The 60,258-nt window shown below is 30.6% G+C and overlaps 2 protein-coding genes, 2 long non-coding RNA genes and 1 other non-coding gene across 14 annotated transcripts in view; 2 read left to right on the top strand and 3 right to left on the bottom strand.

The window, feature by feature from the left end:
• Window positions 1–15,859: 15,859 nt before the first annotated feature.
• LOC146950644 (uncharacterized) lies at window positions 15,860–19,895 on the bottom strand. 2 transcript variants are annotated; one of them, XM_085746589.1, is made up of 5 exons: window positions 19,694–19,895; window positions 19,518–19,592; window positions 18,237–19,390; window positions 17,310–17,768; window positions 15,860–16,326 (listed from the first exon to the last, which is right to left on the bottom strand). In XM_085746589.1, exons 3-5 carry the CDS (start codon window positions 19,381–19,383, stop codon window positions 16,211–16,213), a joined length of 1,722 nt encoding a protein of 573 aa, XP_085602715.1. In that variant the 5' UTR covers window positions 19,384–19,390; window positions 19,518–19,592; window positions 19,694–19,895; the 3' UTR covers window positions 15,860–16,210. The 2 variants fall into 2 exon arrangements, with proteins under 2 accessions (XP_085602715.1, XP_085602714.1); XM_085746588.1 differs by lacking the exon at window positions 19,518–19,592.
• A 14,349-nt stretch (window positions 19,896–34,244) lies between these two features.
• On the top strand, window positions 34,245–37,992 carry LOC146950643 (uncharacterized). 5 transcript variants are annotated; one of them, XR_015027637.1, is made up of 8 exons: window positions 34,387–34,526; window positions 34,616–34,666; window positions 34,977–35,217; window positions 35,431–35,732; window positions 35,845–36,046; window positions 36,648–36,758; window positions 37,153–37,363; window positions 37,725–37,992. It is a non-coding gene; the product is annotated as an uncharacterized LOC146950643 (long non-coding RNA). The 5 variants fall into 5 exon arrangements; XR_015027638.1 differs by lacking the exon at window positions 35,431–35,732 and having other exon boundaries at window positions 34,245–34,526; window positions 37,728–37,992; XR_015027636.1 differs by having other exon boundaries at window positions 34,270–34,526; window positions 34,969–35,732; window positions 37,728–37,992.
• Window positions 37,993–40,356: 2,364 nt separating this feature from the next.
• TRNAA-UGC (transfer RNA alanine (anticodon UGC)) lies at window positions 40,357–40,429 on the bottom strand. Its single transcript has one exon. It is a non-coding gene; the product is annotated as a tRNA-Ala (tRNA).
• Window positions 40,430–47,968: 7,539 nt separating this feature from the next.
• LOC146950641 (uncharacterized) lies at window positions 47,969–50,573 on the bottom strand. 4 transcript variants are annotated; one of them, XR_015027632.1, is made up of 5 exons: window positions 50,317–50,573; window positions 49,357–49,590; window positions 48,942–49,069; window positions 48,606–48,671; window positions 47,969–48,492 (listed from the first exon to the last, which is right to left on the bottom strand). It is a non-coding gene; the product is annotated as an uncharacterized LOC146950641 (long non-coding RNA). The 4 variants fall into 4 exon arrangements; XR_015027633.1 differs by lacking the exon at window positions 50,317–50,573 and adding an exon at window positions 50,120–50,141; XR_015027630.1 differs by lacking the exon at window positions 48,606–48,671.
• An 8,154-nt stretch (window positions 50,574–58,727) lies between these two features.
• LOC146950640 (transcription factor TCP3-like) overlaps window positions 58,728–60,258 on the top strand; it is a 2,635-nt gene continuing 1,104 nt past the window's right edge. The window contains exons 1-2 of one of the 2 annotated variants that reach the window (XM_085746581.1): window positions 58,728–58,916; window positions 59,363–60,258. The exon at window positions 59,363–60,258 is cut by the window's right edge and continues 452 nt beyond it. In XM_085746581.1, the coding sequence (XP_085602707.1) occupies window positions 59,675–60,258 (584 nt within the window). In that variant the 5' untranslated portion in view covers window positions 58,728–58,916; window positions 59,363–59,674. Of the gene's footprint in view, window positions 58,917–59,356 lie in introns of both variants that reach the window. The other variant, XM_085746580.1, reaches the window with a different exon arrangement.

Raw genomic sequence — 60,258 nt, 5'->3', positions numbered from 1 at the left:
TGAATATTGAAATTGGAATGGCAACGAAGGACCGTATATCATATATGCATTCCACAATCAATCATTAAAGTGTTTATAAAATTTTAAATCAATGCACTTAATAGAGAACATAAAGTGTGCAATTTTTTGACGAATGTGTACAATATTTTTCTTTTTTGACTTATATACAGTTACATATTATTTTTTTCTCATACACAAATAAAATGACTCATGAATCCATGTCAATACCTTAATTTTTATTTTTATTTTTGTAATAATATAATAATAATAATGATGTGATAAAAAAAATGATTGAAAAATGATGTGAAACAATTTATTTAGTTGAAATCATGTTAAATATACTTTATTCAAAGTGGCGTTAAAACAATTAAATACATTATGATGATTTGATTTCCTTAATAACGGGGAAAAACCATATGTAGCTGGATCATTGTAACAGAAATAGCAATAATTAGAAATAAGAAAATCAAATCATACAACGAAGGAGAGAGAAAAAAACGGAAAAAAATTTATGTTAGGAAAAAAATCATTCAAACAAAAAAAAGAGTTGTAACCGATAAATTAGTAAATGCAAAGGAATGACTGCGTGAAAATCAAATCGGATGAATAAGCCAAAAAGGAAAAAAAAAAGGAAAAAACCTTATGGAAAAAATTCTAAAAAAAAAGTTTTTTAAAAAAAAAGTTGTAACTGAAAAATTAGTAAATGCTGACGGCGTGTAATTACCTTTCATGCCAAATTAGAATCAGTTAGTTTACCAAATTATCCTCTGAAAATTACTATAAATTAGTCTCATGGCTTCACAAATTTATCACCTCACTACGTCGCCCGTTTTTCTATGTTTAGTTTTTTATATTGTTTTTTCTTATTACAAGGTTGTTTGTCACGATTTGTTTTGTTATGTTTTTGTGTTTTTATATTTATTTTTTATCATGGATGGTTTGTTGTTTGTTTTTTTGTTTATATTATTATGTTTTGGCTCAGTCGAATATGATACACATTGAATTTGTTTCCGATTTCTGATAGACTCCACTACACTACTAAGAACAGTTACGAAATTTACTAGGAATTGCTGTAAAGTTTTCACTGAAATAAATGCAGAATAGAAGACAAATGTAAAGAGACAGTTCTTCATTCATTATTTAGGGTTGTGGCCTAGAGCCTACAATATATAGTGGAGGTGACATACAGTAGAATTACTTGTCTATCCTCCAGAATTCAAATAAACTCATAACAAAGAAAGAGGCCTAATGCTACGGCCCAAACTACTTAGTTATAAACCCTTTCAGCCAAAAGGGCTTCTTGGTGCTCCTTTTGCCATTTAGGCCCAAGTGCCTATCAATTTCTCTCATTTACATAAAGAAATTTGGTATATTTATTTTTTATAGAGGATAGTTTGTTTTTTTTGTTTATAATTTTATTTTTTGGCTCGATCGAATGTGATGCACATTGAATTCGTTTTCGATTTCTCTAATTTACACAAAGAAATTTGGAGTATCATTTGTCGAAACGTGTTTAATTTTTACGGAATGTTGAATGAATTGCATATAGAATACTACTTCGCTTGTCTTTCTATTTGTTAAGAACATTCTGTAAATTAAAACTTCCAAAATCCAAAACGTGGTATGCCTCTTTTCAATACCATGCGTTTTTTCAAAAAATGTTTCTACTTTTTCCTCCAATACTATTGTTGTATAAATTTTTTTCATGACTATTGAAGAGCCAATTAGTTTTCTTCGTTAAAATTAGTTGATTTAATTTGACTCATGTTTTTTTCTTTTGATTGTTGTAGGAGATGTATAAACTTCCGATTGTTTTCAAAAGAAACTTTATTTCTCATGCTTGGAGTTGGGCATAATCGTTACATCTCTATATAGACTACTTTTGTTTGATGATTTTCTTTGTCGTAATTTTTTTTTTATTTTGAAGAAACTGAAAGAGAGATATTACTGAAAAAAGATAGGTGATCGGGTTAAGCACAATATGTGCTTAACCAGGGCTCAAAACAAAATCCCAACAGAAACATAAAGAAAAAAAATCAAAGAGCAAAAGTATGAAACCGGCATTACAATGTGAATAATCCTAAACAAATTTGCATTACAATGTGAAGAATCCTAAACAAGCAAATGAATTTGTTCATTAAGCATGACAATCAAGAAAGCAATTAGGATGAGCCTTCAACCACCACCAAGAATGAAGTTTCATTTTATTAAGCATTAAGCATTTGATCAATGGATGAATGCTTTTTTTCGAAATATTTACATGTTCCACTCCTTCCAAATGATCTATAAGGAAATGATCCGCATGTCCGCTGTAAATTCTAATTACTCCTTTTTGTATTTTTATTCAAAAAAATTAGATATTTATCCGTGACTGAGGGAAGTTTTATAAAGGTTTCATCAAGTTGTGAGGGTTGCTTCTGCAAATTTATGATGCTATCATATTTTTCTATCGTATAATTAATGACGTTGTAGTGTGGTTTATAAGCTTGAGAGACGAAAGTTTCACATGATTCCCTAAGAAATAAAAAAAAGTGTAATAAATCAGCAGAAAAAAAAAGAGAGAAATGTAGAAAAAATAGCTCTTGGTACAACTATGCTACAAAAGAATACTATAATTCAATAGAAAAATATCAGTCATCTATGTTCTTTTTTTAAAAAAAGACTGCCGTCCATTGTGTTGTTTGATTGAAGTTTTGGGATTTGCAGGAACTAAATAGGTTTCAATAACATGTTTTAGCTCAATGAACAGTTCCAATTCATATCTTTAACAGATGTTTATTCTAACTTTAGTATAATCAGTCGAAAATGTTGCATTTGCATCCACAGAGAAATAGACGGAACAAATTTCTTTTTTTCGAAAATTTGGATTATTTATAAACTTTTTTTTTAGGGAGATTATTTTTGTTCTTTAGTTGTTTTTTTTGAGTAAATGATATTTATATTTATTTGTATTTAAATGAAAATTCGCATGATATTTATTTACTTTTGTTCTTTATTTGTTTTTTTTGTCTTATTTTGTGCATATTCTAACATAAAAATATGCAAAGTGATTCTTTATTTTCATTTAGAACGTGTACATCAATACGAGTTGATGTGCATTTAATTATCATTCCCCCAATTAAAGGTAATAATATGTTTTTAGAAAAGGTAAGAAATAATTTTTTTTTGACAGAAAGGTAAGAAATTATTTATCAACTACTCTTTTCAATTTTCATCATTTCCAGAAGTTTTTTTGGTGGTGGCCGGGGTTTGAAATCCGGACCTTGCGTGTTTTATGCATTATCCATACCAACTGATATAAGCTCACGAGGACATCATTTACTGAAGTAGATACATTCACACCCTTATCTCTAATCTTTATTATAAACATTTCCCCTATTTTATTTTGATAGTACACATGGCAACTTTACAATGATAGGTGCATTTAATTCTTTCTTTCATCTACACACCAACATGTTTTTTTTTAGGGAATATACACACCAAAATGTCAAGTGCTAAAATTCGGATGACAATTTATTGTACCAGGATTGCAACCGAAAATTTTGGAAAACAAAGGGTAATGAGTTTCTTGATTTTTTATTTTTTTTAATAAACATTACATATGAAATTAACCGAAAATTTTGGAAAACAAAGGGTAATGATTTTCTTGATTTTTTTTTAATAAATATTGTGATCTTATTGTGACTAATCAATTAAAAATTATATTGACAATTATAATCAACTTTAAAAATTGTTGTGACCTTATTGTGACTAATCAATTAAAAATTCTATTGACAATTATAATCAACTTTTTTTTTTGACGTCAAAGACAATTTCATTAACGAAAGTCTGGCAATAAATCAAATGCCAAGACTGCAGAAATACAAGGTGGAGTTTCTTCAATCCATATGCAATCTAAATTCTTAAGAGCATATTTTGCTAATCAACTTTAAAATTGTTGGTTTGTTTTTTGAAAATTTTAGTATTTATAAAATTGTTGCTACATTGTTTAAAATTTTTAGTGTTCGAGTTTATAATTTGACGCCACGATATTTGATAGTCACAATAATTTCTTTTAAAGAATATTTATTTGCCTAAACTACTAAGGATGCATTGAAAAAAGAAAATTATTTAGAAATCATTGATATGTTTTATTTGCCTTGACTTCAATGGAAATGATATGCCTCAATTAATACAATTCTACGCCTCAATCCGTGAAAAAAAAAATTAGCACAATTGTACGGATTCCTAAACAGAAAAAACAAAAACGCTTTCTATTGTTTTTTAAATCCTTATTACTATTCATTGCAATTTATTTAGAATGATTACCTATTTACTATCATTATTAAATTCAATGGCGTTTCCTTCCTTAATTTCTCATTTAGATAAATGCTATTAAGTTATGTAATTGATATTGTCAGTTTCAATCTTCATGTTCTTAATATAAATAGCGGTAAATTGTAAGCAATTTTTCACACCATTGCAATTGAAAATTCTACCTTTTGCACTCTTTTATCCCAATCTCATGTCTCTTTTCTTCCTTTTTATTAATTTATAGGTTTCATACTTAAATTTGGCTCCCAAGTAATATTTTATTTCAAAAATTTGAGAAGTTTCTCTTAAGAAATAAATATTGGGTGTTAGTTGTTAGAATTACATTAGCAAACAATATTATTTACTTCATAAATCTCTATCTCTATTATAAGCATTTCCCTTATTTTATTTTGATAGTACATGCGACAAACTTATGTTGAAATGTGCATTTATTTTTTTATCTCATATATACACCAAAATGTAATATGTTAAAATTCTAAGAAGTATTTAATGCATTTAATCACGTATTAATTTGTCTTTATTACTAAGACATTTCTAAGCCAAGAATAATATTCCCGTAACCGAATAATTAGAATAAGAAAACTCTTCATATAAGTGTTCCATGTTTGTGTGTATGCATTCATGATGAAAAATTTAAAAATAAACTTTAAACATTTTGAATTATTTTTTTGAAGGAAAAACATTTTGAATTATATGCACATTTACATGAATTAAAATGCAATTTTGTCAAAAAAAATGCAATTAAATAAAGAAAAAAAAGTTTATTAACATATATATAATTTTTGCGTTAGTTTTGGGGTTTTTTTGTTTGACGTTAATTTTTGGGTTAATTGCATCACTTTTATCATGAAAACAAATTTAATATTCGTTGATCACCTTTTAAAGGTCATATTACAACTTTCATTTTTCATCAAAAAGAAATTACACCTCTTATTTGATTTGATATCAATTAAAGATGATTTATTGCATATGTTTTTTGGCAGCAAATTTCGGGTCTACATTACCTCTATGTTCTCACCATGCTTTGATTTCTTTTGCTATAAATATTACTTCAACTATCACCATTCTTCACACCATTTTAACATTCGGTTATAGAATTCAAAATTATTTCAAAATAATCATGTTTGTTCATTTATATTTTTTTTATCCATTTTTTTATAAAATTATTTGTATTATTTTTCTTTATATTGCCTATAAATAGTGTATCATCCTTATTCTCTAAATATCACATATTTGTTTTTGGTACTTGACTACTCTGAGTTTGCAATTTATTTAAATCCATTATTTTGCCTAATCTTCTGTTCAATTTTTCTTCTTTAGCAACAGTTGATATTTATGGGTTGTTCTTCAACCAATTGTTCTTTGGTTTTGACTGAATTTTATTGATTTGTTCTATTTTTCCAGATGTAGATTCAACTAATGATGAAACACAAGGCTGCAATAATTGAAGTTTGATTACATGGATTTGTAGAGTTGAATATTTGTAGAGTTGAATATTTTACAAAACTAAATATTACAAAACTAATATCAACCAAAGGGATTTGTAGAGTTGAATATTTTACAAAACTAATAAAAGTTGTAATTGTTTTTTTACATAGAGTTGTATATTTTAATCAAGCTTTATATTTTGAGTTGTAAATATTAAAAATTTGATTAAAGTGTCTGATATATGAATTTTAAGTAGTTTTATTTGCATTGAGATTGTAAAAATGCTAGCAGTAATATTGATATTGTTGCAAGTGTCTAACTAATCACACTAATGACGAGTTAGAGTGTTAGAATATAAACCGATTCAAAATAAAACTACAAATTGGAACAAAAAACAGAAAATCTCACAAAATCTAATATCATTGCATATGTTTGAATGTCCTTTGTGAAAACCTCTCGGATTAGATCATATTTTAATATTATTCGATTTTTTTTTATCTCAAATTGATCTAAACCGCATGTTGAACTCTGTTATGACAAGCCAAGGCGAGCCACTGTTTTTTTTTCTTATATGAATATGTATGTTGTATAGATTGTATATATTTTACTAAGTTTGGTTTTTCACTTTTTAATTGAAATGAAATTTGGGTATAAAAAAGTAGATTTATCAACAAAAAAACTTCTTTTTTCTCTCATCATTTGTAACATCTGTGTCAAAATAAGAAAGTTATGGATTTTTAGTGAAACAAAGGTTTGAAAAAAATTGTTTGTGGCTGTTTGTCACTGTCAAAATAAGTACCGTCAAGAACACAACTGATAAATGACATCTCTAAAAAAAATTGTTAGCTTAAAGTAAAATTTCACACTAGCGCACACACCCTTAGTCAAGAAGAAATGCATCAAATTTTTGAAAATACCAACACTAAATTATAGCGGTCTTTAACTTCATAGGGAATTAATCCTTGATAAAAATCATGGGATTGACTTTCTATTGTGTTTGATAGATCAATTCATTGCTCTTCTACTCATGTATCTTTCATGATTATTTAAAGTTGCAATTTTTGGGTTGTCTTGATCCAATTAAAGTTGCAATTTTTGGGTTGTCTTGATCCAATATATAGCACCTATACTCACACAATAAGATGTCGAGCCATGACCTAATTTCATTGTTATTCTTTTTAGCGAATCCTGCAAATTAAAAGTATGCCAACCAAAATTATTACAAGAGAATCGATCAAAGTATGGACTTCATCTTGATAAAAAATTTGGGACAAATAACTTCTTTGATGTTATGTAGTTACTAAGTTTGACATAAGAATGCAAAGTAAATGTCTTTTATGTATGTCACGTCTTTTAAGAGCATAATAATGCACATAAGTGTCTTTTAACACAAAAAACTTCTTAATGATCATTGGACCATAATGATTCTTGGGTATGATATTTAATGTCGTTATTAAAAAAACAAAAGTCGCAGTGAATTTCTTTTTGGTGAAAAAAAGTTATGGTGAATGAATGTTAATTTTGTATAAGGTAGGAAACATCTTAGAGATAAAAGAGCACTCACTAAGATATTTACATTTACCTAGCTCCAAAGATACACGAAGGGGCTCAAAACCTGTAACCTTTAAATCTAAAGTATGTCTTTACACTGCTAGACTAAACCATGTTTGATGGTAGGGATATGATAGATACATGATAGGATATGAAACTGGATACAAACTTATATGGACATGATAAACATTAATCATATCATGCGTTTGATGCGCACATGATATCATTATAATTAAATGAAAAAATTAATCTCATAATTAATTAAATATTATAAAAATGACATGTAAATGATTATAATAACAAATATATATATATATATATATATATATATATATATTATTTTAAAAAAGTCAACATTTTAAAAATGGTAGAATATCATTATAATAAATAAAGAATGATCTTCTAATTCTATAGAAATTCATGATAGTTTCTAATCCAGCATATACCTAGGATAAAAATTACAAAGGAAATAGGATAGGAAAATGGTTTATTTTATCATGTCTCTTTGGTGCATCAAATATGATATTTAAGCTGGATGTGATTAATATATTATATCATGTTTCCCTATCTTGACCATCGAACAGTAGATAATCTCAAAGAACTAGGAAGTGGATTTTTCTTTCAAATTAATCATGATAAATGACATATTCCTTATACCTGAATCATCTCTCTTCTTAATTGTTCTTGCTGATGGGTTTGTTGAAGAAATTAAAAATTTTGGATAATTAATTTACCTAAAAATTAGACTCAAATAAAAAATGGCATATCATTTAAAAATACCAAATAAGCATGTAATTTGTTATTCATCATAACACATCAACATATAAAAACTTAAATTTAATATAAAATAAATTAAACAAATGACATGAAAAAAAACTAAGAAAATAATTCAAAATAATGTTCAGATTTTCAAGAAAACCTACAATGGTTGTATCATTATATTAGGCTAAGAACAACCACAAAAATGAGAACAGTCACACAAGTGAGATTGACACACTTAAGACGATAACATATTTCCCTTAAGTGCGAGCCATTTGCATCTATGGTATATAGATACATATCCAAATAATATTAGACAGAGGCACAACATGCTAAAAATGATGGGTTGGTAGTGGTTTCTTGCAAAGAGAGAAAAGAAATTAGAAAAAAGAAAAAGATAAAGAAGGAATTTGAAGTTGATATAAATGATAAGGAAAAAATAAGGAGTGTGATGTTTGTCTGTGACAGTAAAGAGAATAAAGTGAGTGACTGGTAATTTCATGGTTTGAGTTTTTTGAGTAATTGTTTTACTAAAACATTAGACTTATTTTTTTTTTAGGGAAAAAAATTAGACTTAATAAAAAAAACAATCTTTTTAAAATGTCTAATAAGAATGTATTTTCTCAACTTAGAATAACACATCAGAATTTCAATCAAAGACCAAATATGTTGGAATTTGAAACGATATAGGTTAAATAAAAAATATCATGAAACTGAATAATATCCAAAAGATAAATTTTAAGATAATTTTTTTTTAAAAAAAATAACATTCAAATACTCAAAAAATAGTTCATCATAATGTTGATACTTCAGGGAGGAGCCTATGCTAGATTGAATCATTAAATTTGTATAAGAGCAGCTACACAAGTAAGGTTGATATCACATCTTCACTTACAATGTTTAATAAGCATGTATTTTGTTAACTCCACTTAACAGTTAACACATCTTTATATTGCTATTGTCACATCTCATCAAAGACCATTAGTAAAGGAAATTGAAAAATATAGGTTGGATTAAAAAAAATAGAATCAAAGCAAATGACATCAAAAACTAAATTTTAAGATAAAAGAATTAAGCAAACGGCATAAAAAAAAGTCTATCACAATGTTGGTACTTCCGGATGGGCTTAAATAGGGTAGGATAACCACAAAAGTAAGGTTGACACCACATCCAAATTCTCAAGGTATTAAGTATATGGAGTCTTCTCGCTTATATGTTTATCACCTTATGCTCTTCCATCTAATGTGCAACTTTAAGTCATATATGACATAATAATATCTATCCCTTAAGTTTGAGACTCTTTGCATCTATGATCCGGTGACACAACTAAATAAGACTAGGGAAGGTGTGACATGGTAAAAAAGGTGGGTTAGTGGTGATTTAATGAAGGGAGATTTTTGTTCCTTTCATGAAAAGAGAGAAATGAAGAGAAAAAATAAACTAGAAAAACAAAGAAGGCATAAAAGGAATTTGAAATGAACGAAATAATAAGAAAAAAAAGGGTTTGTGCGTTGTCTGTGAGAATATAGAGAATAAAGTAGTTGCTGGTAATTTACGTGTTTGTTGAAGGAGTTGTATATTTTTGGGTAAATTTTTTACCAAAAAATTAAAATAAAAAAGTCACATTATTGTAAAAACTGTAATAAGCGTGTATTTTATCAACTCAACATAACGCATATCCAGTTTTCCATTGTCAAATCCCACCAAAAACGAAAAGTGAAGGATTTTAAAATAATAGAAGTTGAATAAAAAATATAGCCTGAAAGCGAATGACATCCAATAAATAAAATTTGAGATAAAAAAAATCAAGCAAATGACATCCAAAAACTAACAAAAATGTTTATCATAATATTGGGATAATATTGAGATTCCTGGTCAGCCTACAGTGAGATGGATATTCATATTAGGTCAATATCAACCATACAAGTGAGATTGACACCGCATCTCAAGACAAAACCTTAAGGCATTAAGTACATGGAGCATCTCATTTATATGTTGTTGAAAATTTACTCTTCCATCCAATGTAGAATGTCAAGTCACACTTGACACATTGACATCTCTTAATCAAGTGTGCGACCATCCGTGTCTGTAATTATGTGACATAGTCAAACAAGGTCAAACAGAGGCACAACGTGTTCAAGAAGGTGGACTGGAAGTGGTTTCATGAAGGAGTTGAAGATTTTTGGGTAATTATTTTACCAAAAAATTAAACTTAATTAAAAAAATGTCACATCGTTTTAAAATGTTTAATAAGCATGTATTTTGTCAAATCAACATACATCATATGGATTTTTCCATTGTCAAATAATTCCAGAGACCAGACATGAATGAGTTTGAAATGATAGAGGTTGAATAAAAAATAGCATGAAAGCGAATGACATCTAAATACTAATTTTTTTAATAAAATAATTAAACAAATGACATCCAAACCCTAACAAAGTTGTTCATCTTAATGTTAGAACGGTAGATGAAGCCTGCATTAGGTTGGATCACCGTATTAGGCTAAGAGCAACCACACAAGTGATATTGACATCACATATTCACTGAAAATGTCGAATAATCATGTATTTTGTTACCTAATCATAATACATCTACAATTTTTTTATATTGTGATCCCACCAAAGACCAAAATAAAAGAATTTAAAATAATAAAAGTTAGACAAAGATATTGCATGAAGGTGAATGACATCTAAAATCTTATATTTAATATAACAAAATTAACCAAATGACATCCCAAAACTAAAAAAATTAATTATAATGTTTGGATTTCAGAGGGATCCTACAATAGATTGGATCATCACATTTGAACAAGAGAAACACCACAAGTAAGATGGACACCACATATCTATCTCAAACCCGAAGACATTAGGTATATTGGCCATCTCACATATATGTTGCTCAATATATACTCTTGCATTAAAAGTAGAAGTTTAACTCATACATGACGCATTAACATCTCTCTCAACATCTACTCTTACATAAAATGTGAAATTTTAACTCACATTTGACACATTATCATCTCTCCATTAAGTGTCAGACTCTCCGTGCTCGTGATCGACCACCAAGAGCCACTCCCACTCCCCCAAAATGTTGAACCGGGATATCATGCAATTGTTGTGCATTCTGAGCGAGCCAACACCGACGTGGATCCACACGTTTTAAAAACAAAAACCACATAAGTTAAAATGATACCACATCTCCATCCAAAAGGCTTAAGTATGATATTTTTTACTTATTTGTTGTTCAACCTGCACTCTTTTATCCAACGTTCGACTTTAACTGTTATTTGTTCCATCTAAATATTATCTCTATTAAGTATGACGAAATTCTAGCCCGTGCTTGGCACGGGTGTCCATACTAGTTTATTAATTTGCCAGAGGTCATAGTTTAACTGACAAAAAAACGTCGATATTGTTAAATCGGACGTCATGAGTAGAGTTTGAACATCAGCTCCTTCATTTATGTGTGTAAGCTTCCAATGACTTTTGTCATTTCGTCAACCAACAAAAAAAAATATTAATTTGTCAAGTCATACAACTACTAATTTCTAAATTTATATGATTTAAACATATCGTATTATGTTAAATGATATATATTTATCCTCGTGAGCGTAGCTCAGTTGGTAAGGACAATGCATAAAATATGCAAGGTCTGAGGTTCGAACCCTCATGATAGTTTTTTTTATATATATTTTGGCTATTTGTTATAGAGAAATGATATTTGTACAACGAAGTAGAGTTTGAACATCAACTCCTTCATTTATGTGTGTAAGTTTCCAATGACTTTTGTCATTTCGTCAATCAACAAAAAAAATACTAATTTGTATACAACTACTAATTTCTAAATATATATGATTTAAACATATCGTATTATGTTAAATCATATATATTTATCCTCGTGAGCGTAGCTCAGTTGGTAAGGACAATGCATAAAATATGCAAGGTCTGACGTTCGAACCCTCGTGAGAGTTTTTTTTATATATTTCGGCTATTTGTTATAGAGAAATGATATTTGTACAACGAAGTAGTACCAACTATTGTGACAACTTTCTCTCACGTACTCACATTATATTCTCTCTCTCTCCTCTCTCTCTCTATTGTTTTGTTTTTTGTGAAAATATCTAATTTTTCTTTGTAAGTCTATGTTGTTCTATAAGTTATGCAAATAGATGTTCAAATAACACATATCTTATTCATATTCCATGTGTTTTAAGATTGATGATGATTGAAAAAGTTTATGTAACAATCGAAGAAAAAAAAATTAAATTTGTTAATTGAAAAAACTTGTTGATTGAAAAATCATATGTAATGTTTGAAAATAAAATGCTATGATAGGATTGTGAAAGATTGATTTTCCATCAATTAATCTTCCAAATAATGCTATCAATTAATCTTTTTTACCATGTGTGCACTAAACACATGATAGAATATTATGTGACTTTTTATTAAGGAAAAAGAATATTAAAAATAGAAAAAAAAGTATATTATGTGACTATCTTTTCATATCCTTACTCCGTTCATTATCATATTATGTTTCTATCTTATCTTGCGCATTAAACAGACTCATATAAACTTAAATAAAACTGTTGGTTAACTTTTTTCTCCGGAATATTTTCGATATGTTATCCGCGATATTTATTATTTTGTCTCAAACATCATTCGTGGTTAAATTGAACTCAATTATCTTGAGTAATATATAAAAGGTCAAAGGTTTTCTCTCTTCGTACACTCGAGTATAAGATAACCCGTATAAGATTTAACTTTAGAAAATATTGCCTCACATCACAAAAAATGTTATTCTGATACCTTTTGCAATTTTATGATCAAAGGATGTGTGTCCCTCCAAACGAATTCATTTAAATTACGAGTAATATTTGATGATTTTGATGGTGAATATACTTGGACCCAAATATGAAGTAAGTGGAGCACCCATGTAGTTTACGAGTTGCATGCGGATTCAACAAAACTTTCGAACACATAACATTGCACACCAAAAACTTCACTAGATCCTTGTGGTACTCCCTTGGTCCCTTAATAGTGTAAGACTCATTTAACTAGAACTAATAAATCATGAAAATGAAAAAATTGCTCATTAGTTGGTAGATTAAATTTGTTAAATGTTACCAAATAAAACGAATTAATTATTTATATTTTTGAAATTATTGTGGCACATCATCTCACTTTTTCCACGACATCAATTATTTATCTCATTAATTTGTATTGGAGTTCATTACATCGCATCCTTTTCCACTTCTTGCAGGAAAGATGGTGAAATAAATAGGAGTAATTTGAAGGTATAATAATTATTCTCGTAAACTTAGCTCAGTCGGGAAAGATAATGCATAATATATGCAAGGTCCGGGTTCGAACCCCAAACGTCACAAAAAAAATATTTATACTAAAAATATCTTATGAAAAAACACAAAACTATAATATTATTCTCCATCCTAATGAGGAATGGAGTAGTATTCTCAATCCTAAGGAAAAAACATGAATTTGCAACTAACTAATAATATAATAACAAGCTTAATTATCTTATGTCCTCGTGAGCTTAGTTCAATTGGTATGGACAATGCATAATAGGTTCAGGGTTCAACCCCGTCCACCACCACAAAAAAAGAAAAAAAATAAAAAGCTTAATTATCTTATATGCATGGTTGAATTTACACAAAAAACAAGCAACTATAGAAATTTGGTATGGCATTTAGAACCTTGATGAGGAACCGGGTCCCTTTTTGAGTCAAGAGCATGGTCCTGATATGAAATCTTCACTGTGATCAGTTTTGAAGGACGTTTGCACGCATTGAAGCGCCGGACGATGGAACTGGAAGTCCTTTGGGGAGGACATGGAACACTTTGTTGCTGTGGATATTATGTCTTCTAGCAGTTGAAGAAGCTCTAATTTTGGCTTCTTCATAATAGTTGTTGATGGTGAGACCCTTTAGGCTAAGGATTGTGAAAAGGGAAGCATTTGCTATGAATATGATAGAGAGAAGAAAAAATACCAGAAGGGATCTTCGGATTTTAGGAACCATGATGAAGTAAAACAAATGCTTATTTTATGCTAATTTTTTAGACCAATTGACAGGGAAATATGTCATACTATGCAAAGAAATTGATGTAAAGGATAACTAAATTAAATTTGATCTTAGAGAGAGATCGAAAATGCATTTATCACTATTATTTTCCATTGGTTTTCCGCGTGAAGTAATCATATTCAAAATATCCAACATTAAATTTGGTTACCTCTTCAAATTGAAATTCAAACTTAGGTTCACCATCTTGGTATGGTTGAATCTTTAAAGTCCTCTTACCCGTTGTCTTCAAACGATACTATGGAAAACAACCACACTGGTGTCATCCTCAATGTTGATGGGAGTTGTCTTGGCTCCCCCACTAGAACTGGTTATATTGGAATTCTTAGAAATGATGCAGGTTTTTATTTATCTGGATTTTCAGGATATCTTCACGACTCTTCTAACATCCTTTATGCTGAGCTATATGCCATGATATCGGGCCTCTCTCTGGCAAATGAAAAGGGCATTGTCAACCTTATCTGCTACTCTGATTCTTTATTATGTACCAACATCATCACCGGCCCCATCTTGAAGTTCCATATTTATGCTGTTTGATTCAAAACAAAAAAGAGTTATTCGAGCAGACTCAAGCTTCTATCAGCCACACGCTTAGGGAGGGTAACTAGTGTGCGGATTTCATGGCTAAGCTTGGTGCCTCATCGAACATTGCTTTCAAGTGTCATGATTCTCCTCCTTCGGAGCTCTTGCCTCTCTTCCGAAATGATGCCTCTGGAGCTTTCTTTTTGAGGCTTTAGTTTGTCTTTCTGTTTTTGTTTTTTCCTTTTGTTTCGCTTCTTTTTAGCCTCTATAACCAAAAAAAAACAACCTTACGTTCACCATGTTGCGCAGTTGTGGTAGTGTAGCAACTTCTGCTAGAAGCAGATTATTCGCTTTTAAAGCATTATTCTCACACAACAATGAATATATTCAACTAATTCACACACACACACACACATATATAGTGATGAAAATTTTACCAAATTACTTTCTTCAAGTTTTAGTGTATTTATCACTATCATAAATGCAAAGTGTGAAATATATCCATATATTAAATTGGAAGTGTTGCATGTAGTATCAATTCGTGAGGAACAAAATTTCACTTGAATGCCATTATTTCCCTGACATTGGTCATGCTAGAAAGCATCCAACTATCAAAAGAATTTTATTGGCAATCTCCTTCCTCCAACTGGTTGAAATGCAACACAAACGGCGCTGCCCTAGCCTGTCCTGACAGAGCTTCCCATGCAATTTTTCGTGACGGTGGCTCGGGTTATGTTGCAGCTTTAGCTGTTTAGTTTGGATACTCATCAACTTTTGTGGCCTAATTGGAGGTTGTTGTGATGGCAATTAAGCACATTCATTCTAAAGGATGATCTGAACACAGTGGCCTAATTTATCTTTTCTCATCACACAAGGAGCAGCCATGTAGTTTAAAGGTTGATACACTCTCACTCCCATGGGGCTCCAATGGAGAAAGGTAATAACGTAAGGGCGGGCGAATAAAATGAGTTCCACAGCAAATTGAGGCCAAATTCATTTTACAGTTTTGTCAGTTTTACTATTTAAACAGACAGTTAATCAAATGTAAAAATGTGTATTTCATTAATACTAATTACAAAATGCTTCTTCTCATATGTTCTAAAAATTAGTCTGTGAAGTGTCAATACAGTGATAGGAGTTGTACCCACAAGGCCACAACCTGATTTCAAAATTCAAATCTACCCGGAACAATTGAAAAATGACTATTAGTACCACTTTAATTTCTCTGACACAAATATACACTTGTAGTAAAACGTTTCTAGATATCATACTTAAGCCTTTGAGATATATATAGACGCAAATACAAGATAGAACAGGGACCAACAAAGTTGAGATAACCATGTTGGAGAATCTTCTCTAGAGTTTTGATTCTTTCTAACAATAACAGACAAATTGCATAAATCAGTATAGATAGGTTCCTGTTAATTCATTTGCACATTCAACGCATTGATTTATAACTAACAACCAGGTGCGTGAAGATGGAATGATTCATAAAATAGACTTAGCATAAGATAAAAAAACAAAACCTTGACTTCAATGAAGTCAGTTTTCTTGGATGCAAGAGATTGCCGGTTTGGTTCTTGTTGGCATTATATAAGCACGGATGAATCTAGCAGCTTCAATATTTTGTTTCTTTGTGATAAGTTTCTGGACAAAATCTGCAAGGTACACTAAAGTTTCAATTCGACAAAACTAACAGTTATGCCATCAAGTCAGTTCTAATTAACCAAAACTAAGCAGATTGGGCAGAATACTAATATCTTAAAATTTACAAGCAAAGAGAACAACCTCAGACTGTTTAAAAAATAGAACAAATACATATAAAGACTTAAAAGTTATGAAGCCAAGACTCTGCAGTCTGCATGGCAGAGACAGACATGTTTAAACAACTAATATTTAAAAACATAAGATACTGACATTAATACATAGTACAGATACATTAATTTATTTAAATTATAAAAAATATGAAATATCATTTATAGAACAGCTAAATTGAGAAGGAAAGTTTAAATATGCATATAAAAATATAGTACAAGATATGCTAGTATTTTACTTTCATTTGTCCGTCTCATACCAAAAAACGAAAAAATAACATACTCAAATTTTAGATTGTTAACCCCGTCATCAATTATCATCCTTGAATTGTAGAATGTTTGTATATGAGAAGACATGCATATGCAAGAATTTTTCAAAGGCTTAATTGAAATACTATTATATTACTTTAAAAAGCTTCTTTTGTTCAAAATTCTTCGGAAAACATATCGGGGTACTTGTGTGAGTTGGCCGACACAGAAGCGTATCCGACAAGGGGACACACATAATCCAAGAGTGTCGGTGCTTCATAATATATTAACTTGAAGTCTATTTCATTTTCCAAGATACCAAATTTCTCTTAACAAATGAGACAGAACTGTTGGAAGAAACAAAATAAAACCTTAGCATCAAGTGTATGAAGCCAATTACATATCAGTTGAAATTTTTACGAACAGCTAATATCTTAATGTTAGGATATATGTATAATATATCATGCACAGACCCTAGGATATTAACAAATGATGTAACATGCACTTGAAATTTAAAGTGAGAAGAAAATTAGTATAATAGCTGGTGTCTAAAACAAAACTTTTCTAAACTAACATACCAGAAGCTTTATCGGCAAAACCCAGAATTCCAAAGAGCTTTACAGCTATCTTGTGCTGAGCAGCAAACCCAAAAAGCTTTAAAACTTCATCTTCATCGAAAGAAGGAGCCAATTTATAAATTGATAGAAGGAGTAGAAAACCAAGAACCGCCACCGAATTTTCAGTAGTTTCACTTATAAAAGATTTCAACTTAAGTGCTAGCTTCATCGCTTCTTCTCTTACACAAGGTTTGATTTGTGGTGAGATTCTCATTAATTGTTCGAGCAGAAGAATGTCTCTTTCATCAATAATTACAGCATTGTCTCCCATCTTATACTTTTGAATAATGGGATTCTGTATTATATCCAAAACAACTTTTGATGGATCTGATAATCCTTGCAGATTATCTAGAATTTCAGTTTCGTCACTTGGGAGCAACTGCAAACTTCTTCCATCAATGCTAGGAGTTGATTGATCATCTGTGTAACAAGTAACTGCGTATTTAGCTAACATATATTTAAGCTTCAATTTTTATAGAAACATCATTAAATCAAGGTGGCTATATATATATATATATATGAAAGAATGTAAATTCTCTCCTAGATTGAAATGCTTGGGTGACAGAAATCATTTGATACTAACAGTAACAGTCAATGTCATCATATCATATCATATGCTTATTAACAGTATTTAAAGTATAGTTGAAACTTTAAACTACACTAATCTACTCATCAATCTTTTACTATAGAATAAAAGTATAGTTGATATTATTCTCTCCTAGAATAATATCAATCTACACTATAGAATAATATTGTTAACAAACCAATTCAACAAGAATAAAATGCAAGAGATTTTGCATTTAATAGCTTCCTAAACTCTTAAGAAGGGCGTAAAAGGTACAATCAAATGAAATTATATTAACAAACTAGGTGATGAAGATCATTTACCTGAATTAATTTCCTCTTCAAATGATTTTAGTAATGCTTTATATTGATTCTCTCTTAACTCAATCTCCTTCAGTTCTCCATCAAATTCATTATGCGTTGACTCGGCAACCTTCACTTCTCCTTCAAACTGATTCTCTTTTGATTTGAGCTCCTTTTGTTGCACTTCAATATGCTCTTTTTTTGTACCAACCTCCTTCACTTGGCTTTCTAAATGCTTTTCCTCTTCTTTTTCTTCTATTACTTCTTGTCCTCCTTCTACTCCTTCAAATTCTCCCTCTCCTCCTTCTACTTTTATTTCTTCTACTTCTTCCACTTCATCTTCTTCCCCCTCTTCTTCTATTTCTTCTTCCATTTCCATTTCCATTTCCTTTTCCTCTTCGTCTTCCTCTTCCACTTCTTCTTCTTCCACTTCAACTTCTTCTTCCACTTCCTCTTCTTCTTCTTCCACTTCAACTACTTCTTCTTCCACTTCCACTTCCTCTTCTTCTTCTTCTTCCACTTCTACTTCCACTTCTTCCACTTCCTCTTCTTCTTCTTCTTCCACTTCTACTTCTTCCACTTCTATTTCTTCTACTTCTTCCACTTCCTCTTCTTCTTCTTCCACTTCTTCCACTTCCTCTTCTTCTTCTTCCACTTCTATTTCTTCCACTTCTTCCACTTCCTCTTCTTCTTCTTCCACTTCTATTTCTTCCACTTCTTCCACTTCCTCTTCTTCTTCTTCCACTTCTTCTTCTTCGACTTCCTCTTCCTCTTCCACTTCTTCCACTTCTACTTCCTCTTCCACTTCCTCTTCTTCTTCTTCTTCTTCTTCTTCTTCCACTTCTACTTCTTCCACTTCCTCTTCTTCTTCTTCCACTTCTTCCATTTCTTCTTCCACTTCCACTTCTTCTCCTTGTTTGCTTTCTATAGCCACCTTTGATTTCTTACACGGAATGTACAATTCCTTGTCATCATCAACAAAAGACCTCTTAGCTGACATTGTAGTAGTATCCCTCTTCTGAACAGATTCATCAAAGTTACTGCTACATTTTCTCAGCACATTCAACTTTGAGGATGATAACCTTGCAGAAAAAGGGACATTAACGTCCGATTTGGAGTCTTGACGACAAAACCCTAACTTGTTATGAGAAGCCTCATCAACACCCATTATTGAACTACATACATAAAGCAATGAAACAGAAAAATCAGCACATGATCACTTCAAACAAGAAAAATTTTAAAAAATAAAAAATTTGTAGAATATTCTAGATCAATCATCATCAAGTAGTAATTGAATAGTACATGACTAAAATTCAACACCAAGAAAACAGAAGCTTCGAGCTTGAATCATAAGACAAAACAAGGAAAAGTGAAAACCTGGGTAGCATTATGCACGCAGAAAAGGAACTTGAATCAATAAAAAAAAAAGACATGAGAATGTTTTGTTGGATTTGTAAGGGAAGGAAAGAGAGAGTTACCCGTAGAAGCAAGCTGCGATGGAAGGTGAAACGGAACTCTTCTTATTCTTGAAATTTTAATGGAACTTGAAACAAGAAAGAGGAACAGAAGAGAAGAGACTTCTTGAGTTAAATATCGTCTTTTTGGTCGGATTTGGGAATGGGGCCCACTCAACCAAATAACTTGCTCCCGAAGTTCCTCGCTTGGCTGCAACCCTTCTGTATCCCAAATTCATTCCTCCCCTCTTTTTTATGGACAAATAGTTTTTTTAGTTTAAAAAAAAAAAAAACGATTTTTTTAGGATAAAAAAATGATATTTATTCATTTAAATTGACAGAGTACCTCGGATACAATGACATGTTTAATATCGCTTGAAAATATAATAAGTAAATTTGGGAACAAACTCACAACACCTAAGTTAATAGATACAACGGAAAACTGTCTACAAATGATATGATAAAATTTAAGTCATCGGAATACTCATTCTTCTAGATATGCAACATTGATGCCCAAATAATTTATCAAATATGTAATCGACTGAAACAACGCCACAACAAGACGCGAAATCAAACAACATCGCACAAGACGACGAACAACATGATGTCACACTCAGACGACGAAATCACAAAAAAAAACACAAAAAGAAAAAGTAAAAAAATAATCTAAAATCACTCATCCTTGATGAGTGAAGGAGTAAGAGAACTTAGAGAGAAGATGGAGTTTCTCTCGCTAAAAAAACTAGGGCCATCAAAAATTATAATCATAGAACGAACAAATAGTTATTTTGATCTTTAAACGTGTAACAAGTAATCATAATAATCTCTTAATGTATTGAAATTTCAAAATAGTTTTTGATTGTGCATTTCTAGTCAAAATAGTTCATGTCGTTAAAATAGTATCTCATTGTTAACATTAACACTTTTCACATAATGATCGAATGAAAACAAGTAAATATTTATAGAGGAGTGTTATTTGAACAACCAATTTGGTTGACAACTTATTTTACAACCATAATTTACAAAGAAAATGTATATATTTGCACTGAAACCATAGCAATAGAGAGATAAAATAAAAAATAATGTGAGCATGAGAGATAAAGTTGTCACAAAAATTGTCCTCAAATGGATGTTCAAATATCATTTCTCATATTTACAAGGACCAGTGTGACAATAAGTAAGTATATTGAGGCATTAGTATGGTCTGACAATATTAACATAACATTTTAATGTAAATTCTGATTAACACAGTGTACAATCAGATACTATTTTAAAATTTTGATACACTAAGGGATTATAGTGACTACGTTTTTTTAGAGGTATTATATGGTTTTAAAATTATCGTTTTAAAACGGGTTAATATATGTTTACCCCTATTATATTAGTGGTTGCTTGTTTACACCCCTATAAAAAAAATTGATTCCAATCTTTTAATTTGAAGATTGTTTGATTTTCGACCTTCATGAATTTTGACTATACAAAATTGATGATATGGTAAAGAGTAAACCAAATTTCGCTTAAATTACACGGGGTAAAAGTATCTTAAATTTTAAATTTTGATACCAAAACCATATCCAAATGTGGGGCACCGTGATCCTAAGCAAGGGAGATCCATGCAGTATTGCAAAAGGCCTATATAGGCCACATTGTTTGACTAATGGACATAGTTTTTGCTATAAATTCATAATTCATGCATTGTAATAAAAGAAATCCAATCAATCAAATTTTTTTGAAGTGTTTATAAAAAAAAAAATTATAGATAGAAGAAATGATAATAGTCATAAAAAAACTCACATAAATGATGGAATTAAAGTTCAAACTCAGATCATGATGTTCGACCTATTAATTTTGACATATTTTTGCAAATTGAATTAGGTTTTGTAGACAAATGATTTATTGAAATCTTAGAATTAATTTATTAACTTTTTTCATTTGCTCCTCTTTTTTTTGCCAAAAATATAGAGCTCTTTTTAATCTTAAAAATCAGTAAAGTACTCTGAAATCTTAAAAGAAAGTGTTTCGAATCCATTAAAATTCAAACTGAAAAATTATGATTAAAAAAAGTCTTAAAAGTCAAGACAATCCTACAAAGTCTTAAAAAATCTTCAAGAATCTTTTTAGCTAAAATAGTCTTTTAAATTCTCATTTCAATATATCCCTTAGTTTGAGAGGAAGTGTTAAAAATCAGTTAGATATCAAACGTTTAGCATTAATTGTAACAGAAAGTACTTAATAAAATTAACAGAGAGCCACACCATCAAGGTTCAAGATTCAAAAGAGCACCACCATAAATCAATCAATAAAACTGTAAAACACAATGTCTTGAATTTCACTATAAAACTTCCAAACACTGTATTTCATTTTAATTATTCCCATTTTCTATATAAACTGTATAACAGGTTTACATGATAAAAAAAAAAAAAAAAAAAAAGTGCAACAGAACAATAAAACAAAGCTAAAATGAATCCTATGCACCAAACTATCTGAAACCAATCCTCAATGTCCTCCGAAGATTCAAACGGAGATGAACCGACGCAGAAGGAAGAGCATTTTCTTCTCGGGTCATTGTTAATGCGGAAGAATTCTCGAACAGATTGGTGATATCAGCAAAAGGGACCCTCTTCATCTTTCTTTTACTAGTATTCTTCTTGAAAGATGAGGCCATGGCAGAAATTGAATTCTTCTTCTTATTTTCCCCTTTGGTATAAACTGGAGGAATGTTTTCTTTGTTGTTTCCAATGGACACTGTTGGGATCTTCATTGTTGAAGAAGGTGATAAGAGTCTCAGGAACACAATGAGATTTTCAGAGAAAAGAAAGAGGAATTGAATTTGAGATGAATTATGGTGTTGTGAAATGGGGTATTTAAGCATCGTTGATGTGAAAATATATTTACTTTTTGGTGTGTTTGAGAGGGAAGAATGAAACAGAAGGAGGGAGTGAATTTTTTTTCAGAATTTTCAACAAAAATGGAAAAGCTTGAATACAAAAATGGGACAATGAGGTAGGAAAATTTGGAGGTAAATAAAATACTGAAACTGAAATATTGGCGGGTAATGGAAGGAGCCAAAACTATTTGGCCAAAACTTGGGCATAGCCATAGCGTGTATTTTTTTTCATTATTATTATTATATTCAATGGTAGAAAGAATTAACATATGGAATGCACTTTACATTTTTCTTTTTTCTTTTTTTTTATTTTTCCAAAATCACTTACAGGAATGTCATAAATGAATTGATTGACTAAGTTTTTATTTTGAAAATTGAATTGACCAATTGTGTGTTTGGAAAACACTAAAAAGAAAGGGAAGTAGAAGCTATACATTGTTAGGGTGTTTGTGGTGCTTGAACATTCAAAAAGTTATAACATTCTGGTACTTAAATCGAATAAAACATACACTTCAATGCTTAAATAATCATCGTAGTTTTGAATCAGTATCAAATACATATTTTCTAAAACAAAAATGCACGGTAAGAATTAAAGATGGCAACACTGATTGAATAAACAAAATGAGGTCTCTCAATTTTTTTTTGGTGGTGTCCGGGGTTCGAACCTCTGACCTTGCATATATATGGTATGTTTTTTTAAAGAAAAAAATATATATAGGGTATGTTATTAAATTTCTAGATTTTCTTTTAATTCAAAGTATTAAATTTAATTTTTTTAGAAATTATTTTAAAAGAAATCCGAAATATTAAAATTAATAACTTTTAGAGTTTTTCAGTTGAAGTATTAATTTAAAAAAATCGGGATGATTTCCAGATTTTTCTAAAATTCGGAATTAAAAAAACCTGGCAAATTATAAGAATTTTTTACTTTAAATATCATTTGCAAATTTGGAGGTAGGGGTGGGGATATAGGTGTATGGGTGGAAAGTAGAAAGTACTTTGGGCGTATTAGGTTACCTCAAATGGGCCATCAGGCTAGAATATCATCACATTATTTTTGGAAAATTGTTCATCTCACATGTATTTTTGCTCATTAACACCCAGAAATTAATTTAACGCCCCCACCGGCAATTAACTACCGCTCGCTACCAGCGGCGGTAACCCTCATTTCTCCCATTACATTCAAAACACAAATATCAATCTCTAAAACTCTCTCAAATCAACAAACATCAAATTTTTCTCAAATTCAAATCACACACCACTCCAATAACAAGTAAGTTTTCATAATCTCTTACCATTGAAATTTTATGTTTAAAATGTTACGTTTTTTCTCTTAAATTGATAATATTTTAGTGTTTTTGGTTTATGTTTTTTTTTTTTTTTGGTAGTAAACGGTTAAATGTTTGCATGGTGTTATGAATACTTTTTAGACTAGGTATGCGCTGTGTTTGCATGTTCACCTGGTGACATAGCTTTTGGGTGACATTAGTTCATTTAGATGAGAGAGAATGATGGATTAATGATTAAAATAAATTATTTAGAGGAGAGAGAATGATTGATTAAGAAATAAATAAAAACAATGTCACTAAAAGCTATGTCATATTGTCAGCTAAGTGCTACCCTAGAGACCGAAAGAGCAAAATTCTTTCAAATTTGCTCTATGTTTTGGATTATTTTCATAGTATTATGAGTCCAACTCCAAGATTGATGCTTCTGAATTTGCTTCCATACAGTGGCCCACTCACTTGTAAAATTATTATTTCTATGCCTTGTCCTCCAAGTTTGGTCATGTTCAAAGATTGTGTTGTTATAATAGAATGTCATGAGTTTATTATAGCAAAAACATCAGCCATACTTTCTTAAATTTATTTTATCCTAATTTAATAATAAACAACAAAGTAGCAAATAATATGACTTATTTTATTTAAGATTAACTAGATTTCCCATTCATTCTAATCAACGTTTTTAAATTTGTTAATCAAATCATTTTGTATCATATTTGTTCTGGTGTGAATTTTTTTGTCCCAAGACTTTCTTCAGGTACATATGAACCTCAAATCATTATCACTTAAGATATGTTTCATTCTTGATCATTCAAATTTCAAACTCATCTTAATTACGATACTAACTTGAGCATAGAAGTGTTTTACGTGCATGCTCACCATCGGGCGTCATCAACGCTATGGATTCCAGCGACACATGATCATTTGAGAAAGTATTCTTTTCATTCATTATCTTTACTGTCTAACCTTTGAGTTTCTTGAAAACAATGTTACTCTCGTTTTTTATAATTGATCATTCACATTCTTAGGTGTAGAAAGTAGAAGAAACTAGAAACAAGGGAAAATGCACATTGGAGGAAGGATTAAAGACGCATCGTAACTTTTTCAATTGGTTCTTTGGTAGCCAAACTTTTTTGTGGTCCTTCAAGCATATATGTATAACACCTTTCTCAACTATTGCAGGTCGAATCTAAAGATTATTCCTTCAACAGCAAAGGAGAACTCAAACAAGATCATTACCAAGTAGAAATCCCGTTTTGCACCCTCTTGTTTTCCAACAAATAATGTATTACGCAATTATCTAATTTCATACATTAATGCCATAAACTGCGAGTATTTTGTTACATACGTTCTATTTTATTTTATATTATACCAATTTTGTTATAGGTGCAGAATATTCATTAATTTTACCAATGATTAATTTTAATTGGAAAACTTAGCTAATTAATGAAATATTTCCTTTCGATCGCAAAATTTTTCCTTCAAAAAACTCGACCAATAGAGACTGAGTCTAACGGATGAGATTAGACTTACATATGAGAAATCAAAATTTAAATCTTAATTGTAAGAATGTTCAACAATGTCTAAACTAAGATTACTTCCACTAGAACGCAAAACATTGCATTAACATATCTCAGTTGAGTTTCTCTTAAACCAATGTAATCGTTAATGTTAATTAGTACCTCTTTTATAGATTATATTTAGAGATAATATTTATTATATTATATTAATTAACATGTCAACTCTTTATATTCTATGATTTGAGTTTTGAGTGACTAGGTGATCGCTTGGTAGTTTGGAGGAAGTTGCATAAAGTTTGAATAATAAGAAGGTTACTGAAAAATCAAAACCAAAAAAAGGAGGTTTTTGTTTCAATTCTTATACTAACGAAAATGATAAGAAAAATTACATTTTTAATCTCTTAACTTAAATTTCATACACAGTTTGATCATTTATTTTTTTATTGTAATTTTGTCAATTCAACCCATTTGCATATAGATTTTTCAGCTTCAAATCTAAGATTCATGAGAAAACATAGATGAAAGACCATATATTTGAAGATTGAGAGATCATAAGAAAAGAAAACAATGAATTTGAAGTTTGAAAATTTATATACAAATGAATCAAAAGGACAAAAAGCAATGAAAAAAATAAATAAAAGACTTTTATCTGAAATTAAGTTAAAGGATTAAAAATGTAATTTTATCAAAATATTAATTAATGTTGTACATTCAAATAAAATCATCAAAAAATTTATATAATCCCAATAACTTTAATAAAGGTGCTTATACTCCTGAGATCCTTCTTGTAAAATGTTCTTAAACATCTTCGATGACAAGTTTATAAGCAACTTTTTTTTTTTTTGAGGGATGTTTATAAGCAACTTAAAATTAGTTTCATAATTTTTTTTTTTGGTTACAAATTAGTTTCACATCACATTTCACATCAATTAAATATAAATGGAAAGTTGGACTTAATGAATCGACCTTAACTATATCGTGCTAATGCATATGTGGTCAAGTTAGAATATAGTCTGTATCATCCTATTATTATGATATGCATACAAACTTCATGGATGTTGACAGATAGAGATGGGAAGGTGAGTGGGGATCCATTTTCATTTATCACAACAATATCCCAACAAAAAAAAATATCAGACTAAAGATGTTGCCTTGATGGTCTAAGCAGTGACCTCACTCAAATTAAGATGGGACAAAACGTTAATTTCAAATGTATGTATACCCTGCAAGACCAAAGTTGGCATGCATTGTTCATTCAAGCAATACCTCCTTCGCTTAAAAAAATGTCACATTCGCATTTTCTCTCTATTTCAAAATAATTATCACATTAAAATATCCAAACATTTTTTTAGGGGGGTTTGATATATCAAGACATTTATTTATTTTTTATTAAAATATCTTTATTTTTTGAGTTATGATATTTTGACAACCTAAAATAATTGTCAATGTGCACACCAAATCTACAAACAGTGAATTCATAGCCTAGCATGCAAATCGAGGCAAGAAAAAAATTATATATAAAAAAAACAGATGGAATAGTATATTTAGATGGTGATTGACAATTTGGTTGTCAAAATATCATAACTCGATCGTTTTTTTTTTTACAAACTAAAGGATCAAAGAGAAAAAAAAGCAAGTAGATTGAAAAGAAAGCTGTAATCTACCAAACCAAGCTTCGGCAGAATAATCAAAGGGAAAGTCTCATAAGTCTGGGGGAGGGGAAGTGTGAATCAACAAATCAAAGGTTGAAGAAACTCCAAGTTTTACTAATAAGTTAACACAATTGGCGCCTTTGTGGAGAGTATGTGTGATGGAAGTGGACCGTTCAAGACTAAGGAGATCCTTAAGGTCTTGAATTAAATTGGCGTATTTGTGGTATATGGGAGTTGAACCCTTTAGAATATTGACAAAGTGGAAGGAATATGTATAACAAATAACATCTTGGTAGTGCAAAACCCTACCCAATAGAAGTCCCCGATAAATAAAATAGCATGAAGCTCAATCACATGAATATCAATTGCGTCTTCTAACCTAAAAAACTTGAAATTCAAGACCAAAAATAATGTCATAGTAAACCTCCAAATCCAACTTTGACTAAATTATCAAGACAACTGCCATTTATATTGATAATTGTGCAAACGTGGTCAGAGAAGTTCCGCTAAACCCATATATCCTCAAGATTAGCGGTAGTGGAGCAAGAATTTATCCCCTTTATTTATACTTATAGAAGATGGTTTTTTAATAATTTAAATTTTGATATTTTGCACAAAATTTTAAATTTTGATTAAATATTGGTTTATGTATATTTATATCAACTTCTTCTTATGGTAAACAAGAAGTCTTCATAATAATTATATTAGATAAAATTGAATTAGCACGAAAATTAGAGACAACAAAATAAAATTAATCATCATATTTTTTTATCTTTAACATTCAACGATAGAGTTAGAGACGAATTTTACATTTTTCTATCTCGAAATATCCGTCAATGCTTCAGTTATATATATATATATATATATATATATATATATATATATATATATATATATATATATATATATATATATATATATATATATATATATATATTTAAAATTAAAATTTCCCCGCATTTTTGACTTGTCAGTTTATAAAGATTGTTCAGTGGAGATGATGAGGAGGATGTTAGGGGCGGTTGAGGGGAGGGAGTTGTTGTGGCGTAGGCGGTTGTTGGCGTGGGAGGAGGAGAGTGTGAGGGAGTGCTCCTTGTTACTTTTGAATGTTGTTTTACAGGACACGGTACAGGATACTTGGAGGTGGCTTTTAGATCCCATTCACGGATATTCGGTGCACGGGGCTTACCGCTTTCTCACATCTTCAGGTGAATTGGCGGGTAGGGCTCAGGTTATAGACATTTGGCTTAAACAGATCCCATCCAAGGTGTCTGCGTTCCTTTGGAGACTTCTTCGCAACAGACTTTCAACGAAGGATAATTTGGTGCGGCGGAATGTTCTTTCTCACAATGAGGCGGTGTGCGTGTCCGGTTGTGGGAGAATTGAATCGGCAACACATCTATTCTTGGATTGCGATGTTTTTGGGTCTCTATGGTCTCATGTTTGGCTTTGGTTGGGTATTTCCTCGGTTACTCCAGGCGATATTCAACAACACTTTTTCCAATTTATTAATATGCCGGGATTGCCTAGATCTACACATTTGTTTCTTAAAGTTATTTGGGTGACTTCTGTTTGGATTATTTGGAAGGAAAGGAATGATCGTGTGTTCAACAATAAGGTATCTATTCCCTCCATTCTCATAGAAAAGGTTAAGTTGACATCCTTTTTATGGCTGCAAGCGAATCAGGCTTCATTTATTTATAGCTATAATGATTGGTGGAATAAACCGCTTCTCTGTATGGGCGGCCACTTATGCTTGTAATTTCTTTAGTTGTTCTGTTCTCTTGGTTGTGCTTTGCTCTTTTTAGCACCTGTTTGTACATACTCTTTCGTGATTACCTCTTGCACGCCTTGTGCGGGGTAAATCACCGTTGTTAATATATATCATTTTTGTTTGTTCAAAAAAAAAAAAAATTTTCTGGGTCTTGTTATTTTTCTTCACTTTGGCGCCCTTTTATGAAAATTTTGCAACTTTGTAAAATAAAAAAGTGTGTGTCTCTCAAAAATAATTATTAAAAGAAGAGCTAAATAAAATTATACTTAAAAAAGAAACTAATCAAATTGGTGATGGTGACAACATATTTCGCTCAACTCGTAAAAGTCATATTCAATAGTTAAAGAAAAATATGTTATATATGTGAATAAAAAAAAAAAAGTTATATATTTGGTCCATGATTAAAATAAATAAGAGGTAAAAGAAAAACTACCGTACTTGAAGCAAAGATAGGCTTAAGGGAAGAAATTAACCATGTCAGGATTTATTTAATAAATACTTCTATACAAGTAAAATTGACTGTAACTTAATCTCATTTTTATAAAAAAAAACATTACTTTATTTCCTCTCACTTTTTAGTTTCAATGATTTAAAAGCTTCTTCTCTCTCTGGTGATTCTTTTCCTTTTACGGTGTAATTTTTGGAACAGTGTTTTCTGCCCCGTGTCTATATAGAACAATTTTACTACCCTTGTCTCGGTCATATTTAACCTTGTCGGATGTGGTACACCTTCATTTCTCAGCCAATGTTGTTCTTTTTTCAGGAAAAGGTAATAGCATTTCTGTATCTTAATTTCAAAGCAAAGGGTGGACCATGTTGTACAATTTCAATTTCAATTTCAATTAATCAGCTGGTCAATTTTCAAAGACTATATGTTGAAAATGGCGAATATGCTGTATGAATTTAGGGTTAAACTCCAGGTCAAGTTGCAATCTTGAGATTGAGAATTTTTTGAATTGTGATTGATTTTATATATTGTATATGGGCCATGTGTTTTAGATTTTTTTAAAAAAATTATCTTTAAGAAAAACATAAACTATGGTTGAAAAAGCTTTCAAGATAAAATTTTTGCATGTTAAAATATTTCATTTTAACAAAAATAAAATTCATTTTTAACAAAATGTTAAGAAAAGCTTACAAGTTACACACGTCATAACTAAAACATAAAAAATATTTTTCAAAAAAATCCAAAATAAATGGACCCTATATATCTGGCTCATAATTACAAATTTACATGTGTTGTCGTGGAGATATGTCATGTAACAAATTAATGGCAACATTTTACTTAGGAGAACGGTTCTTGAGGATGTCTCATTGTACTAGTGGGACACATTTGATTGTCCTTTGAACCATGCGCAATCAATCAGTCATCCACTATAGGGTACACCACATCGGTGTTGGGATGCAAGGGGACGTACGTGGATTTAAAACATTTGTGTTATTTTTCCCATTTAGTGTAATTTTTGGATTGTCAACTACTCCTACTTATCAATGAGCTATAATATAAGTCTTTAGAAAATTAGTCACAACATCTTTTATTTTATTTTTATCATCAAACTTTTATTTATTTATCTATTTTAAAATTCGGGATTGAGCCTAAGGACCAACTAATCCAAAGAATACAATTTTACCTTTCACTTATCAATAAGCAAACTAGCACAAGATATTTGGAGTTTCTTTAGACTTTGTTATTAGATACTTCCTCTGTCCCGCGATAGATGACACATTTGAAAATGTGCAATTTTGATCTAACTTACTTTGATCGTATTTTTCTATTAATATACAAAGATAAATAATATCATATAAGATGTCGTTAGATTTGTCTCGATGAGTATTTTCAAAATATCAAATTTTCATAATTTTTTATAATATATTATTCAAGATAGTTAAGCTCAAAGTTATGTATTGGCATGCGTAATAAGGTCAACTGTGTCAAGTATTATGGGAGTAGTTTTTTTTTTTGAAAGGTTGTTATTAGATACTCCCTTCGTCTCTAAATAATAGTCGTTTAAGGTTTATGCACAATTATTAAGGAAATGATTAATTGTGTTGATTTTGATGGTAAAATTAGTGTCATTTACTAAAACACCCTTATTAATTGTAGTTAGTGGAGTAGTTAAGTTGGATGAAATTTAATAAATAAGGGTATAATAATGGGAAAAAATAATAAATGCTGCATTGGTATTCTAAAGTGACAATTATTTTGAGAAAAAGAAAAATGGGTAAAGAGCATGGGCGGATCTAGTGTGAAACATGGTGTGGCAGTTGCCACACCAGATTATTTCCTATTTCAGTATATATATAGTATAAGTCATCAATATATCACAGTATCTTCGTTAGCCTAGCGGTAAACGTTTGGTGGTGGCTTGCTGGTCCTCGGTTCAACTCTCGGTTAGTTGCAGTTTTTGATTTTTTTTTGATTTTTTTTAAGTTGTTAATTAAAAATGGTGTTGCAGGGAGTCGAACCTGTAACACCAAGGTATAATGCTCTCACCCAAACCACTTTGCTATAGTTTTTAAGTTGTCAAGGCTTTTCTCTGTTAATATATATAGTTTCTTTGTAAATTTTGCCACACCATTATCAACTGTCTAGATCCGCCCCTGGTAAAGAGATAATTATTGTGAGACGGAGGGAGTAGAGTAGTTAACAATTAGTTTGTTGATTCTATACTATCACTGTATATAAAATATCTCATCTTTTTTTGGTAGTGATCTCATCTACTCATCGACCACATTTAATCAACATATTTTTTCAATCATACTTTACGTGTATATGTATACTCTAGCTGAATTTTGGTCTCAAAATAATTACTTCCACAAATTATAATTCAAACCCCTTTGAGAAAAATCTTTATCTTTATATATCTAAATGTTAAACAGTCTTGAAAGCAACCCTAATTAACCCTAATCCCGTCCTTTTTGATTAGCTTAAAAAAGCTTTGTGAAAAAATTCCTTGGTGGGAGTTGAACCACGTTATTGATGGTCATCTTTCATTGTTTTGCCATTACGCCACACATGTTTTTGTTAAATTTATTTCGCTTTCAAATTCTAAAACCGCCTCCCACTACCTATCCCACCTTTTCCACTTCCCATAAACTGTTATTTTCTCTCCCTTTTATCATGAGCATCATTTTTTGTTCTCAAATAATTATTTTGGTGTGTTAATTGTTGTTAGAAATCTGGTTGCACCCCCCATTTCTTATCCCACCTTTTCCACTTCTCATTAACCGCTTCTTATCCCACTTTTTCCACTTCTCATAAACTGTCATTTTCTTTCCCTTCAGTTACGCGTATCGTTTTTTGTTCTTAAATATTTGTTCAAACAATTATTTTGATGAATTGAAATTAAATAGTTATTTTGGTGTATTAATTGTTGTTAGAACTTTGATTGCACGGGTTGAATGACTTATATTGAAATACATAATTTGAAGTGATCTGAAGATTCATCATGATTTTTAGATTCTTTTCCTATTCTCTAAATTCCGTGAATTGATTTTTTTTCCTCTTTTTCTTTTATTGTTTCTTTCTATGCATGTAAAATTGTTTACAATAACAATGACCATAGTTAAATATGTTACTGAATTTCAAATGCATAAGAATTAACAAAAAACCCGTGCATCGCACGGGTTAAGGTCTAGTATAACTAACAAAAAGATAACTACTCCCTCCGTCCTGGTATAATTGACCTACTTTGGTTTTTCACACAGATTAAGAAAAGTGTATAAATGAATGGGAAAGTGGAATATATTGTATTGGGAATGATAAAAGTAGTATTATTTAGTGTTATATTGTATTGGGAATGATGAAAGTTGTATTGAAAATTGAAATGGGTCAGTTATTTTGGGACACTTTTTTTTAAAAAATGGGTCAGTTATTCTGGGACGGAGGGAGTACTATCTAATTCAAAACCCTAAATTTTAGTTGAAGAAATATATTGCTAACAAAAAACGTGACATGGCCCGTGCTATAAAGAAGGGCAATGCATCATAAATTGCATTGAGACAATGCTCCTTTTCTCACTAGTAATATTTGTCCCTATCACTCTGAGAAGCACACATATTGCCATGTAGAGTAGAATATCAGTAACAGCGGGCCATTAAATCTTATCTTGGATCACGCGCTTGTGTTGATAATGATTTTCATTGATTTTTACACACACACAAGATTGAATTGAATGTGTAGCAGGCTCAACCTCTATCTATCACTGCCATTGTCCTTTTCTAGGACTGCACCATTGTTCTGTACTTTTGTCTCTAATAGGCATGCATGCAGTATTTAACAAACAAAGGCCAACCAATCTCCAGCTTTTCCATTTTTCTGTTGAGTAGCTTTCAGAGCCCTAATAAAATCAATCCCGAGTGGATGATGCTGATGTAGCATAATTAGTTGTGGAAATTGATTCTTCCATTGCAGTGATTATTTCATTTCTATCAGAGTTTAGGATCTTTCTGCACACTCTTAACCACATCCAAATTTGCATTAGAATTTAGATTTCAATGCAAATTTAGCATTTTATATTTAGCACTGGGAAATGGGAATCATACACTCAGTGTTAGAATTGACAAATTTAGCATTAGATTTCAAATTTAGCATTTTATATATTTTATTTAAAAAAATACCAAAATTTGCATTAGAATTTAAATTGTTTTATTTTGATCAAACAATTTAGATGTATCTGAATCTGAGCTGTCGCGCTACACACAATTCAAATGTCATAGTAATAAGTAAAATACCAAATCAAATAGCAGTTACTCGTACCCCTCATCCTTTACTATAAGAATCTATAACAAAAATCACTTGCATTGAGAAACGTTGTTGTAGTAATAAATTTGTTTGAAATTTAATTTGTGTTATTTTTACATATTTATCCCTACTTGTAAAAGATTTTATAATTAGGGATGAAGTGAGAATTAGTTTTTTTTTTCTTTCATTTTTTTCCTTTTTCAAAACACGACCTTTTAAAAGAAAATCAAAATATCGTTTTTTTTTTTTGTACATAAAATATCGTTTATTAGTCAAATTGTTCCAATACAATCAAAAAAAATCTCACATTGCTTGAAATTGAGGTTAATGATAGTTTATAAACAACATTCGTACTCTCACTACAAAAAAACTTGGGAATTGCGGCGGTCTTGTTACGGCGGGTACAGAAAACTGCCACTATAAACGGTAGATTGCGGCGGTTTTTTTGAACGCCACTATAAACTGTCTATTACGGCGGTTTAAGCCGCCGCTATATACATTACCTTATTCAAACAATACACAACGTGCATTACAGCATTTTGAACCGCCGGTACTTACAATTTCATTTTTCCACCTTTGCCGCACTTATATTTTACTTTCCCTCTTTTCCCCTCCATTTTTTTAGAAAAATCCCTCCATCTATTTTCATTATTTTTTTTTATTTCTTTTCTTTGTTTATATTTCTTCCATATCCTTTTTTTCTTATCAAAATCCCAGAACGCAAAGCCTACCTCTACAGAAACGCATCAAAACTCAGATCCATGGAACTCTTACCCTCTCCATGAACTCTAATCACTGCATCGGCTCAAATCTACACAAACTCTTTCGTTCCCTTTCTCAAACCCTATCTTCGGGTAAACCCATCAAAACTGTCGAACCCATCTCAAACCCATGGAAACCCTCTCGGTGAAACCCATCAAAACCATCTCAAATCCTTCCATCTCCATCGAATCCTCTCAACTCATCGATTTGCATCTGTTCTTGAAGGTGAATTCAGGTTCGTATTGCTTTTGTTTTCTTAGCTGAAACCCTCGATTGATTTTTCACTAATAGCTATTTTTACTAAATCTTTGTTTTTGAACGTAGATTCAGGTTCTCGTAGACACCCTCGTCATCACTGCTTAATGATTTGGACTGGTAAATTACTAAACCGTTGTTCTTTTTGATTTTTTGTTGTTGATTTATTTAATCTCTCTTTGGTTTTTTTTTTTGGATACTGAGAAAGAATAGAAACTGATACTGATATGGGTATTTTTTCTTTATTCTAGATTTGCTATCTTTTAACTGAAAGTTGCTATTGTTTTTGCAAAAAAAATAAAAAATTGTTTTCCATTTCTATGTATTGCTTTTAAACAATGATTTTTAAGTCCTCTATTGCGTGAAATCACAAGATTTGCGAGTAATTTCTGATTGTGCTTTACATTTATGGTTCAAAATAGATGTCAAGAACAAAGTGATGAACGACGGTCTTACATTAGAGTCACTAACTTCAGTCCCAGAAGAAGAGGTATTTGTATTTTTCCTTATGATTTTAACAAACACAACTATGTAGTAAAACATCCAGTTTTACTACATATAATGGTCAAAAGTAGAGGTGCATCTAGACGACAGATCTTTCATTGTATCCAAATTAATGGTTGAGGATGAGGAGTTGCTTAAAGCTTGTGCTAAGTAAGAGAAAGAACAATGTGAGGGTGCTGAATCTCTTATTGTGTTAATCATGTCATGTTTTATTTTATTATTAAATTTTAGTACAATGAAATATGTATAATATTGAATGCTTTTAACGTTATTGAGTATCTTTTAGAAAAATAAGATGGATGACTTTTCAAGTAATTTTTGTGTGAAACGTTAATGAAAATCTCTGATAACTAAAATCGTAAAATATTGAATGCCTAAAGAGACTTGGAAGTGACGATGCCGGTTAGTCTTTTTTTCGAGTGGTGTTGGAATCCTCGTTGGTGTCTTCAAAGGAGTCCTAGTCGGCCGTGACAGTCTGCTGTTTTTGCTGTTGTCTGTTCGTGCTTGCTGGCCGCTGAAGCTGGTGCGGCTGCTGCTTGTTCTAGCTGTTTCTGTTCTGCTGGTTTGTAGCAGATTTTCTGTCTGTTTCAGCCTGTTTGAGGGGTGCGGCCTGTAGCCTGGTGGGCAGCAGCTGGTTTTAGTTGTTTGTTGTTGTTCCTGGGCCTGTTTAGGTGGTTTTGTGGTGAGAGACATGGCCATCACAGATGGAGTTGTTTGTTTACTATGGCTCTCTCGGCGAAGAGGAGCTGGTTGACTAACACAGATGCAATTTGGTTTCCCCTTTTATTTTTCAGGCATAGTGGAGCAAATTGAAGCTTAGCAGTGGAGCGCCAATCAGAGAGATGCGGCATAGACTCAATTAGCTATACTTAGCCAAACTTGTATAGCCAAGGTGAGGCGTTCAATATGGCGCTCTTGGCGAAGTGGGGGTGGAGGAAACTTGTATAACCAAGTGGAGGTCTTTGATAACGAAGTGTAGGTTCTGTCATGTTGGAGGTATAGCCAAACTTTTCTTGTTACTTGGCATATTTGTATGGTTCTGTTTTGTTGTTTTGGTGTTGCTTTCTAGCTCTTAACTTTATAATGGTTTTGCACTATATTTTTCATATAAATCAGAGTTTGTTGAAATTAACAAGTAATGTTTACTTAGATCACATCTGATAGCATTTTAAAGCTTATACTTTTTTACCTGCTGAGCGAGTAGTTCATTTATACCCGATTCCTAAATCTTAGGGGACTCTGTGATTTCAGTCATGCTCATAGTTCGTATCAACCATGTCATAGTTGGTTCTTTCCAGGAATGGGATGTTTTGAATAGAAATGGCTTGCTACACTGTTATCTTAAACCCTGAAAGCCACTATAGGTAGTTAGTAATGTCCCCTGTTGTGGATATATTATGTCACAGTCTAATCTTATAGACTTGTTAGTGCGAAGGAATTGACATTTTTGCCTATAACATTTAAATCTCGTACAGGGATCCATCTCAACTTACGCCTCCTTTATGGTTGTTCCATAGAATAGCACATTGTTTTTGTTCCTTATTAAACATGTAATTTGTGGTCACCTATCTCATTTTAGTGTATTTATTTGTTTCAGATGGCTTCTAGGCTATCCAGTGGTGTATCTGTTCGGCAAGGATCATATTTCTGATGCCATTTATAACCTTTCAACCAAATATCTTCATATTTTCCAAGTGTTTGTCTGCAGGTTTGTTTTCCTTAGTCTTTTGTCCACGGTTTGTTTTATGAAAATGCTGTTTGGTGTGATGTAGAAATTGTGTTCAATTCTCCAACGTGTAGTGCGTTCCGGTCCGGAAATAAAGGTATTCTCAAAAGTCTAGAGTAAGAAAATGAATAAATAAAGCGAATTAAAAGGAGATAACAGGATACTGTGATTTCCGCTTTTAGTGTTTAGGTGATTATGTTAACAATCAAAGAGATGTGGTCATGCTTGATAAATATTCAACCATATTCAGGAATTGAGATGATGTCATTTTTTGTCAACTATATTGTAATCACTAAATGTGGCAAGGTGTTTCATTTTTTTTTCTTGCCAAGAACTTCAACACAAATTGACTATATTAAAATTTGAGCTCTTGCAGGAATAGTAATCTCAACAAAGGAAGTCAAACTGAAGAACTGTTTTGGTGCCTACGTGTATCTTGGTGCCTGTGTGTTTGTTTTCTAGCCTTTTTCCTGTTTGCTGGACTGATATTTCCCTCCTGGTGTGCGGTTTCCTGCCATCAGATAGAAATTGCACGTCAAATGATGAGCAAGTTTGTATTGAGGATCTTGTTGAGCTGCGAGAAATAGGTAATAATCATTATCATTGTTTTATCATATTTGTTTGCAAATGCATTAAGATTTGCTGCAGAGATGTTGCGTAAATTGACCCGGTATATATGCATTTTATTTTTCTGGAACAATTGGATTAGATTTGATCATTGAGATGTATACTACATTCTTCTCTATACGTGTGCACATGGTTATTGATAAGAATTTTTTTTGATTGATTAGTGATAGTTTAGTACAATCTGTAGTTGTCCCTTTACATGATCAGGATTTCATTTAATTCCATATCTCTTTGTCTTACACTTATAGAAGCACCATGACTCTCAAATATTTCAATCCTAATATATTATGCTTATAGTTTTCTGATTGACTCTTTAACTAGCAGGGGGACTGCTCCTTTATGAGGAATAAAACTTTTTGCAAGAGGGAGGAGCAAGTATGAAGAGGGAAGTTCAACTATACTACATGTATACAATGTAAATTCAGTTTCATATTGTCATAAACCTAGCAACTAGTTCATTGTTGTGTAATAAAACGGCTAGATTATCTCATTGTTGAGAATTTCTTATCATTTTTATGTTATCTACATTTGTATATACGTTTCTTATCAATTTTTATCAATGTATTATATTATTTTTGGGCCATAAAAATTCCTTCAAAAAAAATCTAATAGTCATTATTTATATTAATTATTATTTTTTTTGTAAAAAAAGTGGTAATTGTGGCGGTTAAAACTGCCATAATTACCAGTTCTTTTTTAACCAAAATGCGGGAATTCTGGGGGTTTAAACCGCCACTAATAACAAAAATATAGCCGCCAGTTTAAACATTGTGTATTGCGGCGGTTGTACGGGCGGTCAACTGCAAACTGCCAGTTTACACCTAGTGGCAGTAAAAATAACGGCAGTTTTGAAACCGCCAGTGAAGTTTATAGTGGCGGCTAAAACCGCCGCAATAAGCAAAAATTAACCGCCGGTATTTACTCGTTTTTTTGTAGTGTCTTTTACCCAATAATGTGCTTTTTACAATAAGAACAACTGTGAGCGCTAACACAACATAAAAAAATAGACAATACCTCGAGAAAAAAATCAGTGTTGTGGAATTTAGGTGTAAATATTGGCATTTTGGGTAGGGGTCAAACCTACACCGCATAACCTTGATTTGGAAACTAATATTTTGGTACACGAAAAAGTCTTACTTTGCTTGAGAATCAAGACTAAGAGTAGTTTATAAATAAATAACACTCATACTTTCAACCCAACGAGGCAGCTTTTCCAAGACCCAAAACAATCAATACCTTGAAAAAAAAACGTTGTTGTAAAGTTGAGATCTAAAATAAAACAAGGGTCATATTAACCAGTGTTTCCGAGGTACTAATTAAATAAGTAAAAAAAAATAGAATTGTTTATTGATAATAACAATTTTTTGAATTTAAATAAAATTAATATACCGATGTGTTAAGATGTGGTGTGTTAAACCTTAGTTGTGGGTAACCAATAAAAAAAAAAAACTTAGTTGTGTGGTTGCTCTTCTTAACTCAACTTGTTAGTTCAATCCGATGTAGGTTCCTTGGAATTACCAACGGTTGTAACTAAAATATTTTATACTTGCGTGTTTCACCGTGAGTAATTGTAGTAAAGGAATTCATTAGGTGTCCAATCTAGCAAAGAAAGGGGTTTCACTTGGGTGACTTTGAGTTTTGGTGATTTTAGTGTATAATTTAACAACTGGTATTTGTTGTAGTGAATAAAAATGGTTAAATATGTTTCTGGTAGCTATAAATATACCAACTTTCCATTGTAGTCTCTCAAAAAAAATTCTTCGATTTCTAGTCCCCCGAAAGTTTTCCGTCTTTGCTTTTGCTCTCATTTTAGTAAGCTTGTACGTAGAAATTCATATTTTTGAATAAAATTTTGCAGAAAAATTTATAATATAAAAACTCATATTTAATTTATGTTTTGTTAACAAATTGTAATTTTTTTGGAGAGATTCTTACAATGCTCTACACCTATGAAGCCCGGATACGGGTGCATGTACGATACGATACGGTGACTCGGATACGTGAATTTTTCAAAATTTAGGATACGATACGGCTAAGATACGTTAAAAAAAATTTATACTAAAACTTATATGTATGTAAAATACTTGAAGAAAATAAATATAGATTAATAGAACTCAACACAAATTTTATCTAATGTTGATTAGCTGAATCATCTCTCTCTCTCTCTCTCTCTCTCTCTCTCTCTCTCTCTCTCTCTCTCTCTCTCTCTCTCTCTCTCTCTCTCTCTCTCTCTCTCTCTCTCTCTCTCGTTACCTTCATCCATAATAACTATAATTTTAAGCGGTTCATCGAAAAATAATTTTAGTGATGCATATCTAAAATTGAATCATATACATTTCTACTTAATGTTTACAATATTGTCTCACTTTTCTACTCTTCATCTTTTTCTAGGATACACATCTCTGAAGTATCTTATAAGTATCCCTGTGTATATGCAGAGTATCGTATAAGTATCCGTTAAAATATTTTTTTAAATTTTAAATAATTAATTCCGATACTTCGTATCCGCGAGTATCGGTATGCGATACGGGTACGTCTCCGTTTTGGAATATCCGGACTTCATAGCTCTACACAAATTCATTAAAAAAATACAAATGCTACACATGAATCGATTTAAAAATAATGACTAAAAGTGGTGATTGACCGATACTTCGTATCCGCGAGTATCGGTATGCGATGCGGGTACGTCTCCGTTTTGGAACATCCGGACTTCATAGCTCTACACAAATTCATTAAAAAAATACAAATGCTACACATGAATCGATTTAAAAATAATGACTAAAAGTGGTGATTGAAAATTTTATAAGGAGAAAAAGTCAGAAGAAGAATTAGCGGGATTAAAATAAAAGGTTGGTTAAAAACAATTAATTATAGGGAGAAAAAGTCATAAGAAGAATTAGCGGGATTAAAATAAAAGGTTGGTTTTGTTTATCCATCGTTTATCCATCAACATTGGAGATGCAGGGGATCGAACCCTGTACCTCTCGCATGCAAAGCGAGCACTCTACCATTTGAGCTACATCCCCTTGATGAATAAAAGTTGAATTCAGTCAATGACAATATATATTTTCTTATATTTTGTCCTTTTTTTAGGATTTATATTTTACCCCTTAAATTTTTAACTCTTACGTTTCACTACAAGAAATGTTGCATTTTGCCAGGGGCAGAAGCCCTGGTAAAATGCTAAAAGCCTTGGCAATTGGACGTTTGCCAGGGGTTTTGCCAGGAGCAGAATCACCAGCAAATCCGCTCATCGCAAATTGTCCTGCCAGGGGTTTAGCTCCTGGCAAAATGCGCTCCTGGCATAGGCCCTGGCACAACCCCTGACAAATTATGTCTGCATGATTGCAGGCTTTTATGACACACTCTGGTCAATGCAGGCTTTTGCAGACTGTGTCAGCATCACATGCCAGGGACATTGCGAGCGGTTAACCCCTGGCAAATTGTGTACGAAATTTTTTTAAAAAACGTTTTTTATTTGTTTAAAAAATCAAAATATTAAAATTTAATAATTAAAAATAATTTTAAAAAATAATTATTACACCATTACAATTAAAATTTGAATAAATAACATTTATATCTAATTAAACTTAAAAAAAATAGGTTTTAAATTAAAATAAAAACAGTATATACAATTTAGTGAAACCTAATGTTATTATTAAAAAAAACCCTAATATAACAGATCTAGACAAAATATATTTAATAGATCCAAAAAAAAACTTATATATATTCAATAAATCTTGACAAAGACAAACATATATTCAACATGCATTACAACAAAAACTAGTACATGCATTAATTCGAAAATATACATAATTATCATCACAAAAAATCAACATCAGCCATTCATTCAAAAATTCACATATACTAAAAAAATTCGAAAATTATAAAAATTCTAAAAAAAAATTGAAAATTTCAGCCATTAATTTAAAACAGCATTCTAAAAACTTATTATTTTACATATTTATAACATGCATACACAACAACATATATATACATTCAGCCAGTCATAAGAAAATTTATCAAAAATTTAAAATGGAGAAACTACTAACTTGTTGAAGCTTCACAAAGAACAGATCCAAGAAACCAAGTTGAGCAAGGAACCACAGGTGGAGGCAAACTTTGACACTGATATTGCAAATGACATAAAAAAATTATAAGTCAATATAAGAAAATAAAATAGAAGCATAAAACTTTAGGTGTAGAGATTTACCAAAGTAAAAAAATTAGTGTTGTTGGAGAAGAGAGTGGTTTGTGAAGAGTGGTGGTGGTGGTGGTGTGTGTTCTGTGAAAGAGAAATAAATTTCTCTAAGTGTGAAGAATGGAACGGTTCAAATATGCACAAAATTATAGATCTACAATTTGCCAGGAGCCCAGCCAGGAGCTACCCCTGGCAAGGCTCGGTCTCCAAGGTTCCTAGCGTAGCCACATACCTACCAAAAAGGTGTCAGCAATTTGCCAGGGGTTCAGCCCCTGCCATGTCAGCTTTACAGATTTTTGTCAAATCTTCTGCAGAATACAGAGATTCCCTTAACTTTAATTTGAATCAAATTTTCCCGCCTAAAATTTGCCAGGGGTTACTGCAATTTGCGAGGGGTTTGCTCCTGGCTTATGGTATGGTTTGAAATTGCAATTTGCGAGGGGTTTCCCTGGCATTACTCCTGGCAAATTTGTCAGGAGCTGATGCTCCTGGCATTATTCCGTGGCAAAACGCAAGATTTCTAGTAGTGTTTTTATCATATTCGATGTCATCTTGCCATTTAAAACAAGATAGGTATCGTGGCAATGAGTCATATGGTTATATTGATCAACGATATAAGAATAGTCTCATGTCATTGTTATTGAATTTTAGGTTGAATTTGATGGTTTGTTGAGTTTTTTATAATTTGAAAGTCTCAAGTATTTATATTTATACTCTTATTTTAACTCAAAATTTCATAAACACACAGTTCATATTTTACACAAGTTAGCACAATAAAAAAAATAGTGAAAAGACAGACATGTGATCCTTTGTCTTTCTGCTAGTGTATGTCTCTCTCTATGTGTGCGTAAAGAGAGTCTTAATCAACGCACAACAATTAAAAAGAATTGTTTTTACATTTAATTTGTCAACAATATACATCTTTTTTCTTCCAAAAACTATCATTCAATTATTAAAAAGAAATTATTGGTCTTTTTACTCTCTCCATTTAATCAGGAGAATTTTTGTGAATAAAAAACTTAACACATCTTGAAATTTATAAAGAATCTTATAAAAATGGACAATTGTTTTAAGCGAAAAGAAAATATATAAATAAAAAGAAAAGTACAAACGAATGGGGACGAAAACCTGACCTAGTGAGATCGAACAAAAGTGTAATAACATCCCTCAAAGACAATACAACTAGTGTCAAGCTACACTTTTTAGGACCAACCCTAAAGGATAATGAGCAAAATAACCATTAAGAAAGAAACAAAAATGGAGCGACCAGACTCAACCACCTCGTGTACAATCCAATGAACCCAATGCATGGTGCAAATCCAAATTGCAAATAAAAGTGGTGTACGAGCATTACTCTCCATGTTTTTGTTCCTCCGAAACAAAACTGGTATACTGGTAAATGGAATCGTCTGCCAACATGGAAGCAACTCCATGAACCCACCACATACTGTGACGAAAACACCGACAACAAGCTTACGACTACGAATCATCCTGAAACAGACCTAGATTGCAAAGTTATCGTTCTTTCAACCACTAAAGTCCTGAGCATCGTCCACAGTTAGAACTATCTCGAACTCGAAGTCAAAACCAAATCATCAAAAGATTCAGTCCTCTTCGAAACAACGACGACAGAGGTCTTACATATATGGTAGCAATTGTTTTTTCAAGGTTTTTGTTTGCACATTCTAAGAAAACAACATTTTTTTATATAATATTTTTAACTCTTTATTATTTCATTGTAACTATATATCTCCTTAAAATAAATGATTAAGAGTACTATTGGCAAAAAAAAAAGAGTACTATTGACTAAACAACATATAAACAAAAACAATTTTTTTTCTATAAAAAGCAACAATTGTTTTCTTCACAAAAGTGACAATTAAAAAGCTACAATTTTTTCTACTCAATAGGATGCTACAATTGTCTCTGTATGTAAAACTCTCTTGCATTCAAAAAAACTCTCTTGTAAAGTTTTTAGCCTTTTCTATAAAATTATTTTCAAATTACAAGATGTATTAATTATATTTACTCAAAAATACCCCTAATTAAATTGAAAGGTTTTAAAAGCAACCATGTTTTTCTCTTAATAATTGTAGGATAAATTTGGAAAAAGAAAATAAACATTATTGATAAATTAAATGTAAGAACCATTTTTCTTGATTCTTGTGTTTTTGTCGATAAATTTACATTTAGAAATGTAGGAAATAATAAAGATATTTTTTTTTTATAAGGTCAGGTGAAAGGTTAGGTGTCAAGGAAATAATAAAGATAATTCACTATGGACTTGAGAAAACAATTTGCTACCAAAATTACAAAACCATCATTCTACTTTAAAATGTTGACATGTGTCCCCTTTTTTGTTGTAAAAAGACAATTTTCTTTTAAAAAATAAATAAGTTATTTTCATTCATTCTAAAGTAATTAAAAAATATTTAATTTATCAACTTTGTCTTCTTTTTTATGTCACTTTACTTATTTTCTATAAATGAATCACTAAACAGTGCCGTGAAAGATATAACGAGATAGTTATTTGTCACTGATAAAAATGATAATATTTATAAAACACATACCAATTATGATTGTTATAAAAATTATACACGAAACAAATGTACATCATTGCTAAAAATTAATATTTTTAGAGTATATTCTACATAAAAAAGAAAAAAATATATAATATACGAATTAAAATACCCTTGGTTATTTTCACATTATTTTTCTTTAAATGAATCACTAAACAGTATTATTGAGGCGTATTTCCTCAAAAAAGTATTATTGAGGCGTATAATTTTTATATGGGACAACTGTTTGTCAACAATCAATAAGTTAATTTTTACATCTTTTAAATAAAAATGAGAATAATTAAAATAAACTAATTATAATTTACTATAAAAAATTATTCAAGGGATAAATGTGTATACTAACCCAATTTTTTAAAATATTGTTTTTGTAATATCTTTGTCACAAAAAAAGAATAAGCATAATACAACAATTATAATTTTTGCAGACTACATTATTTTTATGTTTTTTTTCTCTAAATGATTTACTAAAGAGTTTTTTTTTTTTTTAGGCAAGGAGAGGGGATAAGCATCAAGAGGAAACACCGACAATCCAACTAGGTTGGCATCCCAGGAAACCTCTATCTTATGCCGCCAAACTCTAAAATTTTATTAAAAAAGGGGAAAAAATATATACAAAAAGAGGGGGGACTAGGCCAAAACCCTCAGAAGACAAAAAGAAAAAAAAATGCTAAAGCAGACTACAGAGACCCAAGGAAACTTGTAGTTAGGCAAACCAAGTCTATCACGAAAGAAGTCCAAGTGCAGCTCTGTCTCATCTCGGACATTCCAATAGAATAGATTCATTGTGAAGGAGGTTTTGTACCCTTTGCACGGGTGTTATACGAAGTGTTTCCTAACACTTGCTTTTTCACTGCCTGCTGCTTCTTGGACAATACTTGCGTAAAACCTTCATCCGTCGTCCGTTGGTCATATTCACGAATACGAGCCCATAAATCCATGTCTCTCTGGACATTTACTAAAAAGTATAGTTGGAGTGTATAATTCACACGCGAGACAATTGTTTGTTACCAATAAATTATTTAAATTTAACCTTTTCTAATAGAATAAAGGTTTTATATTTTTATATCTTCTAAATAAAAATAAGAATATTTATATTATACTAATTTAAGTTTATTATGAAGATCACAAATGGGAAAAATCTGTGAAAAAATAATTAGTTAATATTCATGTTTTTTAGTATCTTCAAAAAAAAAAAAAAGAGAGAAATTATAATGCACTACCTTTCATTTCTTTGCACTTCTATTTTATTCAAGTTGTTTTATAGAAATAAGTCACTCAAAACATCTTTAAAGCGTACAATTCATACACGGATCAATTGTTTGTCATTAATCAATTAATTAATACCAAAACTGACCTATTTTTGCAGGGACCAAAAACTATAAAAAAAATTTGCAGGGACTAAAACCAAAACTGGGCTATTTTTGCAGGGACTAAAAACCATTAAAAAAATTTGCAGGGACTAAAACCAAAACTGACCTATTTTGCAAGGATCAATACCATATTTTAGCCTTTATTATAAAAGCATTCACGGGATAAATGTTTGTGAGTAAAGAATTAGCCGCTCAATGAAAAATATATTTTCTACCACTTATGTCTTTTAATTGTATCGCTTAAACTTTATATCATATTTTTATAATTAATAAACTATATTATGTATTATATATTTTACTAATAATTAACATAACAACAATTATTTATAAGACACGGGTATTTCTCTAGTTATGTTTAATAGTTCAACTAATTTTTTTCTTTCTCATATGTATATCAATGAGATATAATTTTATTTGAGACATATCAAACACTAAATACGAGTGCTTCGCACTCGCTTCCCCCTCGAACATTAAACATTTTTTTCTATTCAAAAGTGTGACCGCAAAATTTATACACATGAGTGTTCAGAAGCAAGGCAAATGTTGCCAAGCTTGAAACCGCATAAAAGCACATATCATTTTGTGGTGGCATTTAGGATGCACAAGTGTTAAATTTGTGCACCATGCACAAGTTGTAATTTTCTGGACAGGTGGCGGTTTTGGTGGGGTGGGGTGACCTGCTAAAATTAAACTATTAATAAAAGGAAACATATTATAATAGAAAATATTGGTTTTATTGTTTTTGCTGGATACACCCCCAAAACTGAAAATGCAGAGTAGCAATTCAAACTTACTAACCATCAATCCCCTATTTTTTTTGTAATTCTTAAGTAACTTCAAAAATGAAAAATATAGAGTAAAATTCAGCACTACAAACAAACATATAAATAAGCTAGATCTCGTATAATTCTTCTTTCAATTCTTATGTTGTGTGGTCATCAAATTCATATAAATAAATTAATAGCCTGGACCATCATCAAACTAAAAATGAGTTTTCACGTTCTTATGAGTTTTCAATTCTCGATTGATTCAATTTTAACCATAACCCATTTTCTTTTGCGATTTGAAATTTCTATTATGTGAATAATTAATTATCAAATTAAAATGGATTTCATCTTACCTTTCGATTCCGATCAAAACTATGCAAAAATGGCTAAATTTCACTGTGTACAATGCGAGATCCGATCGGATCGAAACACGGGTCGGTAAAACCCGTTTCAGGTCGTCGGGTAAAGAAGAAGACTATAATTCATAATAAATAAACAATATAAATTAAAGCCAAAAAAACTAGCGCGTGTAGCTCCCAAAGTTTAAAAAAAAAAAAAAAATCATGCCCAATAAATATCAATTATTATTCAGATATGGTATAGTTTTTTTTTTTTTTTAAGAAGATCATTTTGGTACTACCTCCGTCCCGGTATAATTGACCTACTTTGGTTTTTCACACAGATTAAGAAAAGTGTATAAATAAAGGGGAAAGTGGAATATATTGTATTGGGAATGATAAAAGTAGTATTATTTAGTGTTATATTGTATTGGGAATGATGAAAGTTGTATTGAAAATTGAAATGAGTCAGTTATTTTGGGACACTTTTTTTTAGAAAATGGGTCAGTTATTCCGGGACGGAGGGAGTATAGTTTTGATACTATTGACACGTGAAGATATTATACATATTATTATTCTTTCTTTTTTGGTGATTTTATAGATTATTATTACTCTTCTAAAAAAGAGGTATATTGAAAAAAAGTATATTATTATTTTTCTACTTGGGGATAACACCGGACACCACCAAACAAGACGAATTGCGTTACCATTTGGGCTTGAGCAACTTCAGCATTTTGGCGTTACCAATAAAATATTCATATGATTAATGTATTATATTATCATTAAATGCTCCAATTATATATGTGATATTAAAAATTTATACCAAAGATTTCAATCATGTTGACTGGGTTTCTAAAAAAATAGTTTGTGGGAATAACTTAAATGAAATTTTGATCGCTGAAATTCTAGTTTGTCGGATTGACTTATACCAAAAGAATTTTCTTTTACAAGTTTAGGTATTTTATCAGACTCAAACTTGTAACATTTTCCTCACATAAACACTACCTTTCCCTTGTCATTATGCAATTTTTTGTTTTTTTGGTACATGCCACTACGCAATTCTAATATACAAATATTGCAAATGCTAACATTTATAGTGTGTTTGCTTGTTTATACAATTTTTTTATGATAATTTAATAGACATTCAATTTTTGTATGATAATTTGATCAACATTCAATTCATGGTTATTATATTATATGTTAAATACAGTAGCATATAAAGGTCCAATTGATTACATTATATCGTTTTAAACTATTTGTTATTCTTTTTTTAAGGAAAATGCTTATAACATTTCATTAAACAAAAAAACTTTTAATACAATTTGCATATTTGTATTTAGTACCCAAAAAAAAATAGTTTCTACACTTGGCGACCCACATAAGTTTGTTCAACACCACAATAATAACATCAGTTCACCAAAATGTGAAAATAACACCAAATCATAAATTTGTTCTTGACCACAATAAAATTAGAGTTAACCAAAATGCAGAAGGAAAAAAAAATCAATGCAAAGATCACTCATCATCTTCACCCAACTCCTCATTAGCATTATCTCTCACTTATACTTTCATGTGAGGAGGTTCTAAAGCTACTTTGTAGCATGACACTTAAACATTCGATCCCATTCTTCCATATTTTGCTTCATTCTTTCTTGGTCATATCCGTTTCATCCTTTTTATGCTTCATTTTTTCTTATTCAATATTCTTTTCTTGAAGTTGTAATGTTAGTCCCTCAATTTTAGTTTCTTCCGATGATACACCTCAATGGGGATGGAAGGTGAAGTTGAAGGTGGATGAAAGGAAACCCTTCCTCTACCTTTGCGTCTTCCTCTACTGTCATCAATAAGTAATAGAGATCAATCAAATTTTGTTAAGTTCAGAAGAAGAAGAAAAACCTGCAGAATTCTGCAGGAAAAAAACAGCACAGCCCCCGTGAAAGAAGTTACACGAAAAACAGCATGCCGCAAACAACTCAGCCTCACTCCCTCCGCTCTCAGCCGTTCCAACGTACACTGTTAAGATAAACTTACATTATAGCATCGGTTCTCCTTAACCATTTCCAGAAAAAATAGTACTAGTTATAGCATCAGTTCTCATTAATCATGTTGACACTACCATAAAATTAATCATGTTGACACAAACACAAAGTGAAGATAATTTTATATATAGCTATCAAATCCTGGCGTGATACTAGTTTATGTTTCTCTCACATTATTCATGGAATAATACTTAACCAAAACAAAAAACCAAAAATGACAGATGAAGATGTAAAAGAACCAAACCTGATACATCTTTCATGTGTTCAACTTCCATTCACTCTCACAAGTTGAATTTTCCTTTTCCCAGGGCATTATTTCCACTGTCTTACTTTGTGCCTTCATCTTCTTTGCTTTCAGTACCTCTTCAACCTCTTCAAACCAAAAAACACATAATTTTTAGAAAATATTGTTGTTAAATACGGTTATAAGCATTGCTATAGCGCAGCAGAGTTCAAACAAAATGGTATTGAACCATGATGCACTATTTAGTACAAAATATTGTCAAATAATGACAAGATTCATAGCAAAACAACACCGTTGTTAAGTAGAAATTGATCTGACTATTATTTTCTACAATGTGCGATTGACAACATTGGAAACATGAACAGAAAAAAATACAACGAGAAAACAAACAGACCCTTCAAAATAAAGAAACTACCTATTATGCTTAAACATTTGATCCCATTCTTCCATATTTTGCCTCATCCTTACTTGTTCACATCCTTTTCATCCCTTTTATGCTTCATTTTTTCTTATTCAATATTCTTTTCTTGAACTTATAATGTTAGTGTCTCAAACTTAGCTTCTTCTGATGATACAGATCAATGGGGTGGAAGGTGAAGTTGAAGGTGGATGATAGGAAACCCTTCCTCTACCTTTGCCTCTTCCTTTACTGTCATCAATATGTAATAGAGATCAATCAAATTTTGTTAAGTTCAATTGAAGTAAAATAATATTACAGAAGGTGAGACTAGAGTAGAATACTCCCCTACTCAAAAACATAACCTGTGAAATACACTATACTGAAAACTATCACGGATTTAAAACCAAAGCATTGTGCAATAAATCTAAAGGTAAAAATATAATTGGTTTGGTTTCAATATCCTTAATACAATAAATTGATTCAGAAACTATCCTTAAATCAAGTATCCAACTTTATTCTAAAAGCTAAATGAAGAACCTTTCTAAACTAAATAACATAGTCAAAATATTAACAATGACCGGCATAAAAAAAGCATAAAATTGGATAATCAACAACATGATATTTTTATTATGTTCCCTAATCAATAATCAACAACCAATATAAGAGTGGGTTGTTACCCTTCAAACTTTAATAATAAAAGTTAAACTTTAATTTTTTTAACACAACACAGATAAGAAAAAGGGAAAATAAAGAAAGAAAACTAGATCTAGAAGATAACCTGTACTGCATGATGTTGATAGTAAAAACAAATCAAAAAAATCAAAGATAAATTATGAAATTGAACTACCCTATTTGATTGAACTTGAGAAATACATAAAAAAATGATAACAAGTGAAAAAGGTGAAAACACGGTAACTGAATCATGCCACAGAAAGTAAAAACAGAAGAATAATGAAATTTTGGGATTTGACTTACAGTTACAGAAGCTTCAACCCTTTGAACCCGATGAACAGTGTTGGGATTTAAGATAGAGGGATTTGTTCATATTTTTTGACCCATGAACAGTGTTGCAATTTGGGAACAGTGAGGAACAAGAGATTTGAGAACGGTGAAGAACAAAGGGATTTGGTTCAGTTTCAATCGGTGAAGAACGAGTGATGTTTAGATTTGGCCATTGCAGATTTGGAACGAGAGATCTCGAATGAGGGGTTTCAGTTTGAAACAAAAGAAATGTTTTTTTTTTATTTGGATTATGTATTTAGAGGTGAAAAATTGGAAAAGGGGACTTTCCCGGTCTAAAATTTCATTGGCTCTTCCTTAAAAAAAAAATTCATTGGCCGCTACTTTCACTTTCAATACGCGCGCTCTCAGTGTGAAAATTATATGGAGGGAAATGTTGGAGCCATTTGTCAAAGTGGTGAAATTAGATTTTTGGATCCTTCTCTCTTAATAAAACTCACTCCCTCCGTCCCAATTTTTGGATCCTTCTCTCTTAATAAAACTTACTCCCTCCGTCTCAAATTATAAGTAAAAAAACAAAAATCACACTTATTATGAAAAATAAAACATAAGAATTTGTAACATAATTTTTTGTGTTTTCTTTGGAATAAGTTTCATGGGAATATGTAAAAACAATTTTTATTGGCTATTGGTTATGGAAAAAATGGAAGAGAGAGAAAATTAAATGTAATTTGCATTTAATTTCATGAGAATAAACAAAAGTTTTTATTGGAAAATATGATTTTTTTTAAAAACAAGATTAAATAGAATAAAAATTTGTCTTTTTTACTTAATCAGATGCAAAATAGATTATAATTTTTCATAAAATCTCTAAAAAATAATCTCTAAATTATTTAACGTCGAAATCACTTTTATCTACTAAGGTCTAGTCTTAGATGAAAGTTCAGTGAATAATCAAAGTGTTCACCGACTAATCAAGCTTACCACTCTCACCCTAACGACAACATTCTTCGGCCTAAACTACTTGGAAGTCTATTAATTGATTAGTCAAAAGGTCATAAAAAAAAAAAATCAAACTCACAACTCTTACCCTAACTGAAAGAAACTTATACAGAAAGTACTTTGATGAATGTTCAATGAATATTCAAAATGTTCATCGATTTATGAAATTATCCACGTATATAAAAATACTATAGAATCAATTTATATAATATTATTTTTTTCTTTTTGGGTGATTTTATATGTTACTAGAAAAATAAAAGAAATTGTGGAATTTAGAAAAATTATGAATTTGAAAAGGAAGATTAAATAAAGCTCAACCATAGTGGAAGGAATGAAATTTTGAAAAATAGAAAAGTGATGAATTTGAAAAGGAAAGTCAAATAAAGTTCAACCCTAGTAGAAGGAACAAAATTGTGGAAATTAGTAAAATGATGAATTTGAAAAGGAAGATCAAATAAAGTCCAACCCTAATAGAATGAAAAAAACTGTATAATTTAGAAAAATGATGAATTTGGAAAGGAAGATCAAATAAAGTACAATCCTAGTAGAAGGAATGCAATTGTGAAAAATAGAAAAATGATGAAATTGAAAAGGATGATCAAATAAAGTCCAACCCTAGTAGAATGAATAAAATTGTGATAAATAGAAAAATGATGAATTTGAAAAGGAAAATCAAATAAAGTTCAACCCTAGTAGAAGGAACAAAAATGTGGAAATTAGTAATAAAACGATGAATTTGAAAAGGAAGGTCAAATAAAGTCCAACCCTAATAGAAGGAACAAAATTGTGAATATTAGAAAAATGATGAATTTGAAAAAGAAGATGAAATAATGTCTAACTATAACTCCATATCTATCCCTTCACGTTTTTTATCTTAAAATATGGAACATATAACTCTAACCCTAACCCTTAATACATGAATTTCAAACTCAAACATCGTGAGATTACTTGAAACAACTAACTAATAAATTTAATCAAAATACCTTTATATTTTATATTGTTCAACGACTAATCAAATTTTTCACCGACTAATCAAGCTTAGAACTCTCACCCAAATGACAAGATTCTTCGACCTAAACTACCTCCAAGATTTCAGAACGACTGATCAAACTCACAACTTTTACCCTAACTGAAAGAATCATGCATTCAAAGTACTTTGATGGATGTTCAATGACTAATCAAATTTTCAACCGGCTAATCAAACTTAAAACTCTCACCCTAATGACAAGATTATTCGACCTAAACTACTTTCAAGATATCAAGATGACTGATCAAACTCACAACTATTACCCTAACTGAAAGAATCTTGTAGTCAAAGTACTTTGATGAATGTTCAATAACTAATCAAATTTTCAACTGACTAATCAAGCTTAAAACTCTCACCCTAATGACAAGATTCTTCGACCTAAACTACTTCCAAGATATCAAGACGACTGATCAAACTCACAACTCTTACCATAACTGAAATAATCCTTTAGTTAAGGTACTTTGATGAATGTTCAATGACTAATCAAATTTTCAACCGACTAATCAAGCTTAAAACTCTCACCCTAATGACAAGATTCTTCGACATAAACTACTTCTAAGATATCAAGACGACTGATCAAACTCACAACTATTATCTTAACTTAATGAATTGTAGAGAAAGTGCTTTGATGAATGTTCAATGACTAATCAAGCTCACAACTCTCACTCCAACAACAAGAATCTTCGATCATACCTCTTACCCTGATAGAAATAATCTTATACAGAAAGTATTTTGATGAATGTTAATCGATTTATAAAGATAATCACTGCTTAGTTTGTATTTAATTATTATCATAGTTATTATTATAATTAATTTGTATTTTAATATAAATAAACATTAATAATATTATATTATAACGACAAAACTAATTTTATATTTATATATAGAAAATAACATAATACAATTTCATTAATAGAACTCAAGATTAAAAATACAAAAACTGAAATTCATAAAAAGACAAAAACTGTAAAATCGATAATTAATAAAATATGTATATAGTCTTTAATATATATCACATACAACGGCCTAAAATGTTAAATTTTGTTTATAATAGCGACATGATTATGTATTTATTAGCCAAATATTACACACAATTTATTAATCATATAATTTTTCCATATAAATTAAAATTCAATTACAAACGTCCAATTTACTAAAATGACTTCTACTAAATTTTTATTCATTTTCATATTTTTTCATATACATACAAAATGTAATTTCAGGTGTCAAAAACAAAATTAAGCATAAAATGCAAGTACCCAACGTAATTTTCGGCCAAGAACATATTTTTCCAAGAACATTATGCAGAAAATTATCTTCCAAGAACATTATGCAGCAGAATTATCAACCCATACTATTACAAGGCCCAACCAAGCCCAATACAAAAGCTACAAAAAAAGCAATAAGATATTCTGATTTAATCACATGGTGGGGCCGCTTGTACACAACACATCATTCAAAGCAGCAGGTCACCTGTTACATAATTGCCTAAGATCTCAGCCGTTTGAATAAAATAATAATAAATCAACGGTCCAAAATGAATTTTGCTTGATATTTGCACAACTTGTGCATCCTGCACAATTTTAACGTTTGTGTATACCAAACGCCACCTCATTTTGTTACCACTGCTAACTAGCTGTACTTACTATAGTTAAACTCTTTTATTTGTGTACTTAATATGGAATCAAGAGATAATTAAATACTATTATGATAATCACCTTTAGATGATGTACTTTAAAGCTAAAAAGTTCTTGTTTACCCCACAAGTAAAAAAGATATGATACTTTATTGAACACGATATGCAAGTAGCCCGAATCACCGTGCTAAGGTTTTGCATTAATCAGCCCAAAAAGAGAAGGGTCTTGCATTAAATTGCTTTGCCGATTAATTAAAACCTACCGAAGCAACAATCTCGTTAATGCATACTGTACCCGGTTTTTTCTAGATTACCCTCTCTTGTTTAGAGGGTATTTACCCCCTCATGATATCAACCAATCAAAATGTAATATACATTGGCAACATTAAATGTCAATAAATGAGTAATTTTTTTTCTATAAAAAAAATCAATTTTAGGCAACTTTTAATACTTTTAATTTTTATTTAATTATAGACAAGATTACATTATAGGTCCTTTATCTTATTTATTTGTAACACTTTGGTCCTTTATCTTTATTTTTTTCCGTTTAGGTCTTTTATCTCTCATAAAAGCACATATACATCCTTTTTTCTCATTTTTTTATTAAAAAAATACATAATTTTATTTTTTAAAATATATTTTTATGAAAAATGAAAAAAAAATCCAGAAATATGATGAAGATGTACATCATCTCCATCTTCTTTCTTTGAATCTTCATCATCTTCATTGAATCAGAAAAATTATACACAAATATATCTCCAAATATCATGAATTAATGTTATGTTCACCTCAAATCTTCTTTTAAACACAAAAATCAAAACCCTATAGAAAAGAGATTTAGTTTCATTACAAAAAAAAAATTAGTTATATAAATTGTCACACCGTATATTATTATTATTATTTTCTAACTCAATATTCAAACCCGGCATAAAAATAACCCCAAAATTGAGAGCAGCTTTGCACATCAATTTTGTTGTTTCCAGAACAATCTTAACTTTTGTAAAGCCTAACCCTTCCGTCAGTGACTAAGCCTCCACTATCCTCCTTGCAACATTTGTGAAATTAAGGTTTTGATTTTTGTGTTTAAAAGAAGATTTGAGGTGAATATAACATTAATTCACGATATTTGGAGATATATTTTAGTAGAATTTTTTTTATTTAAAGAAGATGATGAAGATTCAAAGGAAGAAGATGAAGATGATGAACATCTTCATCATATTTCTGGATTTTTTTTTTCATTTTTAATGAAAATATATTTTTAAAAATAAAATTATGTATTTTTTAATAAAAAATGAGAAAAAAGATGTATATGTGCTTTTAAGAGAGATAAAGGACCTAAACGGGAAAAATAAAGATAAATGACCAAATTGTTACAAAAAAATAAGATAAAGGACCTCTAATGTAATCTTGCCTTAATTATATTTAGGTGTTCAATCTTAATTAATTTACACTACAACACTGGCTTAGAACAATTAAAATTTCACATCAAATTTCTTTCATCTGAATGTCCTTAAATTTATCGGTTACATTCATAAAATTTCTTCTTCCCATTTTGATTGTTCAATTTTGTTCTAAACTGCCGCATTTTTCAATTTTCGTGAGAATCATCGTCGTTCGTTTGATTCCAAATATCGTGAGAATTACTGTTATTTCCAGAACCACGTCAGGTATGGTGAGTTGATTTTTCTTTTTGATTTGATTTTTCTTGGTTGTGAGGTAGTTAATTATAACAATTGAGTAAGTCATCTGTTATACTTTAAGGATTGCTAGCAGGTGTTGCCGCTGTGATGTTTTGGGAGTTTGCTAGCATCTTTTTCGGTTGCTGCTGAAATGGTTATGTCATGAGGCTTTTGTTCTTTTGTTTGGACTTAAAGGCTTTGGCTGATAGGCAGGTCTATGCGTGTTAGCAGATTTTATTAGGTTGGCTGCTTAAATAAAAAAAGTCACGATACCTGACGCGGTTCTAGAAACAACGACAATTCTCACTATAATTTGAACCTGCAGCAGTTTGGAATGAAAAAATTGAACAATCAAAATGGGAAGATAACGGAAAAGAAACAAGAATTGATCAATAGGGAAGAATAAAGAAGAAATTTGAATGAAGGAGATGTTTTTGTTCTCACGTTCGGGGTTGTGGAATGGAAGAAATTTTATGAATGTAAGTGATGAATTTAAGGACATCCAGATGAAAGAAATTTGATGTAAAAATTTTATTTGTTATAAGTCTTGTAGTGTAAATTAATTAAGATTGAACACCTTAATATAATTAATAAAAGAGTAAATTACACTCTTCTCCCCTCAAAGATTCTTGAATTACACTCTCATCCCCTCTTATGTTAAAATATACACTCCTCTCCCCCCTTATTCCAAACATATTAGAAAACATTTCATCCCCTCCCTTAAGAGAAGCTTGAATTACATTTCTCTCTCTTCTTATGTTAAAATCTACACTTTACTTCCTCAATATTTTTTTTTAATAATCTAGCAAAAAAAAATAAAATAATCTAACACACTTAAATAAATAAAAAAGTACTGGGGGTCTATTTTAACATAATCAAAATTTGAATACATATTTTTCGCTATTTTTTATTCACAATTACATTAACATATAGTTTTAAACCCTATTATAAAATATGAAACAACCAAAAAATAAAATTACAATAATTACTAAATACAGTAAAATATGGTTATTTAAAAATTAGTTTTATATTATAAATTATAAACTTAATAGCAAAATATTTAAGTTTAATTACCATTGATATTTAAATTATAAAGAAATGAATTTATTTTTCTTAAATGGTGGTTCAAAATTAGTATATATCATAAAAATATTTATTTATGTTAAAATAGATTAAAGTGTAGTACATATTTAATTATTAAGGGAGATGGTTGTAATTCAAGCATCTTATAGGGAGAGGAGTGTAGATTTTATTTTTAAAGGGAGGGAAGTGTATATTTTAACATAAGAGTGGAGGGGAGTGTAATTTACTCTAAATAAAAATTAAAAGTATTAAAAGTTACCTTATGATTAAGATTAACTTTTTTATTTTTAGAAAAAATTGATTTATTTATTTGACATTTAATGTTGTCTATACATATTACATTTTGATTGGTTGATATCATGAGAGGGTAAATTACCCCTTAAACAAGAGAGGGTAACGTAGTTCTCACCACTGTACCCCCTTCTTCTAGTTGAGCAAAAATATCTTTTCTTTTCAGTGTTTTCAGAGGAAACATGATTTTATTTATTTATTTATTTAGTTGGTAGAAAAAGTGTAGCAGTGCAATGAGAATGCACAGTGGATGGTTGTTCCTTTTAGCGAAATCACACATTTCTTTAATAGTGAAAAGTGAAAAACCACAAAAGCTGTCATTATCAAAGGTTTCAAAAGTTGTGGGTAGAAGATATGGCAAAGGCAATTCAGAGTTACCTCTCTATCACCCCCACCACCTTAATCATACCTCGTCACTAGCAACTAGTAGGGTTACTGTACCGACCTTACGCTGTTTCGAGTGAAAATGAACTCGTTATTTAAACAATATTCTAGATTTGAATATTGTTGATAAAATGTGTTTAACGAAAAATATTTTACTTCTTCCGTTTCAAAACGAGTGTCGCTTTGGCCAAAAAAATTTGTTTCAAAATGAATGTCGTTTTCGGTTTTCAATGCAATAATAACTTTTTCTTTTCAATTGTACCCTCCAATTAATACTCTGCACACTACTTCCAAAGTATTACTTTTAAAACTAACTAATACTCCCTCCGTTCCTTTATAATTGTCACTTTTACATAAAAATTTTGTTTCTAATTAAGTGTCGTTTTCAAAGTCCAATGTATCATTAAATGTGGCTTTACCTATATTACCCTTAGATATTTATTGTAGAGAGAAATATATGAAATGAAGTATTAAATGATTAAGGTTATTATAGGAAAAGGATAAATTGTTGTATCAAAAGTAGTAAAAGTATTTGTTGTCTTGGTTTGTGTAAAAAGTCAAAATGTGACAATTAAAAAGGAACGGAGGGAGTAATTAATAAGGATAATTTGGTAAAACTAGACCATTCTCTTTCTTTTAATCATTGCATTTCTTAATATGTGTGTAAACACCTAAAACGACACTCATTTTGAAACTGAGGGAGTACTAAAGATGATTAATCATGTTTTGTAAAGATTAATTATCAGCAAAGTCGATAAATATTTTACACTAATAAATGTTTAAAAAAACTATTCCATTTGTTTAGTTAGAAGTATCTCAATTGAGCTACGTATAGCTTATCAGAAAATAATAATTTTATTGATTTTAATGTTAAAATAAATTGTATTTATTAAAATAGTCATATTTAAATGAATTGAAATACAATAAGTAAAACTATATTAATGAAAAAAGTTTTAATATTTCATTGATAATATAATGAGACAAATAAATATTATAAATGAGATACATAATATGAGATGAAGTAAACAATACTCCCTCCGTCCCGGCATATCTGACCCATTTTTTCAAAAAAAGTGTCCCAAAATAACTGAGTCATTTCAATTTTCAATACAACTTTCATCATTCCCTATACAATATAACTCTAATTAATACTACTTTCATCATTCCCAATACAATATATTCCACTTTCCCCTTTATTTATACATTTTTCTTAATCTGTGTGAAAAACCAAACTGGCTCAGATAAAACGGGACGGAGGGAGTAAGTTATAGTAATAAAAACAACTTTATGTTTATATATTTATTTAGATAGTTGAAAGCTGAGGAAGTTTATTGTTGTACTCAAAAAGATATGACTCACACACAATATAGTTGAAGTTTTGTAGACAAGTTGTTGTAATCTTACATTAGCATTTGTGGGGCTAAAAAAAGACCAAAAGATCTTTAATCTCTTCTCTCTAAGACCACTTTGCCACTCTTTGCAGAAGCATCTTGGAGCTCTCATAGGCCAAAAGGTACCATTTTTTTCCTCCACTCCCTAACTTTGCATCATCCACTCATATTTTTCTTGCAAAAACCTTCTGAACCCCCATGTGACATACATCACTGATTTCAATGTCCTATTCTAGTTTGTTGTGAATTTTACCCTTCCCATTTACAAACAATCTTCAACTTGAAAGCTTAAAAATTCTTTATATTATCTTTAAAAAAATTTGGGATTCTCATATAATAAACAACACCAATTAACAATCTACTAAATTTTGTTTACTATGTCCTTTTACTATCTTTTAGCACATGAGTTGGTTATAAATCCCATAAACAAAAAAGCATTGAGTAATTAACTTTTGTTATCTTGCATATGCATATTTTAGAGTACTATATTGCTATTACATGTTTTAGTTTTGGTTTTGGTTTTGGGATCAATATATGTGGTAGAATTAAGGGTTATTTTCAGCTGCAGAAAAAGTATCCACATGAAGAAATTCTATAAGAAATCCAACATCAATTAGAAGAGAAAAAAAGTAGAAAAACAAGGCCACAAAAAAAAGGAAAAATAAAAGAAGAAAGAATCAAACTCTCAGTGGTTGTCATTATCAACAAGCAAGTGCATCAATAATCACAAAACAAGAACAAATTTTGAAGCATATACATTGACTCAAGTGGCATCAAATTTCACACTACACAAATATCAATATGCATATGCAAGAAACAGAAACACAATAGAACCATCTTTTCAAATTCATAGGCACAAAAAAATTATATAAGAGGATTAATGGGAATGAAGAGCACAGGAGGAGAAATAGTTCAAGTTCAAGGAGGCCACATTGTAAGGGCAACAGGTAGAAAAGACAGACATAGTAAGGTATACACTGCGAAAGGTCCTCGTGATCGACGTGTTCGATTATCAGCGCACACAGCAATTCAATTCTATGATGTTCAAGACCGTCTTGGCTACGACAGACCGAGTAAAGCTGTTGATTGGCTCATCAAAAAGGCTAAGTCTGCTATTGACAAACTTGATCAGCTTCCACCATGGAATCCAATTCCAAATGCAACAGAAGAGTTACAAGAGGAAGAGAATAATAATAATAATGCAGTAGAAACAAATGAAATGGTTATTGCAGCAGAACAATCAGAATCTTCTGGTTACAATTTGCAGCAGAACAATCACCATAACCATAACCATTCAGGTTTCATTCAATCAACTATTGATAATGATGCTATAGCATTTTTTCCAACAACTTCTGTTGGTGAATCTATGAATTTTCAAAGCTACTCTTCTGATATAATCTCAAGAACAAACAACTCAACACAGGATCTTGGTCTTTCTCTTCATTCATTCCAAGACAATTCAGC

This window comes from Medicago sativa, chromosome 2, assembly GCF_051527215.1.
Source record: "Medicago sativa cultivar Bolivia chromosome 2, Bolivia_mono, whole genome shotgun sequence".
Lineage (NCBI taxonomy): Eukaryota > Viridiplantae > Streptophyta > Magnoliopsida > Fabales > Fabaceae > Medicago > Medicago sativa.
This window is presented reverse-complemented; position numbering and strand designations above follow the sequence as displayed.

What these genes read in the sequence shown, in the direction of transcription:
- LOC146950644 (XM_085746589.1), bottom strand. Translation starts at nt 19,383, where the DNA reads ATGGGTGTTGATGAGGCTTCTCATAACAAGTTAGGGTTTTGTCGTCAA. An exon ending in TGAAGAGGAAATTAATTCAG is followed by an intron (nt 17,769 to 18,236) that starts GTAAATGATCTT and finishes CTTGTTACACAG; the next exon opens with ATGATCAATCAACTCCTAGC. An exon ending in TTTTGCCGATAAAGCTTCTG is followed by an intron (nt 16,327 to 17,309) that starts GTATGTTAGTTT and finishes TGTACCTTGCAG; the next exon opens with ATTTTGTCCAGAAACTTATC.